Source organism: Epinephelus lanceolatus, chromosome 24 (assembly GCF_041903045.1).
Source record: "Epinephelus lanceolatus isolate andai-2023 chromosome 24, ASM4190304v1, whole genome shotgun sequence".
NCBI lineage: Eukaryota > Metazoa > Chordata > Actinopteri > Perciformes > Serranidae > Epinephelus > Epinephelus lanceolatus.
This window is the reverse complement of record NC_135757.1, coordinates 23,982,693-24,042,543: the sequence shown is the minus strand read 5'-3', so window position 1 is coordinate 24,042,543 and position 59,851 is coordinate 23,982,693. Positions and strand designations below refer to the sequence as shown.

At 41.7% G+C, this 59,851-nt stretch overlaps 1 protein-coding gene across 2 annotated transcripts; it reads right to left on the bottom strand.

Annotated features, from left to right (window-relative positions):
- Positions 1 to 23,946: 23,946 nt before the first annotated feature.
- Positions 23,947 to 58,736, bottom strand: LOC117250049 (TSC22 domain family protein 1). 2 transcript variants are annotated; one of them, XM_033616018.2, is made up of 3 exons: positions 55,925 to 58,736; positions 28,374 to 28,425; positions 23,947 to 25,726 (listed from the first exon to the last, which is right to left on the bottom strand). In XM_033616018.2, the coding sequence occupies exons 1-3, from the start codon at positions 57,994 to 57,996 to the stop codon at positions 25,457 to 25,459; spliced, it is 2,394 nt and encodes a 797-aa protein (XP_033471909.1). In that variant the 5' UTR covers positions 57,997 to 58,736; the 3' UTR covers positions 23,947 to 25,456. The 2 variants fall into 2 exon arrangements, with proteins under 2 accessions (XP_033471909.1, XP_033471911.1); XM_033616020.2 differs by lacking the exon at positions 55,925 to 58,736 and adding an exon at positions 28,751 to 29,082.
- Between the last annotated feature and the right edge of the window lie 1,115 nt (positions 58,737 to 59,851).

Sequence of the window (59,851 nt, the reverse complement as noted above, 5' to 3'; positions counted from 1 at the left end):
TCCAGGTCCAGCTGCTGGCAGCAGCACGGCGGTGAAGCCAAACACTGTTTATCTGCACACACTGTGATGCCACACAGCTGGTTCAATATCAGTGAAGTTTCCCTTTATATTCATTGTCTTGTGTGGCGATCAGCAGTGATGTGGTGGTTCACTTTCACACTGTGATCTGTAGCCTATAGTTCGGCTTTAGCTTCTAACTATCTTTGTCTTTTTAACCTGTTGTTGCTGCTGAGTCAGTTTGACATCCTGGATATATCCTTCAAACACAGACTGCAGACCCCTCTGTCTGCTTCTCTCTGGAAGCACTGTTTCATTTGTCCAAAAATATGATAATATTTCTTCAGGGAGTGCAGTTAGTTACAGTGTGGGCACCATGCTTACTCTGACAGCTTGTCGGACCTTCACAAAGGGGCGGGGCTTAGCGAAAGGTCAATTAGGGATGAGCAAGTACACCATTATCTGTATTTGTATCTGCTCATCCAACTAAATTATATGTGTCATTGTGTCCTTGGGTGTGGCTTTAACTTGAAGTTGGTGGGACAGAACCAGAAGTTATTTTAAACCTGATATTGATATGGTCTGATCAGAAGTTGCTACATTTATTAGAAAACTATTTACTGAACAATCTTAGGATTAAGGTTCAGATCATTTTTGATGACAAGAGTCAGAGATTGAACACAGCTACCCAGAGGAGGATTTCCTTCATCAGGGGTACGGATGTTGACACATTTCACTTGGATGATACTTGTACTCGTAAAAAGTACATTACCTGTACAGGCTACTCGTTTCATTTGAGGACTTCCCTCAGCCCTAACTGATAGCAATAATAATCTTTGAATTTTAGGCTGTTGGTTGGACAAAACAAGATATTTAAAGTCGTCACCTTGAACTCTGCACAATTTTATAATTAATAATTATATTTCTTTGTTTTTTTCTTACTTTTTATAGACCAAACCATAAATCTATTAATTGACTAAATAATTAGTAGTCCCAGCCCTATAACAATGCATTGTATTTTATGTGCTAAATATAGATATTCATCATCTTCATTTGCAAATGAACCAGCTGAAAAATAAATGTAGTGTAGTAACTATTACAGTATTTTCCTGAAAAGTAATACAGACCATAATTCAGTATAAAGTTTAAATGCCCAAGTAAACTTCAAGGACCTCAGAAACATTTGTGCTTTAGTAAATATACCCAGTTACTTGTAGTGCTTGTGCATGTTCAGCGCACTGCAGCAGGAGTGTAAAAGGAGACTCCTGACTCTGTGCATTAGATAGGTTTTACACCTGTCCTCCATACAGCAAAGTGAACATCTCTGTCTCTTTGATTATTGTGTCAAATAGAAAGGAAACTGCTAATGTGGAGCATACTCCACAGCACTGGTTGTTATGCAGCTAATCTTTCTTGTTTGTGATCTGAATACATGGTGATCCAGATTAAAAACAGCTTATCCACTGTGCCCTCTCAAAACTGCCCTAAATTTGAGGACATGCATTAACATTAGCCCACTGTATGTATCTTGATCCGAGGTCGTAGAGGCAATGTCAGCGAGCCCTTATCATTTCATCGCAACATACCTTTGGCACACTACTTATAAATAGCATGGTAAATAAACATTGCAATCTAGGACACTCGGTGCTTTACATGCCAGATGCAGGCAGGACATTAAAAAGCTGCCTCCTTTGAAACTGCGGCACAAAAGATGAGACGGCTGTTCCTCCGCAGCTAGAAAGTAGGGCAGTTAGTGGGAGCAGCAGGGAGTCCCGGGTCGTGCATTACGTCATAAGAACAAGCGTGCCTGCCAGCAAGAGGAGGGGGCTTGTTTCCTCTCTGTATCCTAATTGCAGACAGAACAGCGAGACAGTAAATTATGAATGAAACTGAGAAGGAAGCATTGGTGGGAAGGAAGCAAAACTCAAGTGTCTCTCCCCAAGCGCATTTTTTTCCCTCTCACATACAGAGATGGAAAAGCTGTGCACTGTCCTGTACATACTGTTCCCTATTTATTCCTGCTCACACAGGGACACAGAAACCACAGCTGCAGTTTTATCACTCTGCAGTGAATTTTTTTTCACAGGGCATTGAACATCGCCAATGAAAAGCATGAACAACTTCCTCCCCTTTACCCGCCCCGCTCTGTTCCAAAAATGTTCCTGTGAACAAAAAAAAAAGCTGAGGATGGTTGGAATGAGAAGGAAGCTCCAACAGAATGAACCTTATTTAGCAAGTGTTAGCATGTTTTCATTATAAGCATTATAGCTGCTAAACATCAGCATGTTAGTGTTTAGCTTAAAGCACTGCTGTGCATAAGTACAGCTTTACAGAGCTGCTAGCATGGCTGTAGACTTACGCTTCAGACTACTGGTGACAAAGCAACAGCGTGGCCGGCTACATTATCACTGAGTCACCCTCGCAGTGTTGCTAAAGCTCTCCTTGGAATAGTTGCTACTTGCAATAAAGAACTTCGACTCATTGTCATAAGTTTGTATTTGGTCAATAAAACATCTCTGAGCCCCATTTTATCGTCACATTTTACCACCAAATTATGTGTGCAGAGCAATAGACAATACAAGATGATATTGAACCAGCTGTGTGGCATCGCAGTGTGTGCAAATGAACGGTGTTTGGCTTCACCCCCATGCCCCTGCCAGCAGGACCTCCGCTGCCGGACAGGCAGGGATCTCTGGGGAAAGTCAAACAACGTTCATCTGCACACAATGTGTTGACACACAGCTGATTGAATATCAGCAAAGTTTCCCTGCTTCCCTTCACTGGTTCCTGTACAGCAGGGTCAGTCTTTGTTTCACTGTTATAATCATTAAGAAGCAAAAGCAGCATGTGTATACATTCAGTAGGCTATATCTTCAGTAGCTAGCTAGCTAACCCTACACTTTTCAGGGTCTGATTTTGGTTTTGGAACAGGGAAGAAACGTTTATGTTTTTCCAACCTCTCCAGGTAACAAGTACCATTAATACATGATGTGCTCCAGACACAACATTTAGCTCCACATCCACAAAACCAGCTTGAAAATGAAGGAAATCTGAAATTACTGCATTAGAGTCAAAGGGGCACAGCTGTGTTGTTGTTGGACCCTGGTCTGAGCTACCTTATGATTGGCTGGTCTGCGTCTGGGGGCGGAACTTAGCGAATGGTCAGTTGTTCACACACTTACTGGAGGATTCCACTGGAGGGCACAGCAGAGAACTCACTTTGTATAATGTAAACAAATAGGTGACATGAGCAACTACAGGTAAAACAGGTTACTATAGTGTTAATTCTAATATCACGGCAGAAAAAAAGCTGCAGGGGCGCCAACGTAAATGGCACGTAAGGCCCCTCAACCCGGTGGCCACGGGTTATGCATAAGGGCGTGATGATTAACAGATGGGTCCTGTGTAGTGACAAGCGGCTACCATGGAGACATCATTGGTTAGACAGCGTAACCATGCTGTAACCCCACATTCAGGTAGTATAAGTGTAGCCCTAGCTGTTGTTATTTCAGTCAGTTTCAGTTCATGAAAGTAAATTGTAATAGTAAATTGTAACATTATTTGGTTGCCTAAAAAGTCTTGTTCAGGGTTTGGTTGTACTAAAAGACCCCTCTAAGGAGTTGTATGTTCAGTTTTTTCCAGTAAGAATTTTTTTTGTGGTTTTAGCCTGTTTTTCACCAGTGAAAATTAGCATTAACATTATCACAGTTAACCATAGACTATAAAAAGGCACCATGCTAACTAAGTTAGCGGCTAGCATTTGAATTAGCCCCACTCTCTCATCCAAACAGGCTATCATAATTTCTTATCACCTCTGACCCCAAAAATCCAAGATGGCAATGGCCAAAATACCAAACTCAAGTCCACAAATCGATGGATGACGTTATGGTGGCTACATCCTTTATTTTTATACAGTGTATTGTCTATAATATCCTCCGTGAATATCCTAAAAAGTGATGTTTTCTCTGTCTGTATTTCGACGTCAAGAGGCTCCCCCGCACCTTCTTTTTCAAACACCAGAAACGTCAGTTAAATATAGGACATTTACAACATCCCTCCGGCTACAGGCTGCAAAAATAATGACAAAGAAGCGGCCACTCTTTACAGCTGTACTTCTCCTATGGCTCTTTAAAAAGGGTTCCAGACTGAGATAAACACATCATGCAAACAAACCCAGCAGCCTTTTTCAACTCCTGCTTGTGAAGAGGCTGCTTGTTTACCACTCGGTACTGTACACCAGGTGTGTGTGGGTGTTTAGACACCAATATTTGCCTTTTTCCTGCTGGTGTTTTTTTTAAAGAGAGCGTCCGTGGTCTGAGCAGCTGCAGGCCCCAGAAACTATTTGGTTTGCATGAAGAGGCCAAACTAAAGTAGGAATATTAAAGCTCATTTCGGCTCTCAACTTTGTCATTATTTCATAATCCTGAGGTGTTTCATACCAGCATGTCAGTCACTTGACGCCTACAGGGAGCCCTCGGAAAATAATCCCTCAAAACATGTCACATTACAAGCTCCACTGTCACGTCTTTCTCTTCTTATTCCAGGCGTCTTTGTGAGCCATGACAGCAGCTAATGTCACGTTAGCTTTGTCACTTTGTCACTGTGAAAATGACAAATCACACACACTTACAAAACAGACAATACAGAGCAGGTTAAACCTGAAAAGGCAGCATTTTTCCTTTTTGGAAGCACTAGAGATCTCCAGTATTTTACACATTGTGCCCACGCTCGGCTGTATCGTGACTGCAGCTGAAACACTGACCCCTCCTCTGCTTTTGTTTGCTCTCAAAGCTTCCACTGTGGTTAGTGTGCATGTGTGTGTGTTTCTTTGTGTAAAGTCTGAGTTGGTGTGAGTTGTACTAAGCTTCAATTCCCACGTTTCTTAAGTTACAAATACAGTAGGGGTGTAATGATTCATTTTTACAACGATTCAATTCATATCATTTTCCATGGTTCTGATTCGATTCAAGAACAATATTCTAGAACGATACGATTCGATTCGATTCAAGGGCTAGAAATCGATTCAGTAACTTTTTTTGTTTTGCCAAAAACTGAACCATTGTGACTGTGAAATACATACCTGAATACTGTGGACTGTGCAGGGGAGTTTTTTCTTGAAAGAGAATCAGGGATTAATTAATTTTGGATATAAATAAGTAAACACAATGATTAATGGCAAAAACATTCACCTTTTATTAAATACTATAATTATCACAAGTTCAGAACCTGCTGATCAAAAGACAAAAAAAGTGTGATCAACATTCCTCCAGGCTGAATTACAACTGAACAGTAGGTTTCCCTGCTACTTCTCTTGTGATTTTCAATCAGTATAAGAGGAGTACAATAATACACAAAAATAAAGTGCAACCTATTAGGTTGAATGGACAGTAGGTTTCCCTGCTACTTCTGTCATTTTACTCAGTATAAAAGGAGTACAATAATATACAAAAATAAAGTGCAACCTTGCCTATCAGGTTGAATGGACAGTAGTTTTCCCTGCTTCTTCTCTGTCATTTTACTCAGTCAGCACACATTCAACAGACAGCCACCGACTTGTCCAGAACACCTCCTTTTTTGCAGAAACCAAAGTGTTTCCACACACTCGACTTCAAATTCGGCTTGAAAATCTCCAGCTCGTCCGCCTCCTCTTTGCTGTTAGCCATGCTTCGTTTTGTTTTGAGTTGGCACTACCGGCACATGCCAATGACGTCACACTCAGGGAGAGTGAAGCGAATCAAGAAACTTTACAATTAGAAGTGATAAAAATACATGTATATAACGTTGTCGTGCTTAAATAGAACGCACAAATGCTTAGTAATCGATATAATCGATTTTTGACCTTGTAAATCGATTTCACAGCGATATCGTCATCAGTGAGGGACAACTTGCCAAGGCTCTATCGATGCAGTTAGATTGTAGGAAAATAAATCGATGCATCGATGTAATCGATGAATCTTTACACCCCTAAAATACAGTATTGGATGAAGGAGAGAAATTAGATCTTGTTAGGGAACATTTTTAGGAGACAAGAGGAGATATGAATTAGTCTGGATTAGTATTTTTTAAGACTTTAAATCGATTGTGCCAAGTGAAAGCACAATGTGTTAATGATGAGAAACTATTTGACCACTGATGTACTGTAATTAAGGACGTATTATCTCAAGGTGTTAGAGTTCTGGAGGTATAATTAAGTATAATTTAGTGCTAGTAGATCTAAATATTCAATCTATTTTTAAAGAAATGAGTACTTGGGTAAATTAAAACCATGCCGCTTTGGAGTTTTGTGATATTTACACAGAGCTACAGTAGGTTTGATGTTAAGCATTTGCTGTCATTACAACTTATTTAAAGTTTATCATTATTTAAAGTATGGCTTACATATAGTGTTTTGTGCAGTTTTCTCTCAAATAGTACCTTAAAGCTAATATCACAGTCTTGGTAGCATACAAACTCTCAGCCTGTAAATACACTTTTCCTTTAAAGAAAATATCCATTTAAACTTGAGGAAATGTTCACTGAACGCTGTCTCTAATATAATTTGTACCAAATTTTTTGACTCACAAACACGTCATGTTTGTAAAAAATACACTTTATTTTTAAGTACAGTGAATTTCCGGCACAGAGCTTTTATTTTTAAGTGCCGTTTCCTGCTATAAAGTGAATGAATAATGGACAACTACTTGACAGAGACAGCAAACTAGCTGGACGACATGGCCAAACGCAAGTACGACGCTGAATATATAAAACTGTGTGGACCTTGAACTAATGACTAAGGAGAAATCTGGACCCCGTGGCTGGACCAGTTGGGAACCACTGCTCTAGGTCACTCACAGATATAGAGAAATATAGTTCTGTTTTATTTAACCTTTCCTGTCTCCGTTTCAAACTAAAAGCACTCTAACAACGCTTTGGTGAACAGAGTCCCTTCATTTATTAACCTGAGGCCTTTTATTGTCTGTCAGCTGGTTGCTACCTTTTTATAAAGCTCTGACTTCACCTGAGCGCTGTGGTGTATATGCACAGAAACTTCCCAAGCCCAGAAAATAAGAGTAAAAATAAGAAAATACAGACACAGGTCACAGTCTCTGCAGAGAAATACAGCGCCACACACTGAGAGTGGGTCAAGTGATGATTGAGAGGGATTACCTCTGTATAGGGCTAACAGCAGCAACCCATACAGTCTTTGGTGCGGTGAAGCCGTGTGCAGCGTGTTTGACGGAACTGGCAGTCCAGTGTGCTGTGATGCCACTAAAATGGTCAAAGTATGGCTATATTACACATCTGTAGCATCTGTTGGGATTTTAAAAAACGGAATGCTTCCATTCACATGATGGGCACCAAATGAAGTACTGTATGGGTTCTGGTATTGTTATTTTTTAAGCAGTATTCAGCCCTACTTCTGTATCAGTATTTTTAGGAAAATCCGGCACAGTATACCTTTGAGGAATTCACATCTTTCGCCCGCATATTTTGATCTTACAACTGTAGTTTTGAATGCCAATGCCAACTGGCAGCTTATAACGAATATTTCAAAACTTATCTGAACTCTGAACTGAAAAAAAATTGGGTGAACAATATGTCCAGAGGGCAAAACATTATGTTCTGTTATATAATAAGAAACAACTGCATTTTCCCTCCCAAAGTGGAGGCATAAGTTTCGTCATGAAGAACAGATTCATCAGTATTTAACAACTCAACATACACCACATTACCATATATTCATATCCCATTTGAATGCAGGCTTTATGTGTCCCACGCCTGACACTCATATTTAATGCTGCTCTGCACCTGTCATGAGGACACAGTGTACTGTACGGCCACATGGATGGAACCACTAAAAACAATGCAGTGAATGGAAACATCTGTCTTTCTGTGCCTATCTGCATATGAGCTGGGTGGATATACATGCTGATGCATGTGTACGTGCAAGTCAGCTGTATACTGTATGTACAGACTGTACTAGAACACCCTGTACTTCTCAAAGCCAAAAACCCCTCAGCTAAAGAGAGGAGGGGCAGTGGTGGTGGTGGATTGAATAGAGTGACGGTTAATAGATGAAATGACACAAGTACCCACCCTGCTGCAATTAGTTACGTTTCATGGTAGCTGTAGTTTTTAGAAGCTCACAAATGAATCTCAGTTTATTTTGTTAAAATCATGAAAGGTGACCATTTCTAATAGCAAGTGCTGTAGTGGAGAAAAGATTTAAAATATAGACAGTAAACTCTGGGAACACATCTAACCCAATGGTGCCCAAATACTATATTTAGTATGATAAGGACAAATTCCACAACATGTTCTGCTTGGTCTAAAGTCTCGAAATCTGGTGTGGACATACTTGAGGAACATTTTAGATCACATGAATGATCACAATTTTACCTATACAGTCAGGATTTTTTTTTAAATGAGGACACATTTTTATTAAATATTGTTTTTTACGGCTTTTTACGGTTCATAGATACCAAATACTTGATTGTGCTTCTTGTAGCTTCAGAGATACACCAATTTTCTTATCATATTATATTTAGGCAGCGGATGAATAGTGAAAGAAATCACATTGTATGTCTTTGAATACTTTCCCTTGACATGAGGTCAGGGGAAGTAATTCATGTTACTGACGTTGGTTTGACGTGGTGAAACTACAATGTTGTTTCACGCAGGCTATATCAGAATCAGAATCAGACATACTTTTGATCTCCCAGAGGATATTTTGAATTATAAACACTGACAAATAAACAAAATTGAAAATTACTTCATTACCAAGGTTGGAATTCCATAAACAAAAACAAGAAAGGCTTCCAGTCTCAAAAGTGGGTCACTGTCAGCCCATTGTCCACTGATACTTAGCCACATGAATCCCAATCTACCCTTCGCTAAGTCCTGCCCCTGGACGCAGACTGGCCAATCATAATGTGGCATCAGGCCGGCTCATACCAGGGTCTGACAACATTGAGTCTAATACAGTCATTTCAGATTTCCTTCATTTTCAAGCTGGTTTTGTGTATTTGGAGCTAAATGTTGTGCCTGGGGCACGTCGTGTATTAATGATACTTGTTACCTGGAGAGGTTGGAAAAAGATATACGTTTCTTCCCTGTTCCAAAACCAAAATCAGACCCTGAAAAGTGTAGGGTTAGCTAGCTAGCTACTGAAGATATAGCCTACTGAATGTATACACATGCTGCTTTTGCTTCTTAATGATTATAACAGTGAAACAAAGACTGACCCTGCTGTACAGGAACCAGTGAAGGGAAGCAGGGAAACTTTGTTGATATTCAGCCAGCTGTGTGTCATCACAGTGTGCGCAGATGAACGTTGTTTGATTTCCCCTGGAGATCCCTGCCCATCCGGCAGCAGAGGTCTGGGTACTGACAGTGGCTCGGGGGCAAAGCCGTTCATCTGCACACACTGTGATGCCACACAGCTGGTTCAATATCAGTGAAGTTTCCCTTTATATTCATTGTCTTGTGTGATGATCAGCAGTGATGTGGTGGTTCACTTTCACACTGTGATCTGTAGCCTATAGTTCGGCTTTAGCTTCTATCTATCTTTGTCTTTTTAACCTGTTGTTGCTGCTGAGTCAGTTTGACATCCTGGATATATCCTTCAAACACAGACTGCAGACCCCTCTGTCTGCTTCTCTCTGGAATCACTGTTTCATTTGTCCAAAAATATGATAATATTTCTTCAGGGAGTGCAGTTAGTTACAGTGTGGGCTCCATGCTTACTCTGACAGCTTGTTGGACCATCACAAAGGGGCGGGGCTTAGCGAAAAGTCAATTAGTACACTTGTATGAAAATAATTGTTAAATTTATGATGAGATAGGCATGTTGTTTGTTTTTGTGAACGGTGGAATGGTACAATGCTGTAAAGGTCAAGTGTGTAGGATTTAGGGGCCCTTTTTGGCAGAAATTGTTTTTTTGTTACCTCAGAATGAGCCGTTTATATCTACATAGGGAGCGGGTCCCCTCCCACAGAGTCTGCCATATTGTTTTAGTAGCCCAGAATGGACAAACCAAACACAGGCTCTTAATGGGGCCATTTGCGTTTTCATGTTGTTGTGTTTTTCGTCATCCATCATAGTTCTCGTACAACCTTGACGCACAGGAGAAGATTCAGTTGGTTGCAATCTGCGACCTCCATGCTAGATGCCACTAAATCCTGCACACCCGTCCTTTTAATGTTGCTGCCGCAAGAAGTTGTGGAACAACATTACCTCCTTTCCTTTGGTCCAGTGTATCCTTTGCTGAAGGATATAAGAAAGGAAGCAATAAAGCACCTTTCCTTAGCATGTAGAGATTTTGATCAACTCTTATCATGGCTGCTTCTTAGACACTTTCAGGTCATTTCACTCAGGAAGGAACCTTTCTCGACAAAAATGACTTTTCAGCCGTAGTCTTAGGGTGCTTCTCAATATGATAACTTGCGACCCCTCCCGTGACCTGGAAATCTTTCCCCCTTCGCCATCATGAAAGATCTTCCAATCTCTTAAATGCACCTTCAGAAGACAGGGAGCAAATTAGCTTCTGGATGAGCTGAGGTGTTAACTCTTGTTCACATCTCTGTCCTGCATCCTCACTGGGAGGAGCTAAGGCACGAGCAAGAGGCGCATTTGAGGGAAGCGAGGACACACGTTAGCATATAACATAATGGACTACAGTTTTTTCCCAAATATAATGAAGTAAAAAGTCATCTCATGTGCCCAAAGACTAAATATAGTATGATGAGAAAATACTTAAGCTGAACAGATTGCCTGATTGTCTTCAGATTTGTGCAGAGGCACTTTATACTCACTATATATAGCAAAACTTATACATCACTTTTCATCTGCAAAACTTGATCACTTAAATTTTCTGTCTGTCTCACGAACTGTTTGCAGTTTATAAGCTGATGACAGTAAATTAGTGTCAGCTGATGGAGGCTGTGTCCATCTTAAAGTCATTTGTTGCTGCATAAACAGTTTCAAATAAATGCTCCTTGGTTGTACACAGCATGCAGGGGAGGATTAAAAGCCTAATATTGATTACATTTTCTGGCATATGATTGCCTATGCATTGACATCTTCAAAACTGCCCATTCAGAGTAATTGCATCATCTAATGTGCCAGATGCTGCCGTGACAAAGTTGATGGGCGCTGTGTCTCAACAGAAGTAATTTGCTTTTAATGTCCCCCTCAGATAGCATGTCTCTCTCTACACTGTGCTCCTCTCTTTTTCTTGCCTCTGCCTGCATTTTCTTCCTGCTGATGTTGCTCCACGTGTCGCTGTCTGCTGCCTGGAGCTGGACTGAAAACGTGAGGGAGGACTACAGATTTAAGGAGGGGAGAATTTAAAGGAACACGTTGAATTTTGGGAGGAAGATCGTCTTATCTCAACGGTTAACTTAGAGCTCAGACACCAGACTGTTTCATGTGTGACAGTAAATAACTGATAAAAGTCTGAGTCTGGTTTAAGATTAAAGTGCATGTGTGAGAGGTTCTCATCATTTATAGGGCCATGACAGACGGTGCCTTAAAGAGACTGGACTGTGTGCACAAGAGGAGGCAGTTTGGATGACTGACAGATGATTTATGAATTCATTTTTGGGAAATATTTCATACAGTAGCTCAGACTTTAGAAGTTTTGACTTTTCTCACTATTTCATTTATTTATTTATTTATTTATTTTTTGTTCACATGACATTGAACTGCATTTAAAAACAATCCATAATCCTTCACCATATTTGAAGTGACGTCCATTTTTGTTGCAACAATGCCAGGGCTATTGTGTAACGACTCTCTGTGTGAAAAGTAGATATGGAGGAAGCAAAAATGAAGATGAAGATGCCATTTGTAGGTCAGTGTTAATAGTGAACTGTCCCTGACTAAGAATTTTCCTAGTCGACCAACAGTTGTCATTTAGGGCCATTAGTCGACGAGTTGCCCACATGTTTACAATATTATTTAATTATTAAATTCTATATTTTGGGCGAGGCAACACAATGGTTTGAGTTGAAGGTGTGAGAAAGAATAGTATCAGTAACATTGTTAACACTGTGCTACATTACAGAGAAATACAAAACCGTACTAATGAACCTTCATTAATATAGGCCTATATTTTATCTCCAAGTGCACGTCACACACTGAGCGAGCCGCCTGTTAATGACGCTGTGGGCTAATGGGCATGTAGCTACTTCCATGTTTCAGATGATACGTCATGTTTGTAGTCGACCAATGAAGATGAGTTTACATATCACCTTGGGTTCGTCCTTCACCTTCTCAAAATGATCCCACACTTTGGATTTCCTGCCCGACATGTTATTAACTAGCCTGTGGAATAACCGCAGGTACCAGCCCTGGAAATTAGCGGCCACACACATGCCGCGTGGGACTACCTGGAAAACACGAGGTCTGGCGCTGGGTGCAACTCTTGGGCCTTCTCTGTGCCAGTTTTCAAGAGCGTAGCGGCAGGTTGCGTCTGAGGTTGCTAAGCAACCTTAACAAGGATTATATAGCCTATTTACCTGACATCCTGAGTGCAGAGCAAATCTTCTTCCAGGCACTGTTTATAAGTGTGTAGGCCTATCATCCAAGGGACAGATGTAAAGCTCTGGGTAGCCCTGCACTAACATAATAAACTTTTCTGTGTTTATCAGACTGAGTATTTACAGAAAAAGGGAAAGATACCTGTCGGCTGTGATTGGTTTGTAATGTGACTCCTGTCTGACTGCTGAGCGTGGCCTCTTTCTGTGTCTGTCCTTTCAAATTAAATGCCCACATGATCCAGTCATATAGATTTTGGTTTATTTTGACAAGGTGCTGCTCCTAACAGAGTTTCACACTTGCTTTTTCAGTTTTCTGTTTTTTTTTGTTTTTGTTTTTTCTGCGACCAATGAAATCTTGCCTGCTGAGGACCTCACTGGTCGACAAATGTTTGGTCAGTTAATTGGGGGCAGCCCTAGTTAACAGCATAGAAATGGATAATGATGCTGATTGTAGTGGTTGGGTTGTCTGCCCACAAAAAAGCACAAACTGCGTGTCTTCCTGCTGCCTCCTTTTAAAAAAGAAAATGGAAGTGGAAATGATAGTGAGGTGAGAAGTGATGGACGGCGCGTGGAAGAAAGAGAAGGCGGCTGATTTCTCTTCCTGTCTCAAAAATAGGAAGCAAGCAGGAAACACTGCAGTGATAGAAGCTGACCTCAGACTGTGCGTGTTTAGATTTGCGTGTTGAACACCATGTACCAGACATCAGCTGAATGAGGGTTCAAGGACATGGAGGATATAGACTTTCAGAGGCACTGAAAAAGAATACACTTCAGAGAGTCTTCGCATATCTGTGTCTGACTGACAAAGATCAGCTCCAGTGAAATTGCTGTTTATGGTGCAGGAGAGCAAATTACTCCCCAAGTGGCTCTGCTGCAAGAAAAAGAAGCTTTGTTGTGTCCGTGGAAGCATCCAGGATGATCTCAGAACAAATATGCTTTCAGGGAAAGTCAGAGTTTGTTTAACTTTGCTGTGTCCAATTATCTGCACACTGAGCACACCCACTGTCCGCCCCTGCAAACAAAAAGTAGGATTTGTGAGCTTCTCTTGCAGATGTGTCAGAACAGACAGGCAGATGTCGGCCAGATGATGCCTTCGAGTGCTTATAGACACAAAGCTTCCAGTATCTGGGCTGATCCTGGGTCAGGATTGCACAGCTTTTTACCAGATCTGTGCTGCTACTTTGCTGAGAGGCCGCAGGCTTTGTCCACCATTTGGTGCACACCTGCTCAAACACACTCGCTGTGAGGAATTTGCATGAAAAGGATTTCTAGTACACACAGCATTAATAATGTAAACACACAACAGTGGATTGATTTGACCCAAAAGATCACCAGCGTAGGTCTTCCTCTAATCAGGTCACGTTCAAGCTATTTTTGAGATTGCTGCAGTTTTAGGTCACAGTTGTGTGTCACACCAGGTCGAGACTTCTGTTTCCTCCTGTCTGAGCTGTGAGTGCTGAGTGCATATGACCAAGTGGAGGCAGAGGAAGGACGTATTTAATGCTCACGCTGGCACTGTGACAGTCGCTCTTACCCTCTGATTGTTGCTGATCAGCACATTGTCTGCAGAGAACAAACTGTCTCCACTTCACTTCATCAAACAGGGTGGAAATCAATTACTATTGATGCCACAGTGTGAAGCAATTATCTGCCCCGCCCACGCCTGTAAAGCTTTCTGCACACGCGCGGTTTACAATGATAACAATGGCAGATTTACTCGAAATTCTATGTAATTTTTGAGACAATGAGTCTTTGATTACAGACGACAAAAGCAGCTACTTATTTCTCACTGGCAACTGTCAGTTTTGCTGTCGCTAGCAGATTTTATCAGCTGTAGTTAGCCAGCTAACGTTTAACGCAAGCTTTGAAGCAAATTGCCAACCTGTAACTGCAACTTCCAGGTCCGTCAGGTGATGTCATGGGGCCCAAAAAGATTTTTTCCGTAGACCTACATTGTGAAAGAGACTTCTGCAAATCAGTGCATGATTGAATCATTTTATCCCAATTCAAGTCAGCGGAGTGCTAAACCGGAAGTTAGCTGCTCGTCCAGCAGAAGACTCAGATGCACTTGAGTCACAGGCCCGTTGATACGTACAATCCAGATGGTTTTATACGTGGAAATCAAACATTTTGGCTTCATGCGCCACTGAGCAACTTTCATAGGGACAATCGGGGCCCTGCCTCCAACACTGTATCCAGGTCTCTTTATACTTTATGTACTTTATGATGATGATTTTATACATAATTTTTATAATTATGATTTTTGTCACGTTATTTTATTAATGTATTATTATTTTATTAAGTAGGATCAGATTGTTATTTATTTCTGTTTTGCTGTGAGCTTACATACAGGCTCATCCCTGTGTTCCCAGGGCCTTAAGTCTCTTGATATCTGCACTATCTTTACAGTTCAAATTACAAATGAACGAAGGGATACGGACGTTTCAAATGCAGTTTGATTTGTAAAAACCTGTTGAGCCACTGTGGAGATACCTGTATCTAAAGTCAAGAAAACCGTCTTGCCTGACACACTTGTCAGTCTAACTCATCAGACGTAGACTGTTGTGAACCTGCCACTGAGCAGCTATTTAGGTCAGTTATCTGTGTGTTAGTGCTTTCAAAATCCCCTTTGCTACAAGAAACAACAACTTCCAATCTCACAATCTACGCTCTAAAAATGGCACATTTTGACGAAGACTTCTGTGAATTGTTTTGAAGATAAACCACATACAAAGCAAATTGTGATCACTCCTCAAAAAAAAAAACCTGACTGCGTCTCACGCCCGATGTTGACTGTTTTCTGACACGGCCAGTCAGAGTTGATTTGCCACACTTTTTACTCTTGCTGTGTCATGTGCCAGTGACACTGACTTTATCAATGCACTGATGCTTTTTTTCACATGAGCTCCTCTAATATCATCATAATAATGCTCTGCAGGAGCCACATACAGACCTGTGGTTTCAACAGGACCTGTGAGTTACTCCAGATCTAAAGTCTAGTCAGGCTTCACCTCTATGGCACCAATTATTAAATTATATTTGTCTTTTCTATCAGTAAAACAGTCGACCTACATCTGTTAAATTTTTTTGTGGTGGTTTCCTTTCAGAAAATAACCATTTGTCATGACAGTGCTCGCCTCCCCACTTGAAAATGTTAAACCAAAACTAGTTCTCCCTTCCCAACACTATTTTGCTAGGGCACCGTTGCTGCATTCAGAGCTTAGCACTGCCCCAAGATGATTGCAGTTGGTTTAAGGAAGTACAAACAAACCAGAGCAGTTTTCCCCTGTAGCAGAAGGATAATGGGACACAGGGCTGTTGAGATAGGTTGGCTAAGCTAAGAAAAAGACATCAGTGTGAACATACAACCCTTTAAAAGTCTCTTTAATGTTTCATATTAAGATTAAGATAAGGACTGTATGGCTCATAAACTTAAAAGTCCTTCAAGCGTCCTTCTCATAAACTGGAGCAGTCGGTGCCATAAACAACCTGATTAAGAGGAAAGCTCTTTAAGAGAACATTACGCTGTCGGGCCTGTTGTTGTCTCTCCTGCTGTGTCAGTTAAACAATGGCGTGATGACTGTCTGGCTGCACAGACACACAAATTCACTGTATGTCAGCCAAAACAAACACACCAGGTTACTTAGAGTCACTGCATGTTTACTGCCATCTGTCTAGTTTCTCCTCATCAGTTTAACTGGATATATTCTTCTTGGTCTTAAAATATGAAATACGTCCAGGCTGACAGATTCCCCCAAATTCAAGATCAAAAACAGGGATAAATTTCTCTCCTCTGACATTTAATGATCTGAACTCTGGTCGGCTTCCTTATTGATTTGCATGCTTGTCTTCCAAATACTGAACACACACCAGGAATGACTGCTATTTCACATTGACACCACCAGACAAACAATGACACAGGCGTTCTTAAAAACCAGTTGAACCAGATTTACATGATAAAGAAACACCTCAGACAGCTGAGAGGAGAAAAATCATTACCACTGGAGCACATAGACGTGAAATCACCTGCTGTGTGTCTACAAAACAACCAGATCACGACAAATGCTCAGAGATTTTAGGATGAAAACTTTTCCTGTTTTGACAACTCTCATGGAGAGTGAGGGAAGGTGCTGAGGGGAGGAAAAGTGGAGGATAAGAGGGCCGTAATCCCCCATAATCCCCTCTCTCCCCACGGGGTGCCAGCGACAAGCCTCGCTCTCTTTGCGCTTCTGTCTGTGGTTTGTTTTGAAATTTCAGAGGGCTCTTGCTCGGCGGCGGCAGCAGGGGCACGTGCCTCAGAGATATGTGACTTTGGGTGGAGGACAAATGAGGACAGGGAGGGACATAACTAAAGACCTGCTGCACACCGACCCCTTTTTGGTTTGGTGAACACGCTGCGTTAGTGATTATCGACATTTTCACAGTCACACTAGTCCTGTTTTTATGGGTATTTTCTTTGTTTGATTTGATGAATAATTCATTTTCTCTGCACAAACAGAGGCAGGGGAGCAGAGGAGGGTCGACATGAGCCAAATATTTTCCTACACTATCTGCAGTATGTGTTTATTCTAGTATAATCTAAAATATTCGGCACCAGAGGATAAAATGGCAGCTTAGTGTTGGCACTAAATGTATGCTAGTAGTATTTAGCTTGCGTTTCTTATCATATGATACATCTTGGCTGAAATTATTGAAGTCTTGATAGGTATATGATGCAGGAACTGTGATTACTGTTGGTAAAAATATTGCCAGGAAAAGTGGAAGCAAATCCGCAAGCAGTCAAAAACTGGTTCCAAATAATCCGATCGATCAGAAACATAGATGTCAAACTTATGCTTCTACGCTGCTGGAGACTTGCAACAAGGAGTTACAGCGGAGAGGAAGAAACAGTCCAAAGCATGGGTTCATATTTATGAAGAAAGACAAAAGTAGTGCTGCTTTTAATGTCTGTAAAAAATTTCAACTAAGAGGGAAAATATCATCACTATGCTGAAGCTTTGTTCTCTGCAACATGAGCTTAAATTCCAGGGGCGCCATGTATTTGACACTCTACGCATGAGTGCCACTGCTTCCTAACCGAGCAGCACGTTCGTGGGTAAATATCCCATCTAATTATAACATTAGCACAAGGCTGTAGCCTTGGAGTCAACACTGGGGGGAAAACCTACATTTGAAATCTCATTTCATGTTATATCATTAATCATAGGCAAATACAGCTATGCAGTATACTATACGACTCTGCAGTAATTGAAAGCTACGAGGTCACTGTCTGCATGAATTATACTTCGCTCAGACTTCATGTGGGCTACCTGACAAATAGGACAAAATAAAGACATTAACATTCGTTGAATATGCCTGTGTGCACCATCGTTGGTGACTGGGTGAATGTGTGGCTATTAATACTACTACTGCTATTAAAACAGACGACATGAAAACAACGTTAAAAAGAGCTGATTAAAACAGTTAAGTATATAAAAACTGAGGAAGTTAAAGACAGTCTAAATGAACTTAAAACTCCAATAAAAGTATGTTTTAATTAGGGACATTAAAGAGATCACTGACCTGATTCCCTCGGGCAGACTGTTCAGAGTCTTGGGGCCCTGACGGCAAGCGCTCTGTCCCCTTTAGTTTTCAGCCGGGCCTCTGGAACAGACAAAAGACCTCTGCCCGTGGACCTCAAAGTATGTCCTGGTGTGTATGGTACTAAGAAGTCAGAGATATAGCTGGGAACATGCTGACTTATTAATATCTATTTAGCTTGGCTCATTATTAGCTGGTAACTAGCTTCTAGCGGGCCGCACCACTTTGCAGAAGGGAGGATAGTGAGGCGTTTGGGTGCTGTTCACTAACAATGGCTTTATTGCAGTCTTCACCACAAAACGATGAACACGGCCTTCTCATGAGGTCTAACACAAACCAAGAGCTTATCTAGACACTTAATTCTACTGCTATCATCACTACTTGCTGCATGCGTCGTCACCATGACACACCGAGAGAGCTGCTTCCCTCCTCACACACACAATGACGTGCACGTCACACCCTCACAGGTTAGCCAAAAGGCCTCGTGCCGGTAACAATATCTTGAAGCAAAGCAATTTTTCTGTCCTTTGATGCTTTATGGTCAATATTTGCGCGGATATTGTAGTTAATGAATGAAAGATGTGCAAAAAATATTTTTCAGACTCAATATTTTGCACCGGTGTTTTATAACAGACTGATGATGAATGAATGAATGATAGGAGGAAATCCACTGCCAAAAGGGGAATGTGACGAGATACAAGAGGTTAGGTCTGTCTCGATCTGTTGATCTGCGTTCTCAAAGAGCAATTTACATTCTGAATTTCTGAGTAACTGAAGTGAAAACATGTGAAAAGTAATGCCACAGCATACCTGGCAAAACCAAGGGTCAGAGAGTCTGAGCGTCTGTCATTTAGTGAGTCTTATTTCACTAGTTTTATAATACTTGTCATCATTGTGAGTTATTGTGGTTTTTTGCTTTTTGTCAGAGATGCAGTGACCGTGCTTGTACTGATTGCAGCGAGTTCATGTCAACTTCCTGAGTATTTGTGAAAGGAAATGCAGGAAATCCCTCAATAAAGTGGCTTGAGTAAGAATGGATATACCAGATCACTTACATCATGGAGCGTAGTGGAGCTGGTGATGAGCAGGAATGTGTGAGGGTTTCTCCTGATAGCATCACATGGTTCATCAAATGACTCACCCTTCATCTGTTCTGTGTGTTCAGACGTGTGGCAGCAGCTGACTTGAGTTGAAGGTTTGCGCTGACTGAGTGCACGTGTGAGTGTCTGTGTGTGTGTTTGTGTGTGTGAGACAGAAAACTCCACACGCGATCTATAACCACAGACCGCTGAATCAATCGATTAAATGTGTGTGTTATCACAGGGTTCTCTCATTGAAACAGGACATCAGATTAATGTCAGAGACATACCACTGTCTGACCCCACAGTCTGATAAAAGGGAAGACATGATCACACACAGCACAGACTCATCTACAGCTCGGGGGCGGTGCCATTTTTGCACTTTTTTTAAACACGTTTTCCTCAAAGTCAGCGGAAAACACCATTAGGTCAAGGAAAAGCTTGAAAAAGAAAAATATTTATGACTCCTACCAGCCTGGATGAAGACACCCACATCACAGAATTGTTTAATAGTAATGGTGCTGACGGCTGTTTCCCACAGTCAGAGAAACCACTGACCACTGAAAAATAGCTTCAGAAACTTCAGTCATATTCAGTCAACTTGTCACAGGAAAGTGGCTGTGTTTTTTTCACCGAGACATCGCTGTGTTTTGTGCCACGATAGTGCCACATTAGTGCCATGAAAAGTGACTGTTTTTACTGAGACATCACTGCGTTTCCTGCCGGGATAGCGCCAGAGTAGGTGGTTGTTTTCAACAGAGACAGTGCTGTTTCCTGCATTAGTGCTACGAAAAGCAGCTGTTTCTTACAGAGTAGTCACTGCATTTCCCCCCTGGATAGTGCCATGATAAGCAATTGTTTTTAACATAGACATCAGTCCATTTTCCTGCCATAATAATGCCAGGAAAAGCAGTTTTTTTTTAACCGAGACATCGCAGCATCTCCCGCCTGGATAGTGCCACGATAAGCGATTGTTTTTAACATAGACATCACTGAGTTTCCAGCCAGGCTAGTGCTACAAAAAGCTGTTGTTTTTAACCATGACATGGTGTATTGCCTGCTGGGATAGTGCCAGGAAACACGGTTGTTTTTAACCATGACATGGTGTATTGCCTGCTGGGATAGTGCCAGGAAACACGGTTGTTTTTAACCATGACATGGTGTATTACCTGCTGGGATAGTGCCAGGAAACACGGTTGTTTTTAACCATGACATGGTGTATTGCCTGCTGGGATAGTGCCAGGAAACTCGGTTGTTTTTAACCAAGACATTGCTGCCTTTCCTGTTGTGGTAGTGCCATGAGCACTATTTTTAAGCGAGACATCACTCCATTTCCTGCCAGGGTAGTGCCACGAAAAGTGCTGTGTTTTCTGCCAGGATAGCGAGACGAAAATCCAGATATATATCGCTGCTTACCAACCAGGATAGTGCCAGAAAAAGTGGTGGTTTTTTTACAGAGACATTGCTGGGTTTTGTGCAGGCGAAGTGCCACGAAAAGAAATTGTTTTTAACAGGGACATCATCGCATTTCCTGCCAGGATAGTGCCGCAAGCAAGACATCGCTGCATTTCCTGCATTTGTGGCATGAATAGCTGCTGTTTTATTACCAAGAGATTGCTGCAATTCCTGCTGGCATAATGTCACGATAAGTGGTTGTTTTTAACATGAACATGACTGCATTTCCGGTCGGGGTAGCGCCACGAAAAGCAGTTGTTTTTTAAACCAAGACATTGCTGTTTCCTGTCGGGGTAGCACCATGAGTGTCTGATTTCTGAGAGTGTAAGGTAATATATGATCAGATGCAACAAAATGTGGATTTATCCTCAGTACATTTGGGATTTCACAGCGATGAGAGTGCTGTTGACATGTTTTCTTTCTCTGTGTGTACAAACATGTATTTCTGATGCGTGGACACTGGACAGGCTAATCCCCTTGTACAGTAGTGTCTTGGTGGGCCTCCTGTCAGTCTGGATGCTGTGGGTTTAACAGCAGGCCACCTGCTTTCTCAGCAATAAGGAGCAGCACAGAGGGAGGTCTGGTTCAGGGGGTGTAAAGAGGATTTTTAGGGTTAATTTTGGGGCAGAATGGTCTTTGCATGTCTGGAAACAGTAGGCCAGGAGTAGAGGTTGCATGTGCATACTTGCCAATAAAAGCTCTTACTAACATATGCCATCAGGCCCAAGGACTTAATTGATGGATCAGAGCATGGATAAATAATGGCGGTCCATACTTGTGCCTCCAAACATCAGCCACAGTAAAAATAGACAAGGTTAATCCGCGTGTGATCCCCCGGCCTCAGAGTACATCCTGTCCCCGCAGTGGCATGCTTGAAGAAAACACCTTTTGTCAATGAAACAGGATTTGCGAAAGTGCCATCTGGACAGGAGCTCTGTCTCCACGCAGCGTCTGATCCACCGAGCCAGCCAGCCACTCCGAGGTCAGGACGTGGGATCAGATTGACCTGAGGACGGAGAGGAAAGAGGGTGGAGGACAGAGGAGGGCAGGTTGAGGTCCTCTCAACAGACATTAGATCAAGGAGCTCAATTAATTAGATTTCGTCCCAGGACATCCAAACTGAAGCTCTTTATTGTCCCCGGGTTACTTTTTTTATCAAACCGGGGCATAAAAAAACACAAAGATTTTAAATGGAATAGATTAAAATCAAATTCAGTGGTTTGTTTTCAGTAAAACAAGTGGAAAAGACCTGGTTTTGACTGCCTGAACTGAGAGGAAATTGAGCTTCTCTGCAGCCGAGCAAGAGGGAAAGTGTAGCCTAGAAAACGTTGCTAAAAATATCCCACTGAGCTGCTGTACCTCGAGGTTACAATTTGGCCTTGAAAATCAAAGTCTGCTATATTTTCTTGCTGTAAATGTTCATGTATGTGCCTGGTTTCTGCTGACTTGAATCAGTGTGGTTCATTTTGCTCTGCAGCTTTGCTGTTTTACACTTGGATGTGAAGACGTGAATCACAACAATTTGAACTATTGAATCTTTGCACAAAGAGTCACAGCAACTGTTAGGGTGAATCATTGCACTCGAGGCGACGTCTTCAAATGGTGTTTGATCCATGTAGTAGTCCAAAAATCCAAAGATAATCAAAATAGTATCATGACTGACAAAGAAGGCATTAAAGTCTCAAAATTTAAGCAGCATAAACTTAGCAAATGTTTGGCTTTCTGCTTCAAAATTACAAAAATGATTAGCCTATTAGTCTATTGAAATAGCTGCCAATCCATGTGCAGAGTGCAATTGCTTCTGCTGCATTACCACATACTAAGTGGAGTATAAAGGGTTATAATGTTCAGTTTTTGTTGCAACTGTCACACTATGTGCTCATTTTATTGACCTTTATTCAATATTTAGTCCTCTCTCATTTACATAAACCTTAATGAAGGTGGATTTATTGCACAGCTGTTGTATTCAACTGTATCGATCTTATTATACTAAATAAACTGGCACCTGACTGTATGTTAATATATTATGGTCTGGGTTATACAGGACAGCGAAGCAAAGGTGTCATTTCAATATTATACTGGGGGCGCACATATTCTCAAGATGGAGGGAGACATGTCCCCTGTGTCCCCCCCCCAGAATCTACGACTATGCAGTTAAGTATGGTTTCAGTGAGATGTATCAGCAGTGTGGCTTTGCTATAGAGTCTGCATGAGTATATGTAGCATATACTGAAACATCTGTACATGTTGGGAGGAGATTATAAATATGATTTATAATAATCCAATCTTAAATTTTACATTAATACTACAGAGACATCACAGCAGAACTATAAATCTGTAGATTAAAGGCTGACTGTATGTATGCATGTGTGGTTGGTATCATTTTGTGTGTAATAAAGTAATATTTTAATAATAAGTCTAATAGCACTGTATTTTTTTCTGTCCCTATAAAATACTTTTGTAACCTCTGGTTCTGAATGCTACATTAAATACATGTATTAACATTAGTGTCCTCATTTAAATATAATAGGGATTAGCTTTCTAACTGTCACGTGTTCATTTTATTGCCTGTTTTTTATTTATTGTTTTAAACAAGAGGCCCCTACATGTGTAATAAAACACAAACAGGGTCTGTAATGTATATATAAAGTTAAACACTACAATTTAAGGCGTTCTTTTCGCTAATTTACGGCCAAAAAACACCAAAAATCGTCGTTATAAATCTGTTTTTAGCTCTCGCTCTCATGACGTCGTCCTATATGTCCGCGCGCTCCCGTCCGCGCGTCCTCCACACCAGCGTGCAGGTCCACGTGCGGTGGGCGGAGCCACCGTCAGATGCACGTGAGGGGGCTCGGTCGTATAGAACCAATGAGACGTCCACATGTGACATAAATATTTACATAGGGGGACGCTTCTGCGCATGCGGGATAAAGTCTAGCGAGGCAGTAGCCTGTTAAGTATTTTAACTGAGATGTGTGGGTGGACTGGGAGGCTGTGGGGGTTATTGATCAGCTGGGAAATGTGGAGGAGAGAGGAAACAAGCTATTTTATCTCTATATGGTGGAATTTAAAAGCTTATTTGTGGTTAAACTATATTTTTGCCCCAATTTTATGACTTAAATTCAGAGTTTTAAGGTTTCCAAAAGGAGAATATGTTTAAATTTATTATATTTTTATGATTAAAATTAAACTTTCACCTACATATTTCTTCAAAAGGCACCAGTCCTCTTCTAGTAAACCTGCTACAGGTCAGACTCATCTCTAAAACCCCAAATCATGACATTATTAAACAGGAAAAACCGAAACAGTCCAGATTTCACTTTTTCGTTTTCATTTTTTATTTGAGGTGCAACTGTCTAGTGCAATTGTAACGTCACATTTGTGATGGGCTGAGGAACATGCACAAAACATCGACATACTTCTGCTAGGCATTTTCCTTTGTTTTTGTTTTTTCTAAATTCAAATCTCGCCAAGTGTCTCATCATAATTCGTGTTCAGCGCTCCAGTTGCACAGCGAGCAACTCCAAACACTTGGCTTGTACAAAAGACAAAAAGAAAAAAAAACAAACAAAAAAAACAACAAAAAAACAATATCACACGTCCCCAAAAAAAAATGGTCAAACAGTCCAGATAATTTGAGCGAGTGAGTTAAGCGACGGCAGAGGAGAGTTCACGTACAGTACGAGGCCGTGTGTCACTGCAGGAGAGACAGCATCTTAGTGTCGAGGTAAATGATCCTCTTGTGTTCCCACCCTGAGTAATGACATCACAGGTAGTTCAAAACCTGGTAAACCATAGATATATATATCTATACATATATTTACACATTGAATAAAACAACTAAAAAAAGCTTATATATGTATCTATGGTTAGAAACCAGGCACTTGGCAGAATTTAACTGGAAATTTTTTACAAAGTTCACTACCTAGAAACAGTCATGTCCTACTTATTTGCCTTCCCATCAATTATTTTTACAGATCACTATAGTAACATCAACAAAAACAGACAAACACAAACCTTTCCCTATAAAAACCTTGATTCCCTGCATAAATGTTTGACGCTCCATCCACAAACGGGTGAGTGAAGGGTGGGGACGGCGACGTGAAAAAGAACAAAGAGCTCTCAAAGTGAACGATGAGGCGCACATAATACATATTTCAAAATTCTTTATAAGCCCCGTCTCAAACCCAGAACATCACTACGACATCATCGGCTCCCATTCCAGATGGGTCGTACGAATCTTTAAGAGTTCGTCCACCGCTTCGTCTGAAAAAAAAGTGCAGCACTAAAGAAATTAAAAATAAAACAGTAAAAAAATGTAAAGTGTGCTGATGGAGAGTGCTGGGCTGAGGTGGGGGCAGGGTGACGATGGCACACGTTCCACAGGTCACACAGCGAGGGATTCAACAGCACTGACAAGAGCATGCGGCGTACTCCCCATGATTGGCCAGGTCTCATGTTTTAGCGCCTTCCTCTGAACAATGGCGGCAGCTCAGTTCCTGTCAGCTCCCCTCGTTATCACCATGATGACGATTGTCTGAAGCACATAATAAAAGCGGACACACACACACGCACACACACACCGGTGCAACTCCAAAGTCTTTCAGTTAAATTAAATGTGCAACAAAAGAAAGTTTGTCCTCCGGTTTAAGTTGACGTGTGCGCTCCTCGAGACGGTGGCATAGTCGGTCTTGATGCTAGAGTCAGTTCACAGTATGGCAAGACTCCTTCCTCCTTCCTCCTCCTCCTCCTCCTCTTCTTCTTTTTCCTCCCATCACCCCTGTGTCTCATCCTCAGGGGGCTCTCCAGTGTGCAGCTTCTGTGTTACGCAGACATACCGGAGCTCTGTGTGGAGGGGAGGGCTTGTATGGTTCCGGCAGAGACCGGCACCGGAGGCTGGGCAGCGCCAGTCGGGGAGCCGCCGGTCTGGACCTGCGCCTGGAACTGAGCCATCTGCTCGGGGCTGGCCAGGTTCTTGAGCAGGTTGTTCTCCTGCTCCAGCTGAGTGTTGCGCTCGATCAGCTCTTTGATCTGCTCCTTCAGCACCTCCACCTCCTCGCGCACGGCGTACATCAGGTGGCTCTTGACCAGGTCCTGAGGACAGAGGGAGAGAAGGATGGAGATGGTTAGATACAAACCACAGTCCTGTTTGAGACCATGAACACAACAAAACGCCACATACGTCTTTTTATTTTTCAAGTTAAATCACATGAGAACTAAAATATTAATCAGTGTAATCAGCAAATCATTTTATAACGGACACGTTTCATGGTTTAACTTGTGTTTTCATGCTGCCTTACTGCCTCTTGTGGGACAATAAAGATCTAAAGTGAAGCTTAAGTGCCGAATGTTTGCCAGTTCCTGCTTCTCACAGTAGAGCTGCACAAATAATCTCATTATTATCGAAGTCACAACATGGCCAAGTGCCATATTCAAATAACAGCACGTACCATTATAAATGAAGCACTGTGGTGCCTATAAATCATACTCCAGACGTAAGGGAACGTGCTTGTTTGGTACAGACACCAGTGAAATTGGAATGAAAAAGTTGCCTTTCCCACAAAAATTGTGACTCATGTTACAATATCTGTCAGAATAATCACTTTTTTTCTTGTCTCAGTTTTTTGGCAGCCCTACTCTAATTTATATCACTGTAAATTTAATATTTTGGGGTTTTGGACTGTTGGTCAGACAAGGCGAGATATTTGAGGGCGTCACCCCGCGCTCTGCAGGATTTTTACAGGCTTTTTTTTTTTTTTTTTTTACTTTTTTTTTAAATACATTTTGAAGGCTAAATCAATTCTTATCAATTAAATAATCAGTAGTCAATTAGCTGACCATGATGTGAATTTTGACTGGCTTTTTTTTTTTTTTTTGACATTTTGAGGCTTAATCAAATTCTTGTCAAGTAATGGACCAAGATGTCAATTAACTGGAAATAAATACAGCTATTTTGATAGTTGATTAATTAATCACAGTAAACATAATGTGGTTCCAGTTTCTCAAATGTTAAGATTTACTGCTTTTCTCTCATTTATATCATTATAAAAATTATATCTTGGGAGTTTTGTTGGTCAGACAAGACAAGACAAGACAAGACAAGGTATCTTGACTGAAGCATAAAGAATAGGGTCAATTGTTATGGCTGGAGTCATTACAGCTGCTGGAACAATACTCTGGTTATTAGAAGTCAACGAAACCCCCAGAAATTAAAAAAAAAAAAGGGTCAGCTCCATGACAAAACCTGCCTCGTACGAACCCATGCTGATGAGGATGACTAACCATGCTCAAGGACCAATCTGGGGGGATTTTTGGAATTATTTTGCACTGTCTGGGGGCCTGGAAGTGTGATTTAGATTGTTGTTTGGCGGACTGGGACTGGTGTTGTACGTTCTCTTGTACGGACATCTATCATCCTGTATGTATTGTATTTTTATTTTGTTTGTCAAGACTGAATGTCTCATTTGACATGACAATTATACATAGAAAATAAAGAAGAATAAAGTCAATTAACTGACCGACATGTCGATAACGTGGTTTCAGATTCTCAAATGTAAGAATTGGCTGATTTTCTGTGTTTAATCTAATCACAGCCTTTTGGCGAAAAATTTGAGAAGTCTTTGGTAAAGCGAAATTTTCTAGACTAGACGGGGACCAATACATGACTAATAATCACCAGATTAGATCAATAAATATAAATAGCTGCAGCCCAATCACTCACTCCATGATTCATGCACACTTCTTGCCTTCTTAAACCATCTATGGTCTAGTCTATTTTTATAAAATGTACTTTGGCTGGTCCACATTGTTTTTGACTCTAAATATAAATCTAGTGACCACGAGAGACTTCCTCCTGGCAAAAAAATTAACTGCAGGAAAAATGACTCAGAAACACGACTGACTCAAAACCATGCTGGCAGGGACGAGCGCACAAAGCTGATTCTGCACCATATATCAGATCACAGTCCTGCACAGCACGTGCACTGATGACAGGTGGAAACATGCAGGAAAAGGTGTGTTTTCAGAGGAGAAGCAACTGCGCTGGTGCCCGAGCTGTGTGCTGTGTGCTGTGCCAGCCTGCTGAAGGAGGATTTAATAATCTGAGCATCCCCTCCTCTGTGGCCCCGCCCCTCCTCCTCCTCCTCCTCCTCCTCCTCCTCCTCCTGGTACGCAGAGAGGGAACAAAATGTTCCTGCACCGGGGTGGGAGGAGCCAATCACCGGCAGAGTTATTTATACTGAGCCGCGGGGAGGCTGCTGCTCGCCTAGCAACACGGGACAGAGAGGAGGGGGGAGAGGGCTGGGGAGGGACTGTGGATGTATATGCATGAGAAGGAGCGGGGATAGCGTGTGAACCTCAACCTGCCCCACATCGAGCTGTGAGCCAGGGGTCATCAGTCTGAGTCGTGACAGAGCGGAAACTCCTGTTGCCTTGAATCCATCATAAAGTGGCAGGTGCATGTGTGCAGAAATGTGCCTCATTTCTAACAAAATTCCTCTCTAGAAATGCACCATTCATTCATTCATTCATTCATTCATTCCTCAAGATGACCTCATGATAAAGACACAATAATAACCTACAAATATGATTTACTAGGAAAGCAAAAGATGCCAAAATAAAAGCATAAAGGAGGGCTACAGCTGCGTGAGTCCACGTCGGTGCCTGTCTTACATAACACTGCTCTGACATGCATGTAAAGCAACACACAGGCCTATTTACACACTGGATAATAGATGCTTACCATCGCTTGTTCAATCTTGTTGTCAATGGCCACCACACTTGCGCCGGAAGAGCTGCAAAGACAGAAAGACAAACAGGTTAATATATATAAGCAAAACAGCAGAATATCTGATGATGAGCTGAGTGCTGCAGGGTGGGTTTGATGTCTCCATCCAGAGACGTGACTGCGGGTTTTATGGTGCCAGATCACAAGTAAAGACACCCCGAGGTGTCTCGTTATGAAGCTGTCAGGACGTAGAATAAAAGGAATGTCTGCGGCAGAGCAAATGGAGGTCGCGCAGAGCTTTGACTCTGATGGCGGAGGATCAATGAGCCGCACATCAGCGCAGATTAGACAGTGAGACATTGCAGTGCGCAGAGAGCTGGGTGACACATTACCTATTGTCAAGCCTGACTGATGCACTCTCCTTCCCGAGCACAGAGGACAGAAACGATATCGAGAAATTCCTCAGTTGACAAACGCCAAGATCCATCGCCACTGTGTAACATTGGGAATTCATGCTATCCAGCCCATCGAAACCCTCAGAGAAGAGTGTTCGGCTGCGCTAACCGGAACCCCAGCGGTAGAAAAGTAGAAAAATAGCGCATTATTGAGCGCACAATCTGTCTGCTCTCCGGGCGGCAGCAGAGCTCGCAGCCGGGACAGCGCACACAAAGACTGAGCGGCGGGCTGCAGCTCCGCGCACCGCGGCTCTCTGTCTGGATAATACATGCAGGGGAACGGCGCCAGCTGCAACGTGATTGGCTGAGGAGGGCGCTCATTAGCATAATATATGCGTGGGATCGGCTCTGATTGGAGGAGCGGTTGCTCATGGGAATAATTTATGTAGCATCTCTCTACCTGCTACCGTCCTCTATAAAAGCCCGCATCCAACCGCGCCACCACAGAGGGACTGCCTCATCACTATATGATCGCCACATATACAACAGCGGACATTTTACTTCAAAGTGTCTGTTTGATCCTCTGTTTAACACAAATATGCGGCCTTATTGTTTCCTGCTTCCTGCAGGTGATGGGGAAACTTTGCCTGACACAATGTCTCCACCTACCGGTCATGTATTAAAGGGGTCACACACACAAAACAAGGTGACACTCACACACAGACTTCATTGTAACATGAGTGATCAATTGACCCTGTGTTCAGGCTGACCTGGGCACAGTCCAGCTGTGACTGTGATTAAACATTTACGCTGATGGTGAGGTGTCAATACAAGAGTCAGATATCAGCAGAAACAGTAGAAGCCCCTTTGTCCTCTTTAGATGAGTTTGACTGACTGAAATGGGAACACGCTGTTCTTTACAATAAACCAGGACTGCCCCTCTGTCCTCTATCAGGCTCTATCACAAGCTGTGATATGTGTGTGAATGTGTCTGAGATGTGTGACAGAGCTGATGAAATCAGCAGGAAATTAACAGCCAACAATTCTGATAATAAATGACTTGTCAAAGTCATTTATCAAACTGCAAATATTTGCTGGTTTTAGCCACTCAAATTTCAGCTTCTCTCTGTTTATATTGTTATATATGTAGTATCTCTGGTGTTTGGGACAGTTGGACAGACAAAAAATATTATATTTAAAGACACCACGTTGGAGTCAGGGATACTGTTATGGCCAACCTTTACTAGTTTCCGACCTTCTATAACCTGAACGATTAATCAATTGATCAAAAAATAATAACTGAAAGATGAATAGATGATAAAAAATAGTTACAGCCTCATCCCTCAGTTTGTCCACTTGAGCAAAGAACAAACTATATCATCTTGTATCTACACATCCTCAGGTTTGGAGACAATCACAGTCAAAATTTTTAATTTTTTATCAATTAATCTGCTGTTAATATTGCCAACAATTTTGATAATCAATTAATTGTTTCAGTAGTTTGTAAAGAAAATGTCACAAAATGTACTGGTTCCAGCTTCGAAAATTTGAAAATTGGCTGCCTTTCTTTGTCATTTATGACAGTAAATGAAGAGTCTTTGGGGTAAAAAGAGAACTGGCCAGCTCACTCAGTGTATAAGTCCACAGTACAGACAGGCAGTCTAAAATGCATCCATGGCACTCTGACTGGAGTTTATCCATGTATTTATAAAGGACATCAAAATAAGAGTGTGTATCATCATGATAAGATGATAAGAGTATGTATGTATAATATGATGTGTATTCCATCACAGAAGAGACTTCATGATCACTAAAATTAAGTGGGGAAAAAGTTGAAATATCAGTATCAGTTATCAGCCAAATGCGTTGTCAAAAAATAAATAAATAAAAAAAGGCAAAGAATCCAATACTGTGCATCCCTAAATTAAAGATACCACTTTGAGTTGTGAGAAATTGTGTGAGCATTTTTCTGGACATTTAGTAGACTTATAAAATTATTTTCATTATCAGTTAGTCAATGAAATGTCAAAAATTGTGGAAAAAAACCCAACAACAATCCAAAACCCAAAAGACTCTTCATCGACTGTCATTACACCAAAGGAAAGCAGCAAATTCTCATCAGCAGATTGGTCAATAATGAAAATAATCATTAGTTGCAGCCGTACAATAATTAGACAAGACCTTGTTTTATGTGACCAACAGTATAAAAAAGATATTCAAGCTTACAATGATATAAAATGGCACATATTAAAAAGTTTCCCTGAGAAATGACTTAAATGATTAACTGATTATCAAAACTTAAAGACTAGTTTTCTGTCTGTCATCTAATCAGTTTGTCAATCTTTTTTGCACAAAATTGATCAAAACTGCATGAAAATATGTTTAGTAGAGCTGAAACGATCAGTTATTCTATCAGTTTTTAAAGATAAAATGACAAAACTTAATTAGTCCCAGAATCTAAAACATAAATATTTCGTAGCCATCTTATTTTTTGATAATATTAAACTGAATATCTTTTTGGACTGTTGGTCGGACACACGTGATCTGAAAACTTGTGATGGAAATTTCTCAAAAGACCTTTCAAAAAATAATCAGGAATGTAATCTGCAGATTAATTAATAATAAAAGTAGTAGTTGCAGCCCTAATTTTAAGATCTGCCGTACCTTTGAATAGTCTAAAAACCTGTTGTGATATACATTAATGAAGCATGTAGAACTAACTACACACAGGGCAGATTTTTAATCCTTTATTAGTTACTCAGAGGGCATGACTGACACTAGCAGCTGATCTTTCTAAATGTTTAACTTTATCTTAACCTATAAATCACTTATTACACTGCTGTGTGTGGGTGGACTGATGCCGTCATCATGGAAACAGTTCAGATATACAGCCCACAAAGAAAACGAAGTACATTTATTGTAAACAGTCTGAAAAGACTGAAACTAAAACGAGCCTATCCGCTACAATCAGGGTGTGGTTTGTTTCTCCTGACACATTTTAATTTCATCAGTATACCTGCCGCTCATTCACACCTTCCACTGACTTTGACCGGACACGTCAGAGCTGCAACAGTAAAGCGTTAAGTGTCAGGATCTCTGACCCGCACGTCAGGAGCTGCTTTCAGACACCTTTAAGCACCTTAGCTGTGCTTATATCTGTCTCTGGCTAGAACATTCATTGAGTCAGGAAGTGGAAGTGTGTTAACATGGGAGATCAGAAACATGTCAGAGGAGACAAAACCCTCAACCTGCTCATATCTTTGTTCTTTAGGGCCTAACGGTTAAGGGAACTTTGGCGGGATGAGTGATTTTAGAGAACTGGAACATAACGTTTGTACTGAGTTCTCCTTTTTTATCTTCCACAGGGAGCAGTGTCACATGAACGCACTGCTGTACAGACCCTTTTCATATATGCTTATGCAAAGAGAAAAATATGACACACTGAAGAGAAACTGGGTGTTGGATGCAGACCAAAAGTAGTTTGTCACCTGTAGGAAAATGTGTTTTTGCAGATTTGATGTTGGACAGGATATTGGTTTATTGGGCTTGGGAGATTGAAGTCTGTTAGTGGCGTGATAACTGATCAAAGGGAAGCAGATATGGGCTGACTGGAGCGATTGAGGAAGTGGAATATGGCACTTATTATCTCTGGCAGTTGAGATTGGAGTGAAAAATGAAAATGAAAGCAGGCAAGATAAAGTTTTGGTCTGGATCTGTGCAGGGCCACGTTACAGAGAACGCACATCAGCCCGCCTCTAACAACATGCATGTGCAGAAGCAAGAACATTGTGTCCTTGAACACACTGATAGCCCTTCAGGGGCTGCTGAGCGGCCGTATGCACGCACAGAGGTGATGTTCCTTTCTGCAGGTAGAGACACTCACATGTTCCTGGATAAATGCTTCGATAACTTGAATATTTCTCCCTTGGCAACACACAGAAAACAATCAACTGGACACTACCACAACAATCAGACAGATACATCGACACAAAGCCCCTCGTTTAATCCCTGACCCCCCACCATGCCGCGGCCGCCCCTGACAACATGACAACACCACAGCCATCGTTACCTCTTCAAATGCTTCTCCAGCTCCCAGAAGAGCAGCTTCAGGGCCATGGCGTCCCTGCCCTGCACTCCTCCTGCCCCGGCCAGCCCCTTCTCTCTCATTGAGGCTAAAACACACACTCCAAGCAAACCAGAGGGCCCCCGCGCCCACCCTACCGAAAACACCCCAAAACAAACACCAACACCACTCCTCCGTCCTCCTGACCTGCGCCCTTTTGGCCCCGACCCCCTGCTCCCCTCAGCTGTGGGAGATTCACATAGGGGGAGCCTGACCAACAATGGAGGACGGGGAAGGGAGTGTGTGTGGGTACAAGGGGAGTCCTACTGATCGCCCCCTTACTAAGCCTGAATCACGTATGGACTCTCAGACGATTGGGTGCACGGTGCGGGGAAATAGCTGGGTGGGGTGTGATGTCACTGAGTCATGTCACCTCCCCTTCTGTTGTTATATAAACTGTCAGTGGAGATTAGGGCGATCCATCCAATGGGATGAGCTACTTTCAACCACACACCCTGCTAGCACACTAACAGCCGCCTGCAAGCCACTCCCTTCCCTTCCTTCGTTTGTTTCCTGCAACATCCCCTCTGTGATGGAGATGGGCGCAGGAGTGGTACCCGACTCTAGACCTTCTGGTATCAGAGAGGGCGCGTTCGTCCTTAAACGCCCTGATATAACAAACCTCCTGCGTCCCTCACACTTTGCTCCTCCTCAAGTCATCTCACCAAGAATGTATACGTTGTACCAGGCATGCCTTCAGCCGTCTTGTCACTCCGCATCAGTGGATGCACACTGGACACACACACATACTCACAGTATGAGTCTCCACTGGAGCATGCCTCACGTGTACCTCCATGTTGGGTATAAAAAGTGCTCCCACACAGGCACGCATTACAGCCTGAACAAAGACGATCAAACAAGATGGCAAGCTAGATGGTAGATCAGGGCACAAAAAATTAAAACATCAAAACTGTATAAAAAAAAGCAGCGTTAAGTAAATGCTGAGTACAAGTGTGGAGAACAAAAGGAGGAGGTGACCCTGACTGAAGATGGAGCGCTGCTGTGGGGAGCACAAAATGGCGGCGAGGGGCACGGAGTGAGTTTGTTGGTGGGATTGAGCTCAATGCATGCAGTGAAATTATTAACCTCATTAGGTGGAGGTCACATACTCCTTTCTTCCCTTCACTGTATGTGACACTAATCCAAGGAACAGTTGAGGGACAGAAACAAGAGCACTGAGTTTTTTTTAGAAGGAGACGATGTAGGGAAGTCACAGAAACTAATAATGTGTCTCTGAAAATCTTATTTCGTGACTTGAGGTACTCAAAAATATCTTAAGTTTGTCATCTGAAGACAAAGCTCCTCAGTTACTGTTTATCTGTACATTGTGTACTTGCAGGTCTGGGGTCAGTCTACGCATGCCTGCTCGGAACAAAAGGCTCGAAACTTGTCTGAGGGGAGCGCTCACTGATGTTGACTCTCAGCCAATCACTGAAGGCCCAACAGACCCAACTCAGCCAATGGCCAGAAATGCTGACGTCATGACATCGCAGATGGGATGCTTTCATTCATTATGTATCCATGTCCACATCCACCCAAAGCTTGTGTATGTGGCATGTGCAAAGCACTGACCCATATATTACCAAACCACTATGGTAAAGCTTTATGTACACATGTGGAAGATTTAAACAAATAAGTATATGTGATAAACACTACATTAAAATCTCCCTTGTTGGCCAGGCTACTGTGTTGATGCTCCACCAAGCTATAAGACCTTATCAGTTAGGTAATGAGCTCTTGATCTTGCCAAACTGTGGATTAAACAATCAACAGGCAGAGCTCTCCTGTAAGCCTTTAACACAACACTGGTCCACACCACCTTCACCAATCACAAAATGCTTTCTACACAAGATAACCACGGCCGTGTTTATCAAAACTCGCCGGCTACAAGACTGTGAGCAGAGAAGTAAAGGGTGGTGGTGCACATCTTCACCACACCCTGTACAGCTTACATAAGGGCGGATGTGTAGCCACAGTGTGGCAGCAGACGATGTGGAGGAATAAAAAAAGAACAGCTGGTGCTTGTATTGCCCACATAGTTAAAAATATAATGTTTCACTGCAAAATAAGGAGTGAAATCCAAATCCTGCAAGTTTTAGACTCTTATTTTGAAGAATGCTATTTTTAAAAAATACTTTTTTAAGCTTAAGAATAAAACTTGAGGCAATGTTTTTGTAATATTCAAGATAGAAGTCATAAATAAAAAAAAAACTGGGGCAGCAAACTGAGGAGGCTTATATGTGAATTCAGACATATCTTAAAGGATGTGTGTGTAGGATTTTGCAGACTGCAACCAGCTGAAAGTTCTCCCATGTGCCAAGTCTGAACTCTCAGTTAGGATTCCTTCAGTGTTCACTGTTCAGGAGGTTTTAAGCAGGAGCAGCCATGAGAACATGGATGTCCCTTTAACCCAAGTCCTCCTTGATGTTGAATGGTCTGCAGTCAGTTGCCACCCATTTAGCAAGCGCCATCTCTGATTTAGTTTCATCCACACGTCTGTGGCAATTTACTCACTCCAAAATGGTGCTTTGCCGGCTTTAGCGATGCAGTTGCCCGCTGACATCATGCTGATTAGCTGCACCTGTGTGCTTAGCTTACAGGTGGTAAATCAAACTCAGAACTGTCTAACAACTGCAGCAGCAAAACTATATTTGATTGCACTGATCATTCCCAATTTAACATACTGTCAATCAAGTTGGACCTGAGCAAAAGATACAACACTGACGCCCATTCTCTCCGTTTACAAGCAGGCTCTCGAAGTGAAAACCCAATACGCACCATCACTGCAAAATTCTTGGTAAATATGACATCCTCAGTTGGGGAAATTTAATGAAATACACTACACATACACACTACACTGAGAGCAGACTGTGTCATCCCATGCAGGTCCAGCCTCTTCAGCCAATCTTCTATTCTATCTTGAGAATGTCTGTTTGCTGCAGTTAATGTTGTCTTCATGTCTTTATGCTGCCTTTCTCTTGTGAAATTTATCTATTTATTTGTTTCAACACATCTTGCCAAAGGACTGTAGTTGAATATTAGCCAGCTGGCTAACACTGGCACATTTACAGAGATGTTGACTGATGTGCATTGTCCTTATATATACATTAATGAAATAAATAAAATGAAATGAAGTACTTGAGTGATATTTTCATTCCATTTGACAAGGTGCATCACTTTTGACTTCTCAGCTGAGCTGTCTGGGAGATTTTTTAAGTGAAATGAGCCATTCAGAAGCTCAAGGGTGTCGTTATTTTCAGCTAGACTATTTAGCATTGAAGGGACAAGATAGCAGCAAATGATTAAAAAAATTATGTGTTTCGTTCGGACCTAAATCACATCACATTTCACACATTTTTCTCTGATAACTTAAGAGCCAGACGTTAGGAGGTTTCTACCAAGAGCTGAATTATCCACAGAGGTCTGTTTCTCTCCGAAACAAACAGATGCAGTGATTTAAACTGGTAAGCACCCAGCAAAACTCGGTTTTACAATAAATTAAAAAAAAAATCGCTATAGTGGCTGATGCAAAAACGTGAATGGCCCTGTCTAGAGCCAGTGTTTGGTTTGTCTATTCTGGGCTACTGTAGAACCATGGTGGTGCTATCTCCATAAAGGAGGACCCACTCCCTTTGTAGATACAAACGGCTCATTCTAAGGTAATGAAAACATGATGACTCTGATTGTCAGGTGATAATACACCAAAGAAAACATACTTACTACATTATATTCCATTTTTGACAATATGTCCCCCTAAATCCTACACACTGGACATTATTTAAACCCACACAACCATCAAGAAGAGTAAAAGATAGCAGAGGAGAGAATATCTTGAAGCTCCAGTGGCTAGATGTTCCAGAAAAGTGTAAAATCAATAGAGCTTGCAGAAACCTGAATGCCTCGCTGTACATACACTAGAAGGCTTCTCCCTCTTTCACCACAGCCCTCCCTTTATCCACGTCCTCTCACACAAAAGCACCCAGCTGAGTGTAAGTAACGTTTCCGCCTCACTTTATTGTGCAGTTTGAGTGAAAGCAGAGCCAGGCCATCACTCAGGCTGCACTGTGTGGTCCTGAAAAGGATCCAGCTCTGCCACAACTGTAAGTTAGATGAAAATGTGAAAGAGTTTGATGACAGAGGACGTCACAAAGCAATTAGGGAATTGACTGGAAACACACCAGGAGAACATGAAAGTAATCTCCACAGAAACCACCAATAATACTGGGTTCCTTTTATGAATGTTTCCTGCTTCTCTCCTTGCATCCCTCTTTTTTCACCGGTTTGTTTGCCGCTCTGTGATTCGCCCGCCTCCTTCCGCATCACTTGTCCTCAAGCAGTTGGGAGACATGAGCTTGCGTGTGTGTCCCGTTTGTGTGTGAGGCTATGTTTGCAAACTGGCGGGATCCGGTTTCGGAGGCTTTGAGCACTGGCATTTTACACAGAGGAGAACCAAGGCCGACAGCAAGATCAACCTCACTGCGCACACACACAGACACACACACACACACACTGCACTTGAACAAAGGGAGTGTGTTTACATCTTTCAAATTTAGAATTAAAACAAAAACAAACAGGCCAAGAAATGAACAAGACAATTATTGATTTATAGGTCAATTACATAATCATATTTGGACCTGCAGCCCACAAGCAGGTTTCCGTTTATAAGGTATAATTCATGAGTGGGCGAAGCGTACGAAGGTAGCAATCACAAACTGCCTCCAGTTGTTTGCAGCAAGGGATAATCCCCCTTGATCTTTGCCCAAATAGACACACAGACAAAACAAAGAGCAGGAACGCCCCAAAACTCAACCAGCTCTCATGGCATCACAGAGCTCCAGGGCAGCGGCTCTCTGGAGCGTAAGTGAATCGGTCTCTGCCATGCACGCAATGCCTTACATAACCAGCCTCTGTGCCATATGGGCCACGAAAGAGAGACGGTGGAAGAAAGGAGGCTGAGCTCCAACATCACTACTGGTTTAGGGATGCTGCAGACATGCCACGTTCTTCTGATGGACGAGGCATTAACTTCCCACATTCTCATTTGTCAGCCACACTATGAAGGGTAGACACATTTGTAACAGAGGTAAAAATAACAGAGGGAGTTTCTGTCTTTTACGTACAGCAAGAAATGTGTGATATATGATTTTTTTCTCCTTTTCGCATTTTGAAAATACAGTTGAAATGTCTATACACTAAAAGAGAAATACTTTTCTTGTTGGTAAAACTGATGTTGAACTACAATTTCACCAATTCATCTACACAAGGAATTTTGTAGAAGCAGCCAAATGCGTGAACTCTGGTAGTTTGAATTTTATCTTGAAATGTCAAGTTTATTCTCTACATTTCGATTTTATTCTCGACTTTAGATCTTCGTTCTCAAAATATCGACTTCATGATCAACATTTTGCCTTCATTCTCAACATCTCAACTTTCTTCTTGAGACGTCAACTTTATTCTCAACATTTTGCATTTATTCTCTAAATGCAATAAACAGACATCTTCCTCCTTTATTTGTTATTTTGCCTGCCACCAATACTGAAAGTATGAATTTATTCTTGAAATGCAAATAAATAAATGAATAATAACAAAAAAGTCCTTTGGTTTATTATTTTTACGCCTGCCACCATTACTCAAAGTATGACTTTAGAATAAAATAAAATAAAAACAAATGATAACAATAATGGTCCTTTGATTTATTATTCCTATGCCTGGCACTTATACTGAAAGTTCAACTTTATTTTCGACATCTTGACTTTATACTCAAAATGCATAATAATAATAGTAATAACAGTAATAATAATAATAATAATGATAATAATAATAATGATGTTTCTCTTTTTTCCCCTCATGCCTTGGCCTAATACCTGTTCACGCATGTATTAAGGCTGCAATCAACGATAGTTTTCATTTTCTTAATTAATCAATTATTTGTACAGTTTATATACGGTCCATAAATAGTGAAAAATGCCCATCACAATTTCCAAAACCCTGAGTGAGGTAAGGCCATTTTTGTCTGACCAGCAGTCAAAAATCAAAAGATATAGAGTTTTTTTTTATCACATAAAACAAACAAAAACAAAAAAACAAAAACAATTTTGCAGCTAGAAAAGTGACTGAAGCTATAAATTGATTCTTGAAATAGCTGAATGAAACAACTGACTGATCAACTGACTGATCATTTCAGCTCTGGCATGTGTATATCCACAAACACTCAGACACTGAGAAGCCAGCATGCTTGGGTTTTACTCTGGCACAAATACAGACAATTAAAGGATTACACAAAATCTGGCTAAAATCAATACAGATATCTTCTCCTGCTTCAGTTTCTGTCCACACACACGAGACAAAAAAAAACTTCTGGCTCTATGTGACAAATTTCACACACATTTTGGATCCAACAGCCCCCTACTCTTACTCTAATCCATGTGTTAAAATAAACCTTATACAATCAAACATTACACAATCTCACGACACTGACAACATGAAAACGTCACAGGAAGTTGTGCTGCCGACCCCCAGTCACATGGATATGCACAGTGTTTCTGTGTTAAGGTCTGATGCGAATGTAAACAGAGTTAGTGTGCTCACTGTCCCTGCATCAACAGTCAGGATCTTCTCAGCAGCGGTTTAGAAACTTTGCTTGAGGCTCTCTGCGGTCTGCAGGCTTCATGCAGTGGTCTGAATGTGTTTTCACAGGAGGAAGGGTCACAGCTCTGACACTAAACAATCAGGACTGGCTTTACGCAGAATTGCTTCTCTTTACCAGGAAATCTTCTCTTTACCAGGAAGTGTCATTTTCAGGGGGGATTAATGGTTCTTTTTGACAGGTAGTAGAGAGAGAGTTTGACATTTCCCTCCAAATGTAAACAAAAACTGAAAATGTGAGGCTTCCCTGAGACATATTGATAAATAATTTGGACTAATTACTGAGACTCAACAAATTTTTGCCGTGCATAAGTGTCCATGAGCAAGACACATTCTCTGCCTGCTTTGTGATTGAAATCCCTCATTCATTTCCATCTAGGCTCCCAGTGCTGAGCATGGAGACATCATGCTCCATCAGACGCTTTCACAGTTTTTTCTAAATGCTCACACTAACAGCGATTATTAGAGCACTGTCTCTGAAACCATTTACACTTGTAGCCAATGCATTTTCACAAATGTTTGTTTTCTTCTACTGTGTTTTTATTGTTTGACGAATGTTACTAGTGTATGTTCAGAATACACATGCATCCTTTTCACATTCAGATAACAGTGTGTATGCGTGTTTATGCAAAGTGCTACGCCTGACACACACAAAACAAAAAAAAGCCACAAGTGTTTTTCATTAACGCTATCAAAGGTTTGATAGTGCTTTGTGTCTTTGTTTAAATGATGGTTTGCATGTACTGTACTGACACAAAACAAAAGTGTTGCAAGAATTGTTTGCTCTTACAACAGATGTATAATGCTTTGCTGGTTTGGTGTAAAGATTTGTGTTTAGTGTGGAGAACAGTGGTTTCCAACTGGTGAGTCGTGGTCCAAAGGTGGGTGGCAGGTCCTTTCTAAATGGACCACATGTGACAGCTTTTATTTTCAAGTGCTGTTTCTTGCAATAGAGTGAGTGACTAATGGACAGCTACTTGACAGAGACAGCAAACTAGCTTGACCACATGTTCAAATACAAGTATGACAATGAATATATTACACACTGTGGACCTTGAACTAATGACTAAGCAGAAATCTGGACCCTTTGGCTGGACCACTTGGGTACAACTGGTGTGAAGTTTTGCAAAAATAGCCGACAGTTACAAAGATAGCGCCAAAGCAATCAGAAATACACTGTCAAGTTTTTCCATTCAAAGTATTATTACCACCAGTGTTCATCCCTGTCTTCACTGCACACTATAGGACAACTTATGTTTTTTTAAAAACTTTGGCTGTCCCGAATACTATTTTTTGGGCTGTGGAGTCTGGCAGGATTTATACTTGTGCGGTAGGACTGCTCAATTAATTGAATTTTAATCTAGATTACGATTTGGGCTTTCAACGATTCTGAAAACAAAACAAAACAATCATCATAAAACAATTATGTGCTTCTTGTCAGTTTACTCTCGTTGTCTTGTGTTGCAAATCCAACCGCACCCGGAAGCCACGCATGCGCAATACTGCCCCCTCCCCTCCTCTCCTCTATTCACTCCACGAGCCAGTCAAGTAGGTGAAATCGAATAATGTGAGAGGCAGGTGATCGCCGAAGATTTCAAAAACAGCGTGTGGAAAATGGCAGAGGGAGAGCGAGAGAGGTTGGTCTGTGTGTGTGTGGGTGTGTGTGTGTGTGTGTGTGTGTGTGCGTGTGTGTTTGCATCAGGGCCGAACTCCGCCATGCGCAATACAGAGAGCAGAGGAGAACTGTAAACACATGACCATGTGGAGACAGAAATGACATGCCATCGTGTAAATAAATCATCAAGTGCGCCGCATAATCATTTGCATAATCGTGATTTCAATTTTGACCAAAATAATCATGATTACGATTTTTTCCATAATCGAGTAGCCCTATTGTGCAGCAGACCCTACGCTGTAGCCTATGCATGTGGCCTACGCCATTGTGAGCATTTAAACTTGAGCCGTGGTGTGTCTGTGTCACTCTGCGGTTACACCTCCAAAACGCTAGTCGGCGGCTGGGTTTCTGTGAAGTGCTGTAAAGTTTTGTTGATTCAAAACAAACATTAAACATGGCTTGAACGTGACCATTTCAAACACAAGTCAGCAAATCGCCGTCACTAGGACTGGCAGCATTCTCAGACAAAGCACTTGTCTTTTGCTGGACACATTTTCCCCACAAATACAACATGCTAACGTTTTTAGCACAAGCCTATGGCATTTTACATGGTATAAATTAGCCAAGCGGCTAGTAGTGGACTTTTTTCTCTGCTCCAAGGACAAGGACAGAGGACAACAAGAACAACAACAGCAACATTTAACAAAGGTAACGTTACAAAATTCTGCTCCCTTGACCCTCGCAAGGTTCACCGACAAAACAACTGTCTTATACTAATCACGTTTTGCAAACAAATGTAACATGCTAGCGTTATTAGCACAAGCCTATGGCATTTTACATTGTATAGATTAGCCTAGCGACGAGCGGAGATTCCCTCTGCTCATGGGAAGCCAGGCTAAATCCCTGAAGGATAAAATGCTATTTCTGTGGAGGCTTTATTGTCTTTACAATTTATTGTTTCTTATATGTGAAATAAAAGTAAATAAAAGCTTTGTTTCCATAGGGGAAATGGTTTCACCTTACAAAAATAGACAGGAGGTCTACGTCACTGTGACGTGTTGTCACATTTCCGGGGAGGTGCATGTCCAGCTACAGCTTAGGCTGTACGTTGAAGAAGAGCCTACGTGCGCCGATTCAACGCAGAAGTATAAATCCCACATTAGCAGTAATCAACAGTGAATATTTGAAGCTTCGGCCGGTTGAACAAGGTCCTATCTGTGCACTTTTTGTGACACAATCACAGCTTGTGACAATTTTTGTTGTCATGGATATGATTAATTACAGACCTACATAAATGCTCATTATAACAGGCTCTGAATCCGAGACAACACCTGACAAAGCAGAAAAAACAAACAAAGAAAACGAACATCCAAATCCTGAAGCTGAAAACCAAATACCTACCCAACGAGCAAATATCTGTTAAATAGTTAAATATTTGGGTCCAGCCTGAGCAAAACTCTGCAGATAAGGGTTAACTTAAACTCTTTAACGAGAACCATGGCTTATTAAATCAAGCATCATTCTCTGGTTATTTCATTCACAGTAAATGTAAAAAACTTTCACTATCATATCGTAAACAAATGATGTGGTACAATTTCTGCACTTGTAAAGCACAACAGTAAAGTGTAATAATTGGGAATTTGAAGTGGAATTAACACTTCCTACCCAAGCATTTTGTTAATCATACGAAATTACACTGAGAGTAAATTAAATTCTTCCAGTGGCAGGTAACACTTCCTCAGGAGTTTCCAGTACATTCTCCTCTTAATAGTAAGCTCAGCTGGATACTTTAGTCTTTTGGTAGCAAAGATTCAGTTATCCAAAGTTAAATATCATATTTCTCTCCTGGTAAGTTTATTGGCTCTTCATCTGTGAGAAAACCTAGAGGTTAAAACTATGTGAGAGGGAAATGACAACAGCACAGTTGTCTCTCTACAAGAACAATCCTGGCGCATCCAGTTTAAACCAGTCATGTTGCCTCTCCTCCCCCCTATTCTCATGTTTTTCCCTCAGTGGTAATGCCTCAAGGGGAAAAAGCAGCATTAAAACTTCTATCCTGTAAAATACCTACCACTTCACACACATGTACACACACACAATAACCCATCCTGACGAGGGAGCTCATAAACACGATGTGTTTGCTGAGAACAGCAGGCAGGCAGACATGCACGGACACATATTACAGCCTCTCTTCAAGAACCTGCAGCTCTGCGTGACGACACAAGGCCAGCAAACGTGACACTTGTCTATTTGGCTCTGCACCCCAACCCTCCACACACACACACACACACACACACACACATACACACACATGCTGCCTAAAACTGAACCTGTCAGAGCCGGGTGATGTTCTGATCTGGCTGCATTAAGATCTTCACACACGCACTTTCAGAAACGGCAGCAAAGCCTGAAAACATCACTGTCGCCATGTCATCTCAACAAGGACTCAAACATACAAAAACAAGCACACGTGATGCATGCAAAAGTAACAGTCAGACTACTGACACGCAAACAAACTATTTTCATCATGGATTCATCTCCTGGGGATTTCCTCAATTAATAGATCGACTGTTTGTTCTACAAACCAAAAATGCCTGCCAGTATTTTCTTCAGTACAAGATGACATTTTCAGATTGCATGTTTTGCTCTGAAGCTGAACATTTCCAGTTTACAATCACATAATTGGCAAATCCTCACAACAGAGGGCAAGGAACAAAGGCTATGTTTGGTATTTTTGGGTGTAGAGAAAATAATTGACACCAGATCAGTTAACAAATTAGTTGCCAATACAGTTGAACCCATTTTGATAATCATCTTTAAATAATCGTTTTCGTAATTCCTTTGTCAAAAAAGACAAACATTTGCTGGTTTCATGCTTCTTTGTTTTCTGCTTTTCTTTGTCATACACAATAGTAAACCTATTAGCTTTGGATATTTGGACTGTTAGTCAGATCAAACACCATTTGAAGACATCCCCTCAGGCTCTGGGAAATTACACAAGGCATGTTTCTCTATTTTCTGACACTTTATCAGGGTTCCTACACCTCAAGGCAAGTTAGATTTAAGACTTTTAAGACATTTTAAATGCCACACTGAATGAAATTTAAGACCAATATGACAATAAACAAAATCGAAGAAAAACAAAGATCTGACATCAAGGGGCTAAGGGGCATTTTTTGGATCCAGTGAGAAAGATGATCTTCCTCAAATGTTGAAAAACACACTTTCTAGAGTGGAATACATATAAACAATGAAGATATTGTATTATCATAAAAATATTTATTTGGAACTGAGAACTATGAGGCATTTATTGGAAAGTTTTCTTGGAGACTTACTCTGCATGTGGGATTCTACTGTCTTGATTCCCATTGTGCCGAGTTTGAAAAACTGTTTGCATAAAAGATGACGAGCCTTGCATACATTGCCTTGAACCGGTTTGAGCCAGACTACAAAATGTTACATTAATAGACAGTTAATACCCTTTAAGACTTTTTAAGGATCAGCAGGAATCGAGAAAATAATGGGCACATTAATCGATGATGAAAATAATCATTAGTTGCAGCTCTAGTTGCCGAATTCATTTTTTGTTGGTGTAGTAACTGACTGATAAATTATTTGTTTCAGCGCTACAATGATGAGTTTTATAAGCAACAAAAAGAAAAACAGAAAATCTATCTCATAATGCAAGTACAAGTTAATTTCGTTATGATGAGAACCAGAGAGCCATTGACCAAATGTATCTACATAATAGCATAAGAAACAAAAACATCATGTGATCTGATAAATGCCACAACTGCCTAAAAAGGATTTTACCAACCAACTTTCGATGGCAAAGTTTAATTTTATACAGAGGTTTTATAGGACAAATCAGGGTGTCTGTAGGTATCAGACACTTAAATGTAATGCTTGTAGAGACATTTTTAAGATATGTAATGTTATGTAAGTAATGAAGCAAATTTAAGACTGATATTTGGCCAAAAAATCTTTTTCTTTTTTAAGCATTTCAGGTCAGTATATAGTAGTATATATGTGGTCGCACGCAGAAGTAGGTTTTATGTAGGAATATGATTATTAGAGTGAGTTAGGTTGATGTACATCTTGCCAACAGATGAGTGACAAGTATGAAGTAAAAAGACAACTGTAGATTCAGTGGTAGGTTTAAAGATTTGTAACATCGGATATGTGGACTTTCATGCAGAAGAGCTTGACTCACTTTGACAATTAAATTAATCGATGGATAAATAAACATAGATGAAATGTTTGTAATGATTAAGACCTCATAAATTTACATTCAAAACTATTGAATGACTTTGAAGGCCTGATATTTATTGAATTGGAGACATTTTTAAGACTTTTTCAGGACCTGTAGACACGCTGTGACAAATAAAAGAGCCTTCAGAATAAGCTTTATTTCCTAATAATCAAACACATTCAGATAGGCTGATATGAACATCTACATGTGAATCAGTCCATCCCTAAAAATACGCACACCTACTGTGTTATCAGATCTTACACACCCATTTCTGATAGTACGCACAGAAGATCCCAAACCACCCATGTCTTTGTGATTCATGCATTGCGTGCAAGAAGGACCTTGGCTGCGAGGCACATTTTAGTTCAGTGATTCTCAAAGCACGTCAGGGTTATATAAACAACTGCTGGCCAGGCTGGGAGGATTCATGAGCCACAACTGCCACCTTGTGGGGAAACAACAGTACAACAGCTTGAGACAGAGGAATGACAGTCAAGTTAATGACTCTACTGAAGCATGATTTTATGTCACAACTCATTAACAGACAAATTACTGAACTACCTTCAGGTGTGATTTATTGCTCTTGACGTTGAGGAGATGCCGCCCAAGAAAAAGGAAGCAACACTAAAGTGAGTGTTTCACAAAGCTGCCATCTGACTTCACACCTCAAGATCCACCAAACAGGAATAACGGCACAATAAAACAGAAACTATGAATGCAAATAATGTGAACTGGCAGGCAAAACCTTGACACTGGACTTTCATACACTGCACGCATGCTGTGCCAAATGCAAGCAGTCCGTTTGCTCAAAGACAGTGCAATAAAAGCAGAGAGTTTCCATATGAGCACATCTGCTTCTTGCTTCTGTTAAGCTACCTGGGGTTTACAGTGATGCGTCTCTGTGTCTACTGTCAGATTAAAAAGAAAAAAAAACAGCAGATGTGCCTGCAGAGGAGTGTCACGGTCAGGATATTACAGACTTTAACCAGCTTTTGAAAACAAAACAATACGAAAGCCATGACAAATTTAAGGATAAATCATGCAGCAAAGTTTCAGTCATAAGCTGGTACATTCAACCTTATGTGAAACGTCCTACACTCTTACCCTTAAATTTACCCAAATTTAATTAATAAATAATGTAATTCCCATTTGCCCACCAGATCCCATATTTCCTTAAAAGTATCTTTGGAAACTTCTCCTAATCTACAAGTTTTGTAGATTTGTTTGGCCAAAACAACACAAGTTTGTTTAAGAAGTTTCCGTTATCAAAAAAAAAAAATATTCCAGTAGGACATTATATTGATGGAAGGTCTCATCTTTTTCTGCAGAAGTGGAAGGAAAACTTACGTATAATATGGACTTAATGAATACAAATTGGATATATGTCTGAAGTGTGGACAGTGAATATGAATCGGATCAATGCACACAATAATTTCTTCTTATTTTCTGTGTCCCAGACGTGTATGGGCGTGTACCCCCGCAGCACTCAGGTGAGGTCGGGGCTTTACTAAAAGGAAGTGACCTGGTGCCAGCCCATAAGCATCAGGCATGGACACAGCACCCAAAACAAACGCAAATATAACGAGGCAAAACACCAAATGACAGTGTATCTGGGGTTGGCTTTTACTTTCATTTTCGCTGGCGTGTATTATTACAAACAGTAACCGACAATCCTGCATATTATACCTTTAAAGAGTTGCACATACGCCTGCAAAATAATACTGACCACACCACTATACCTTGACTATAAAGTCTAGTATTTTGATTCTTGGATTTAAATAAATCATGAGCAAAAAGATGTAAAGTGAATTCTATTACGGGTCCTTTCTTATAGTCCATGAGGATTAAGTTTCACATTTAGGCTGATGTGTCTCAGTTTATCACTGACTTGAGTATAAACAATGTAGCAGGACACCTAACACTCATATCTTGGGGTGTGTTCAGGGGACTCATTTATAAACGCACAGAGGGCGGTGTACGCCACTGTTTACACAAACTTTAGGATTTCTAAAAATCAACCTTGACGAGAAAATGTGCGGTTTTCCACGGAAGTTCTGACCCATGCATACGCACAAAAACTGTTGACATGAGAAACTGCGACCCCCATGGCAGAAAGATGAAAAGGAAGAAGTGAAATGTTATCATAGATATCAATTCATAGACAGATATGACCTCTCACGTTTTATATATGAAGAGCATACTTGCAAAAACGGATAAACATGAATAAATGAACAAACAAGTCTTTGACTGGTAGTCCCTGGTGTGCACACACAAAAAAAACACCAGTTAGGAGACTACATACAAGCAAATATCTGTTTTAAAATAACTCCTCTGGTATATTCTATAATCATTAGATAATCAGATGAGCTTTAGTCTGTGAAATAATGATGTGAGTGTCACTGTTATCCTCTATGAGCCAAGATATTGTGTTTTATAATGTGTTTGTTTTATGGCTTTTAATTCTCTTTATCGCTGTGTGTTAAATGTGTTGTATGTCATTGTAACGTGCTGTGTCACTGTTAGAAATGGGTGGGTATAAAACCAGCAATCACAGTGCATAAAGACGCATGATGGCTTATTTGGCACCATTAGAGGATATGGTGGATGAGAGACTCCGGAGGGAGCGGATATTCAGGGACCAGCAAGACCTAATGGCCAAAGATGATGAGTGGCTTATGAGCTGGTTCCGACTGCCACATGCAGTGCTGCTGGATCTGTGCACTGTGTCAGGCCGGACGTTACAAATGAAGCACCCACAGGAACCAAGCTGTGTCGGTGCTGTGCTGCATAATGTGGCACACCTGAAAAACGTGCCACTACCGCTTGATTCCCTGACCCCGACCTCTATCCCCACACATTTGAGCCAAATGCTGCTGCTGCAGGCCGGCGTCTGGATGTGATGCATCGTTTATGAAAACACGACGTATTTTAAGAAATCATTTGAGTCAAGACACCTTAATATCGGACCACTTCTTCTTCTTGACTTCTGACACAGGCTGAGGTTGCAGCATTTACAGCATCTGCCAGTTGCCACCCCGCTGCATTTTTAGTCTTACCAAACAACACTGTCTTTCTGTTATCAACCTCCCCAACAACAACTCCAACTTCACATTGTGTGAAGTTTCGTTTTTTATCTTCTAATGTTACGTTTATCATGCTCTCTTTCGTGCTGTTTCTTGTTAATGAATATTAATGCTGGGCGTTTCACTGGCCATTTATAGGCATGTATGGGTGGGGCGAGACGCTCATTCGCCTGCACCACATTTCGAGTTGATTGTGATTTATGAAGGGAAACAGACGTGGGACATGCATGCTCACTGTGTTATCAATCAGGATATCTGTGTGTGTAAGCACTTTCTGTGCTTCGTTAATACGTCACCTTTCCTGCGCACAGTTTTATAAGTGAGACGCCAGGAGTGCAATGGTTTAATGTTGGCCATGACTCACTGCTCAGTTTTGTTTATACCATAAACAGAGTCAAAACAGTGCATTGGGTTACATTTATAATCTTAACGCAGAATAAAAAATGTCAAGAGTTCCTCCTGGAAACCCTGGGGTTCCTCAAACTGCAAGACTTAAAGAAGCTAGTGTTAATTTGAAATCATACATCATAACACAAGCTCTTATTTTGACACTTAACTCTAGCCGTCGAGGACTCCCTCTGCCTCGTAAAAGCTCAGTTTTGGACCATGAGCCAATTGAAAAACAGGCGCGTCAATATTAACAAAACACAAATCATGAGTCAAAGCCAGTATAACTGCAGCTCGTGACAAGTAGCTTATTATCACTAAAACACATGAAAGACCAACAGAGACTGAAGCGCCACATTAAAAACAGAACCGCTCTCAGACACGTACTGACACTAAACACACCGCCAGAGAACGTTTAAAGGGGCCAAATGTTTAAATGAGCCCTAATGTGTGACGAGCTTTCAACTAGTTTCAACCAGCTTTGTATCATAATAATGTCACCCAGCAGATTTTCGCTGGCTGTTTCTCTACGACTGTTGTGCATTTTCATGTGCCTGCCACCACAGACACAAAGAGTACAGAAGCAGATCAAACTCAAACCAAACTTAGATGAAACGGTAAAACTAGGCAGTGCTGATGAAATATAAACCAAGATTCTGTTACTGTATTGCCTATATCGTGCCTCATATGTTTTCAGAAACCTATTTTAGCTTACTGTTTTACTGTAAATTGAGATGGTTTGTTATCAGCTGTTGCCATATTGTTTCCTGTAGAAAAACATCCAAGCTCTCACTACGTCACCCACCAGCTGCAGCTTTTACTGGTAGGTTATCTCTTGAGCAAAAGCGAATGCCATGACCCTTTTTCTCTGGTCATGTAGCACCAGTGTCAATACTCTTTGCTTCTTCCAACTGCATAGATAGCCCCATTTTAGGAAAAGATCATCTTTCTGGCAGTGAAATACTTCTTTAATTGCTTAAATTCATGACAAAGAAGAAGCCTGCTTACAGAGAAATGACCAAGTTTAAGAAAAAAATCTTATCAATTCCCATCCCTAATATGTGAACACTCCAAGAGAACGCAGACCCCCTCTGAAGCAAACCGAACTCAGTCAGCCTCTCCTTCGGTTTGCTTCAAGTCCACCTTGTGAACACAGGTTCGCTTTGCTCTTCGCCATTGTATTTATCTCTCTAGATCACATGCTATTGCTGCGTGACGCTTGAAAAATCAGGCGAAACTATGTTAACCTGTAATGCTTGCAAGGACCCAGGACGAGGAGTAGTTTAGTCCAATGAAGATACTGCACATCTCCATACGTGTTATCAATTTTATGTTATGTAGAATACATCAGATGGAAACAGCCTTCAGCACAGAAACACTAAGGTTTTCCTCCAATTTTAAGTTCATCTGAAAGCGAGGGGCTTCATAAGCGCACCGCAGTGCCATGTCAAAGTAAGTAAAACAAAGCTATGTCAATATATATTTTATATAGGCTGTAGTGTGAACAGAAAGAGACCTGAGTGCTCTTTCAAATGAACTGACAATGTGAACACAAAAAGTACTGAGTCCCTTTTCTGTTGGTCCACGTTTTGGTGCACATTAAGAGGACTGAATTTGTTTACCAAGGACTACATGTGAAAACACCCTTCGTGTATGCTACAATGACCAGCCCTTATCTTTAAGCAGGAAATGAAAGAAAAAGAAGCTCCTATCTGTGACTAACCATCTACTGTTGCTGGGAAGTCATGACATGATTGTGAGCGCTTGTAAAAACAGATCACATACACAGCCTGCATGCCCAGAACAACATGCAGCTCAGTGTCATAATATCAAAAATATCCTGTCTCTATTAGAACAAGGCTCTTTTGACAACCTCATGTGCTTTGCCAGGCTAAAAAAAAACACCTTGACTCTCTTACATCCACCTTTGGCACACCTGTTGACTGTTTAAAAGCCGGTCTTGACTGATTGATGATTATAATTTTGTATTCAGGCTGGCGGTGCCTCTTGAACGCTGCTGCACACATGTTTACTTCATTAAAATAGCAGTAAAACGCATAAAGAAATTCAAAGTCAAAAAGAATGCTGCTAATATAAAACTGTGGAGAAACGCTGCGTGAATATTTTATGAGCAAATAATCAATAAAGATTGCACCTCTAAGTTTTATGGCTCCAACGGATGAGGTCATACAGATAAATTGCCCCAGTAAAACGCTCTGAATGTTGTATGACACTTCATATATCTTTGACATTTAGTTGGCTGTGAAATGTACATTAGCACTGTACGGTGTTTTTCAACAAACAAGCACATGATTCACAAGTATTTACACACTCAACACCTGGGAAAAGGAAATACTTAGATTCTTGTGGTAAAATGTGTTGACTGACGAATAGAAAATTATTTATGGCATTGTAAATTATACCAAAATAATGCCTTAAGCAAGTGTGTTCAATATACTAAAAGGTATTATTGTGGTTTAGGCTCACTGCCAAAACATGCTGTACTAGAAGAAAGACCGACTGTGCTCACATAAGCACTGGTTTGTGATATTATTACTCTTATTTCTGCATCAAAACAACTTGTAGAGTCACACTGAGTGGTGAAACAGCTCTACAGCTAATATAACTCAGTTTAAAGTCCATGTGCATGCATTTCTTAGTGCTGTTTGCAAGGCTACAAACTGTGGTATGATATAAATAAATGTATTCTCTGCAGCCCGTATGAAAGTCTCTACACATGTTGGTGCAAACAGTTAAAGTTGTGTGGACATCACACATAGACAACAGGTGTATAACATACTGGAAGTCTGTATACAAAAGTCACGAGTGTTTTCCTTCAACTGTGAAGCGAAGCTGGCAGCCACCCAAAAGTCAAATTATACCGGCGCAGACCTGCAGGCTGAAATTTCACCCGGGGAGGCACGAGGGCCCGATGAAAGCCTTGATTAATATCACAGTCCTCGCGGCACTCTCACTGACACTGAGCTCAATGACAGATATAGAAACAGACAGCAAAGCAGGTGAAAGGACACAAGCAGAGTCCTGTTCAACACAGACACGCCCTCACATCCCTGTTTTACAACATGACACAGCTTATCACACAGCTGAGCTGCATGAGGCGTGATCAGAGTCATGACAGCTGCAACGTGATGCTTTTAAAGAGCCGAACTGGACACTGACACAACTGAAATTAAGAATGGCTGCAGCTTATTTGTGCTGTGTGTACTACAATCATCCTGGACAAATATTTCTTGTTGTTTAAGTAACATACAGACGGTCAAAACAAGGGATTTATCACAAACATTTTGAGCCTAGTCACTGTCTTCTTACTGGAGTTGCACTGACTAAGTCTGTCATTAGGGTTACCCAAATTAGAGCAACAGTTTTCATAATTGATAAGTCATTTCTGAAGCAAAAATCAAAACACTTTCCTGGTATAAGTTTCTCAAATTCCTTAGATTTTCTGCTTTTATCAGTTTTAAATCTGAAGGTTTGTGGGTTTTGGGCTGCAGGTCAGACAAAACAAACTATCTGAAGACATTTTTCAACAAAATGATCAATTGAAAAAGTAATTAGCACATTTATCAACAATAGAAATGAAAGTTGCAGCACTAATTCAAATATTGTACTGTAAAGAAAGCACTTTTAGAGCTGAGCCAAATGCTTCAAAGCTTCCATTGTTGCCATTGTATTTGACAGCCAAATCAGTATTCGAATGCATTACCTCAAAAATCCCAAATAGCCCATAAATTAAAAAAATAAAAATCCAACATTATTCATCATGCATCAACATAAATTATTGTAAATTATTTGTTATTCTGGTTTAGTCACCAGCAGTCGAGCACTACTTTAACTGGGATAGTTTGATCACACATGGCAGGTTTACAGATACGCTAGCAAGATGTCAAAAAAGTGTCTGGAATAGTTTCAAAATTTGTGAAAATGATCCCCAAAAAGTTGAGTGGCTGTTCAATACAAATATTCAACAACTCATGCTCATTTTAAAAAAAAAAAAAACTTATGTCGGGCTCACACTACATGACATTTCTGTCTGTTCCAATGGACACTATGTCACATTACGTCATAAAATAGTACCATGACTTGGCCGACAGACATGACAGACTACATGATGGTCCACATCAATCATCCCTGGTCGTCTTTCACTGCGTGTGTGATGTCATCTGGTTATTCTTGTCCTATTCTAATTATTATTACTATTTTTTTAGTCACTGTGTCTTTTCATGTGCCAGCTGAAATTTTACTGTAGTGATGTTTGCTAGCCTGATGCTAATAGCAGTACTCACCAGGTTTCCTTTTTCAATGTGTTGTGGTAACATCCTTAGAGGAAATATCAAAAGCCTGGGTGTTGCTGCTGTACAGTTGTCTACAGCAGCAGATCGCTCTGTGTTTCTATTGGTCAAAGTGGCAGCTGTGACGGGAGAAGTCGTAAGCAAGTAAAAGAAAATCAAACATGCTAGACTTTCTGTTGAGGCGTCATGAGGAGTCTCAGACGCTGCGTTGGTTGTCGTCAATTATGACACGAGGTGAAATGATGGATGTTCACGTACGACACTTGTCATTCACGATACGAGCCGACACTGTACGATGCTGCGTCAAGCTATAATTGGGCTGATATTGTGTAGTGTGAACCCGGCATTAAAGCAATCTCAGTCAACTTAGGGGTCTCCAACTGATAATTCGAATCTTAGACTTTCAAGGGGCAGCCCTACATGTCACAAAACTGCAACTAGTTTGGCAAATCTGCTTAGCTTAGCAACAGCTTGGTTATCTTATATTCCTTTTTGTAGCTATTAGTCTACAGCTAATGTTACATGCTAACAAAGTGGCTAATTGTGACGTTATTCTAGGTACACTAACTGAAAACTGATGTTTCCAAAAAGTCTGATTCATGTCCCCATTGCTCATCTCCTCCACCACCCTGTCGAAGCTTCAACACCCAAAACCTGATATTCGGGACAGCCCTAAACAAAAGGATTCAAAGTATGTGTTAATTTGTCGGTCTACATTTATACCTCTGCTTGTTTAAATGGTAGAAAGACACAGTAATGCCTTCTTTACTAGGTCCTGAAACTGTTATCACCGATACAGGTGTTGTTCTTGGACACTGTGAGATCATAACTAAAGGTGCTGACTGTTCAACATTTCATACACACTGTTGCTCACTCTCATTAGTAAATACGGGTGTGAACACCTCAAGGTAATGGGAAAAACCTGTAAACTTCACTATGGCACAGAATGCTCATAGCTTGGAGGAAACACTACATGTATGCAGGGAAAGGAGAGGGATATACTGGAACAGACTTGTGTGTAAAAGAAGGCAGAGGAGAAAAGTTTGGACAGACGTGATGAAAAACTGCAAAAGGAGAGGAGACAGAGAGAAAGAAAAGAGGGGGAAACAAAGGGAGATAAACATAAGAGACAGAAAGAAAGCAGAGACAGAGAGACAGAGTCAGATCGCAGCATGACATGACCGTGACTATAAACAAAGCAGACACACTCACACTTGCACTGTCTGCAGGACAGTGGCTGATTCATGACAAGACGACGAGCCGACAAACGGACGGACAGACGGAAGCACACTTACAGAAATCATGCACAAGACACACACAGTCATGATGGGGTGCCACGAAGTGCTGACAAAAGCCTCCACACAGAATACAGCCCTGCTCTGTCTACTGTTGAATGTGACTACGTCAACAGTAAGGCAGCAGTTGTTGCACCCTCCGTCTCTCCGTTCCTCGATTTCAGACACAATTGGAACAGCTGAAAATACATAAACACTTCAGCTCACCAGTGACCCGCTGTGCTGGCTATTGAATTAGAAGCATGTTTACTGGTTAGCTCAGCAACTGTTGTTTTAATCATGGAACTACTAAGAAGTCTGTCTCCATTTTCAATTACAGCATGTATTAGTACAACATTTGGGGGAACTTTTTATTTGCAACGGCTAAATAAAAGCCACAATGCTCAAGAATATATTCTTGTATTTCCCTCATGGGTTGCTGGGTGAGGCTGGCTGTACTCAAACTCCCTCCATACCCTGGAGGCATTATTGTTGCACTCACAACATGAAACTCCTGCTAAACCAGAACACAGGACAGTGGTAACACTAGACTGCTGCCACAACAGAGCTCCATTTCTCTGCTGCGAGACTTAGCCAGATTTATGCAACACAACTCCAGATCAGGCCCTCTACCGCCTCTGAAGCACAGACTCTGCAAGACTGCATCTTCAAATGGGCACGGGAGAGTTTTTTTCCCAGGGCATCAACTGTATTTAGACCAACCATGTGTTTTCAGAAACTACCTGCAACTGCAGTAACCACTTCTGACCTGAAAAACTCTCAGCCACATAGGGCTGAGTAATTGTACACATAAATAAACCGTTGCACAGCTCCCTTGGGGTGCTACAAATCAACAGCTCCAGTGTCTAATAACAGACTAAACCTGAGGGGAGATGGGGGAAAAAGGGAGATGAAAATACTGAATGAGAAAGGAGGGATAGCATGAGGCAGCGCACCAGGGAAAATGTAGCATTACTGACACAAACGGTCCTGAGCTAATGGAGGTGGATGTGTGATGGTTGGGGGTTGATGGGGGCAGAACATGTGCTGAGTCACTAGCTCCCTCGGTGACTCAGCAGCTCCATGGCCTCTACTGCAGCCACTGATATTTTTACAATAACATGCCCAGTGAGCTGTTTTACACCCGCTGTGTTTTGGAGGCTGACAGCGCGGCCTCAGGGGACAGAGGAGCAAGCTAATGTAAAACTAGGCTTGTAGATGTGAATGAAACTCAACAAAACCAGACAGAAAAGCAGTTGCAGGATGATGTTACCAGCATAACAGAGCTGTTACATTGTGAAAACACCATAATCAGACCTTGCAAATTATGTTTTGCTTTCTATATTGCTACAAAGGTTAAGTATTTCTGATGAAATGTTACTATGAAATGCCTTAATTACAATTTTAACTTAAAAACCTTCATTGACAAAACAGTTTACATCAGAATAAACAGTTTTGGCAGCACAGGCCATCAATCCTCACCTGTCCTCCTCTCCTTCAGTGTGCTGAGTCCTGAGGCCTGCAGCAGCAGCCATAAAGGCGCTGGCTTCAGCCGACATCCCCATGTGGGCCAGCGTTCCAGCAGCACCGCCGGCCTCTGCAGCCCCCTCTCCACCTGCTGCCACCCCAAGCCTGGGCAGACCCAGCAGGCTTTGGTGCTGGAGCAGAAGCTTCTGTGCGTCCTCCAGCTGGGATGTTCTTATGGAGCTCCCTCCTCCAGGGACCTGGGTGAGGGTCGCACCCAAGGTGAGGAGAGGCTGGAGGTCAGCTCGTAGTGCAGTCAATGGCATGTAGGGGGTCCCATGGGTGGGTGCTACTGGGCCTGTTGCAGCAGCGGGGGGTTGGACTTGCGGCTGTGAGAGAGGTTGGGGTTGAGCTGGGAGAGTCTGTTGCTGTCCTGTAAATGTTGCTGTGGCAGGTGGGGCCACCTGACCTTGAAGGGGCAGCTGCTGAGTTATGCTGACCGGTGGCTGTGCCGTGACCCCTGGAACAGGTGTTATGGAGATTCCTGTTGTAACATGTGGCAGCGGAGGCTGAACCTGGGTCTGAAAGGGAGCAGTGGGCTGTATAAAGTCTGGCTGTCGGACACTTCCCGGGGCTATGACCCCTGCATGGAACTGAGGTGCAGGGTAACCTGCCTGAGTCTGGTGGGGATCCATAGTGTAGGGCAGCTGCTGGGGTATTACAGGGGGAGGCTGACTTACAGCGGCCTGTGGTGTGGCTGTAGGGAGAGTGACAGGAGCCACTGGTTTCTGCAAGTGTGCCCCAGCAACAACATCCTGGGGTGCAACATACGTCAGAGGAGCAGTTTGGGCCAGTCCCTGGGGTGGGCTCTGCATTGCTTGTGGACTGGTGAAGTCCTGGCTCGGCAGCTGATAGGGCTGAAGCGTGTGAGGTGGCTGTACAGCAGGTATGCTCTGGCTAATCCCAGCATTACCTGCCTCAGTCTCTGCAGCCACTTCTGCACCTTTTGGTGCTTCAGATGTAGTTGAATGAGGAACCTCCTTTTCATAGTACTCTGTACATGTCCATCTTCCTTTGCGGAATGGCTCAGAGTTAGTGTCTAATTTGACCACCCTAAAACGAGAGCCAGTAGCTGTCTGAGTTTGGGTGTGCTGAGTATGAGTGTTGGAGGCAGCAGCAGACGGGCCTGCTCCTCCTCCAACAGAAGCTACTTGCCCACTCACACTAGCGTTATCAAACCCTGCAGGCCCAGAGAGAGGGACTGCAGAAGCAGTGACAGCAGACATATTTGAAACGTTCACACTGCCCTGTAGATGTGGATCAGTGGCTGTCCCACCAACAATAAGGGTTAATGGTTGGGTTGTCCCTCCTGCAGCTTTACTGGTATCCAACATTGGTGGCCTCTGTGACTGGCTCGGCCCGGCTTTGGAAGCAGGGCTGGAGCTAGCCAAGGGAGCAATAGGAAGCGATGGCAATGAGGGTTCTCCTCCTCCCAAGCTATCAGAGTGATGATGGTGGGGCTGGTTGTGTTGCTGAGGATAATAATGAGGATGCATGGTCCCATTTACCATAGAGGTGTGCTGCTGAGACCCCTGAGGGATGGAATGAGGGTGAAGAGGCTCGTTGGGTGACACAATTCCAGGTGTGTCGACCCCATGGAGACTGTTGAGCGTCTCATCAGAGGAGCTTCTCTCCGGCACACCTGTATCGGTGGCCCTGGACACGGAGACATCCAGCATATCAGAGGAGGAGAGGTCCTCTGTGTGCGACTCATCCATGTCATCATAGCTCTCAGTGTCATCTGCTAAACTGTTATTGCCGCTCACGTTGATCTGAGCTGAGGTGACACTGGTTATCTGGAAGCCACTCTTCTTCTTCACCTGAGCGCCAGCAGACTGGGACTGGGACTGGGGCTGGTGGTGGAGTGCGGGAGAACTTGATCCAGCCTGGGTTGGGTTGTCGTCGCCCGTGTTGACTCCACTGCCGCCGGCTGCGGAGGAGGCAGACGCACCGCTGCTGCCCCTCCTGTAGTGGAAACCTTTCCTGCTCCCGGTCCCAGGCGGGTCTCCAGAAAACTCTTGGTGGTGCATCTCTGCCGTCAGTGAGTTACTAAGGGCCAAGAAGTGGACGGCTGCTGGCGCTACCTACTAGCTAAAACAGATGCTAGCTAGCTGGGTCAGCTGCAGTACCGCGATACTAACGAGCCATAAGTGAGAAATCAGATGATTTATGTCCTTTAAAAATCCAGCTAAACGTTCAGGGCTGTAGTCACGTTCAAACTCAGCGTATGAGCGACCTCCTTCTTCTTTCCACAAGTATGTATCCAACTCCAGAAAGATAAAAAACACTGTATTAAACGAAGCAAACAAAATAAACAAAGAATGCGAAATTGAGCTAGCCGCTGGTTAGCTTAAAGCTGTACTGGCGATTAGCTACGCTCTCCTAGAACTTGGTGTACCCTATCTATTTACTACTTACGATTATTTTGCAGATATTAGTGTCACAATCAAGCACACAGAAATAAACCCAGCCCTTGACAGTTCACTCAGGTGGTCTTCAAAGTGAATGCGAAAGCTTCTTATCTGACCGGTGTAACGTTATGTCGCAGGAAATCAGTCGTCGCATCAATTCCTCTCAGACGTCGAGTCTCCTTTTACCCGACACAAAATAATCCTGGTGAGGAATAAACTCTGTCTGTGGTTAACAGACAACGGTGTCCGAATAGTATCCGTCTTTGTAGTGGTAAAAAGTGTCCGTCAAGTCCATGTCGGTGTCTTACCGAGTCCGTGTTTGCTGTATCATTGCCGGTGAACAGCAGCAGCTAACGGCCGGGCTGTCAGTCTCACAGGAGGGAGGAGGAATGCAAACACTGCGACTGCGCATGCGCATCTCAACCCATTTTCCTCTCCAGGCTTATGCAACGTTCAGGCGCAGCTCTTAAATCGGAATGTACACAATCCATGCATTCAAACATGGCCGGTCGACTTTTTTTTCTTATAACGATCGATTTATTCAAGTATCGATCAATCTTTATTAATTCTGACAATTTCAATATCAGTTAATTGAGCTTTTTCCAAAGTATTTATCACTTGAACCAAATGTTCATGTTGAGAGATGCCGTTTTACAATATTAACTAAGCAAATGAAGGCAGCACTAGACCAGGCTGTATTTTTTTTCAGACCCCACTGTTCATTGACATTGATAGATATTAAATTTTTTCATTATTTTGACAATTTCATTATTAAAAAAACTATTATAAAAAGCGTTTAACAAAGTATTTAACCCCTTATGAAAAATTGTGCCAAGTCATGTCCTACCAAAACTAGAATTGCCACCTCATGGTTGTATGCCCCCACACACCAGTTGAACTTACAGTTCACATCCATGACTGTGAAAACATGGATGCTTCACACACAGCCTCCCTCTGCTAGCACAGAAGAGCTATACAATCAGTACAGTTTCAAGGACACCCATGATTAGTGTCAATTTAGTACCTAACCAAATGTCTTCCCTTCTGTTCCTGAGATATTTGACTAAAGGCCAGGAAAGTGTTTTTGTGGAACATTACGATGTGACAGTGAAACTTACCATTGTATATAAAATATCATAGCTTCATCATAATATCCTGTCAGACATCAGTGCGTATTTTTGTTGTAATTGGTAGGGGTGTAGATCACCAGTTTCATCATGATACAATATTATATCGATTCTTTGGGCAATGACACGATATTTGCATATAGCACTGATGATACTGGATCGTTGAGCAAATAACTGATAAATTGATCAGGATCAATGGATTGTTCCACCCCTAATAATTAGCATTTGAATTCTTGAGTTTTGGCCAAAAACATGTTTTGAGAGGTCATAGTGACCTTGACCTTTGACCTTTAACCAGCAAATTCTAATCAGTTCATTGTTTAGTCCAAGTGGACATTTGTGCCAAA

Excerpts from the sequence above, each read along its gene's own strand:
- LOC117250049 (XM_033616018.2), bottom strand. The coding sequence starts at position 57,996 with ATGCACCACCAAGAGTTTTCTGGAGACCCGCCTGGGACCGGGAGCAGG. Across the intron at positions 28,426-55,924 it reads ACTGAAGGAGAGGAGGACAG|CTCTTCCGGCGCAAGTGTGG; the intron begins GTGAGGATTGAT and ends CTGTCTTTGCAG. Across the intron at positions 25,727-28,373 it reads ACAAGATTGAACAAGCGATG|GACCTGGTCAAGAGCCACCT; the intron begins GTAAGCATCTAT and ends CTCTGTCCTCAG.